This window comes from Salmo trutta, chromosome 40, assembly GCF_901001165.1.
Source record: "Salmo trutta chromosome 40, fSalTru1.1, whole genome shotgun sequence".
Lineage (NCBI taxonomy): Eukaryota > Metazoa > Chordata > Actinopteri > Salmoniformes > Salmonidae > Salmo > Salmo trutta.
The window spans coordinates 4388653-4460741 of NC_042996.1; the positions used below are offsets into that span (position 1 = coordinate 4388653).

At 44.7% G+C, this 72089-nt stretch overlaps 2 protein-coding genes and 1 long non-coding RNA gene across 5 annotated transcripts; 2 read left to right on the top strand and 1 right to left on the bottom strand.

The window, feature by feature from the left end:
• Nucleotides 1-24355: 24355 nt before the first annotated feature.
• On the bottom strand, nt 24356-45022 carry LOC115180086 (alpha-N-acetylneuraminide alpha-2,8-sialyltransferase-like). The gene is made up of 5 exons (XM_029741999.1): nt 43996-45022; nt 42683-42827; nt 28283-28392; nt 27441-27533; nt 24356-25791 (listed from the first exon to the last, which is right to left on the bottom strand). Exons 1-5 carry the CDS (start codon nt 44172-44174, stop codon nt 25311-25313), a joined length of 1008 nt encoding a protein of 335 aa, XP_029597859.1. The 5' UTR covers nt 44175-45022; the 3' UTR covers nt 24356-25310.
• On the top strand, nt 25572-29226 carry LOC115180087 (uncharacterized). Its single transcript, XR_003873032.1, has 3 exons — nt 25572-25656; nt 28155-28424; nt 29022-29226. It is a non-coding gene; the product is annotated as an uncharacterized LOC115180087 (long non-coding RNA).
• A 15560-nt stretch (nt 45023-60582) lies between the features above and the next one.
• LOC115180303 (troponin I, slow skeletal muscle) lies at nt 60583-67196 on the top strand. 3 transcript variants are annotated; one of them, XM_029742282.1, is made up of 9 exons: nt 60632-60756; nt 61007-61026; nt 61929-61932; nt 62215-62259; nt 62711-62752; nt 62938-63069; nt 65039-65128; nt 65384-65572; nt 65993-67196. In XM_029742282.1, the coding sequence occupies exons 2-9, from the start codon at nt 61016-61018 to the stop codon at nt 66089-66091; spliced, it is 612 nt and encodes a 203-aa protein (XP_029598142.1). In that variant the 5' UTR covers nt 60632-60756; nt 61007-61015; the 3' UTR covers nt 66092-67196. The 3 variants fall into 3 exon arrangements, with proteins under 3 accessions (XP_029598144.1, XP_029598142.1, XP_029598143.1); XM_029742284.1 differs by lacking the exon at nt 61007-61026 and having other exon boundaries at nt 60583-60756; XM_029742283.1 differs by lacking the exon at nt 60632-60756 and having other exon boundaries at nt 61001-61026.
• Nucleotides 67197-72089: the final 4893 nt, after the last annotated feature.

A 72089-nucleotide genomic window follows, 5' to 3' on the forward strand; every position in this document is an offset into this window, starting at 1 on the left:
CGCTTTCGACACCTTGCAGAGTCCATGCCCCGACAAATTGAGGCTGTTCTGAGGCCAAAAGGGAGTGAAACTCAATATAAGAAAGGTATCCCTAATGTGTTGTACACTCAGTGTACACATGAGAGAGAGGTAGGGGGAGGGGGTAGCGCATACAACAGAGAGAAAATGAGCCAGGACGATAACAAGAAAGAGAGAGAGAGAGGGAGAGGTATACATGGAGACAGATGGTGATAAACATTTCAGGGACAAAGTCCAGTGCAGGCTAAATTGGACCATTATGACCCGTCCTCCGGTCAGTAAGAGATAGTAGAAACTAGATTAACATGTAGATTAGACATTATTCATCTTCTCTCTTCATGGCCAGGTTTTGTATATTCAAACTCTGCTTGTGGTTGTCCCTTTGTCGCAGTTATTCAGACAAAATGTGTCAAGCTTTACTGATACTGACACAGGACAGTAAACGGAGGCGCTCATCTTTGAGTTTTTCCCCAAAATGAATTTAACGAAAAAAAAACCCTGGAGGGGTTTCCAGAATTGGCCACTGGGTTCGATTGTAACTAAACAACAAAATTGAATTTGAGGGCCAGGTGAAGCGAGAGTTAACAAACTAACTCCATTTCCAGTCTTGCCTCAACTTCCTTGGTCTCCCTAAATTGGCCTATCTCTCAACTCTTACAGAGGAAGAGGTAATGAAGGGCAGGAAGTTAGCCTGTGGCAGGGTGACATTAGCCATTAACTTTGTCTAGAGACTTAACAGAGATACCTTTGTCTGTTTTCTGATGCATGAACATCACCAGAGCTTCCTAATTAGATTAAATGTAGTTTATATTTATGTACATAGAGAGTTGAGGGTTCTGGTTTTGCTACAGTGCCTTGCAAAAGTATTCATCCCCCTTGGCATTTTTCCTATTTTATTGCATTACAACCTGTAATTTAAATAGATTTTTATTTGGATTTCATGTAATAGACATACACAAAATAGTCCAAATTGGTGAAGTGAAATGAAAAAAAGAATGTAAAAAACCCCAGAAAAGTGGTGCGTGCGTATGTACTCACACCCTTTGCTATGAAGCCCAAAAATAAGATCTGGTGCAACCAATTACCTCCAGAAGTCACATAATTAGTTAAGTAAAGTCCACCTGTGTGCAATATAAGTGTCACATGATCTGTTACATGATCTCAGCATATATACACCTATTCTGAAAAGCCCCAGAGTCTGCAACACCGCTAAGCAAGGGGCCCCACCAAGCAAGCGGTACCATAAAGACCAAGGAGCTCTCGAAACAGGTCAGGGACAAAGTTGTGGAGAAGTACAGATCAGGGTTGGGTTATAAAAAATATCTGAAACTTTGAACATCCCACAGAGCACTGTTAAATCCATTATTAAAAAATGGAAAGAATATGGCACAACCACCAACCTGCCAAGAGAGGGACGCCCACCAAAACTCACAGACCAGGCAAGGAGGGCATTAATCAGAGAGGCAACAAAGAGACCAAAGATAACCCTGAAGGAGCTGCAAAGCTCCACAGCTCAATCCAATTGAGAATCTGTGGTATGATTTAAAGATTGCTGTGCACTAGCGGAACCCATCCAACTTGAAGGAGATGGAGCAGTTTTGCCATGAAGAATGGGCAAAAATCCAAGCGGCTGGATTTGCCAAGCTTATAGAAACATACCCCAAGAGACTTGCAGATGTAATTGCTGCAAAAGGTGGCTCTACAAAGTATTGACTTTGGGGGTGTGAATAGTTATGCACGCTCAAGATTCCAGTTTTTTTGTCTTCTTTCTTGTTTGTTTCACAATAAAAAATATTTTGAATCTTCAAAGTGCTAGGCATGTTGTGTAAATGAAATGATACAACCCCCCCAAAAATGCATTTTAATTCCAGGTTGTAAGGCAACAAAATAGGAAAAATGCCAAGGGGGGTGAATCATTTCCCAAGCAATTGTATATACCCTGGAGAAGACTAACTGTAGAAGCTCGCTACACTGCACTAACCGATAATGTTATTACACTTTTTTTATTTATTTATTTAAACTTTGTTTAACTAGGCAAGTCAGTTAGAACAAATTCTTATTTAAAATGACAACCTACCAAAAGGCAAAAGGCCTCCTGAGGGGACAGGGGCTGGGATTAAAAATAAAAATATTGGATGAGACACAACAACACAGCATGTCAGCAACACGTGGCAACAACATGGTAGCAACACAACATGGCAGCAGCAGAACATGGTAACAGTAAAAAAACATGGTACAAATATTATTGGGCACAGAAAATAGCACAATGGGCAAGAAGGTAGAGACAACAATACATCACACGAAGCAGCCACAAGAGTCAGTAAGAGTGTCCCATGATTGAGTCTTTGAATGAAGAGATGGAGATAAAACTGTCCAGTTTGAGAGTTTTTTGCAGCTCGTTTCAGTCGCTAACTGCAGCGAACTGAAAAGAGGAGCGACCCAGGGATGTGTGTAATTTGGGGACCTTTAACAGAATATGACTGGCATATGACTGGCAGAACGGGTGTTGTATGTGGAGGATGAGGGTTGCAGTAGATATCTCAGATAGGGGGGAGTGAGGCATAAGAGGGTTTTGTAAATAAGCATCAACCAGTTTAAAATATATATATATTTCACCTTTATTTAACCAGGTAGGCCAGTTGAGAACAAGTTCTCATTTAGAACTGCGACCTGGCCAAGATAAAGCAAAGCAGTGCGACAAAAACAACAACATAGAGTTACACATGGAATAAACAAACATACAGTCAATAACACAATAGAAAAATCTGTATACGGTGTGTGTGAATGAAGTAAGGAGGTAAGGCAATAAATACGCCATAGTGGCGAAGTAAATACAATTTAGCAATTTACACTGGAGTGATAGATGTGCAGATGAGGATGTGCAAGTAGAAATACTGGTGTGCAAAAGAGCAGAAAAACAAATATGGAGATGAGATAGGTAGTTGGTTGGATGGGCTATTTACAGATGGGCTGTGTACAGCTGCAGCGATCGGTAAGCTGCTCTGACAGCTGACGCTTAAAGTTAGTGAGGGAGATAGAAGTCTCCAACTTCAGTGATTTTTGCAATTCGTTCCAGTCATTGTCAGCAGAGAACTGGAAGGAAAGGTGGCCAAAGAGGTGTTGGCTTTGGGGATGACCAGTGAAATATACCTGCTGGAGCGCATGCTACGGGTGCTGTTGCTATGTTGACCAGTGAGCTGAGATAAGGCGGAGCATTACCTAGCAAAGACTTATAGATGACCTGGAGCCAGTGAGCTTGGCGACGAATATGTAGTGAGGATCAGCCAACGAGAGCATACAGGTCGCAGTGATGGGTAGTATATGGGGCTTTGGTGACAAAACGGATGGCACAGTGAAAGACTGCATCCAATTTGCTGAGTAGAGTGTTGGAGGCTATTTTGTAAATGACATCGCCGAAGTCAAGGATCGGTAGGATAGTCAGTTTTACGTGGGTATGTTTGGCAGCATGAGTGAAGAAGATTTTTTTGTGAAACAAGATGCCAATTCTAGATTTAATTTTGTATTGGAGATGCTTGATATGAGCCTGGAAGGAGAGTTTACAGTCTCCTATAGTTGTCCACATATTCTAAGTTAGTACCGTCCAGAGTAGTGACGCTAGTCGGGCGGGCGCGTGCGGGCAGTGATCGGTTGAAGAGCATGCATTTCGTTTTACTAGCATTTAAGAGCAGTTGGATGCCACGAAAGGAGTGTTGTATGTTGCTGAAGTTCGTTTGGAGATTTGTTAACACAGTGTCCAAAGAAGGGCCAGATGTATACAGAATGGTGTCGTCTACGTAGAGGTGGATCAAAGAATCACCCGCAGCAAGAGTGACATCATTGATATATACAGAGAAAAGAGTCAGCCCGAGAATTGAACCCTGTGGCACCCACATGGAGACTGCCAGAGGTCCGGACAGCAGGCCCTCCGATTTGACACACTGAACTCTATCTGAGAAGTAGTTGGTGAACCAGGTGAGGCAGTCATTAGAGAAACAAGGGCTGTTGAGTCTGCCGATAAGAATACGGTGATTGACAGAGTCGAAAGCCTTGGCCAGGTCGATGAAGATGGCTGCACAGTACTGTCTTTAATCAATGGCGGTTAAGATATCGTTTAGGACCTTGAGCGTGGCTGAGGTGCACCAGTGACCAGTTCGGAAACCGGATTGCATAGCGGAGAAGGTACGGTGGGATTCGAAATGGTTGGTGATCTGTTTGTTCACTTGGCTTTCGAAGACTTTAGAAAGGCAGGGCAGGATGGATATAGGTCTGTAACAGTTTGGGTCTAGAGTGTCTCCCCCTTGGAAGAGGGGGATGACCGGGGCCGCTATCCAATCTTTGGGAATCTCAGACGATACGAAAGAGAGGCTGAACAGACTAGTAATAGGGGTTGCAACAGTGGTGGGGTAGCCAGGTGGAAAGCATGGCCATCCATAGAGAAATGCTTATTGAAATTCTCGATTATCGTGGATTTATCGGTGGTGACAGTGTTTCCTAGCCTCAGTGCAGCGGGCAGCTGGGATGAGGTACTCTTATTCTCCATGGACTTTATAGTGTCCCAAACTATTTGTAATTAGTGCTGCAGGATGCAAGTTTCTATTTGAAAAAGCTAGCCTTTGCTTTCCTAACTGACTGTGTATATTGGTTCCTGACTTCCCTGAAAAGTTGCAAATCGCTAGTGCAGTACGCCACAGGATGCTTATGTGCTGGTCAAGGGCAGTCAAGTCTGGAGTGAACCAAGGGCTATATCTGTTCTTAGTTCAATTTTTTTTGAAAGGTGCATGCTTATTTAAGATGGTGAGGAAAGCCCTTTTAATGAACAACCAGGCATCCTCTACTGACAGGATGAGGTCAATATCCTTCCAGGATACCCGGGCCAGGTCGATTAGAAAGGCCTGCTCGCAGAAGTGTTTTAGGGAGCGTTTGACAGTGATGAGAGGTGGTCTTTTGACCGCAGACCCATAACAGATGCAGGCAATGAGGCAGTGATCACTGAGATCCTGGTTGAAAACAGCAGAGGTGTATTTAGAGGGCAAGTTGGTCAGGATGATATCTATGAGGGTGCCCATGTTTACGGATTTGGGGTTGTACCTGGTAGGTTCCTTGATAATTTGTGTGAGATTGAGGGCATCTAGCTTAGATTGTAGGACGGCCGGGGTGTTAAGCATATCCCAGTTAAGGTCACCTAGCGGTACGAATTCTGACGATACATGGGGGGGCAATCAATTCACATATGGTGTCCAGGGCACAGCTGGGAGCTGAGGGGGGAGGTCTATAACAAGCGGCAACAGTGAGGGACTTATTTCTGGAGAGATGGATCTTTAAAAGTAGCAGCTCGAACTGTTTGGGCATAGACCTGGGTCTTGCGATGGGTATACAGAGATGACTAACTTACAGAGGAGTATAGAGTGCAGTGATGTGTCCTATAAGGAGCATTGGTGGCAAATCTGATGGCCGAATGGTAAAGAACATCTAACCACTCAAGAGCCCCCTAACCTGCCGATCTATAACATAAGTCTCAATAATCTAGTATGGGTAGGATGGTCATCTGAATCAGGGTTTGATTTGGCAGCTGGGGTGAAAGAGGAGCGATCACGATAGAGGAAACAAAGTCTAGATTTAACCTTAGCCTACAGCTTGGAAATGTGCTGAGAGAAGGACAGTGTACTGTCTAGCCATACTTCCAAGTACTCATGTGAGGTGACTACCTCAAGCTCTAAACCCTCAGAGGTAATAATCACACCGGTAGGGAGAGGGGCATTCTTCTTACAGAACCACATGACCATTGTTGTGGTGGTGTTCAGAACAAGGTTAAGGGCAGAGAAAGCTTGTTGGACACTAAGAAAACTTTGTTGTAGAGTGTTTAACACAGAATCCTGGGAAGGGCCAGCTGAGTCTAATACTGTATCATCTGCATATAAATGGATAAGAGAGCTTCCAACTGCCTGAGCTATATTATTGATGTAAATTGAGAAGATCATGGGGCCTAGGATCGAGCCTTGTGGTACTCCATTGGTGACAGGCAGTAGCTGATAGAGCAGATGTTCTGACTTTAAACACTGCATTTTTGAGACCCCTCAGAAACACAGTACTCCTTAGCTGGTCTAGCGTATCAAAAGCTTTTGCCAAGTCAATAAAAATAGCAGCACAACATTGCTTCGATTCAAGGGAAATGGTGACATCATTTAGAAACTTTAAGGTTACAGTGACACATCCATAACCTGAGCGGAAACCAGATTGCATACCAGACAGAATACAATAGACATCAAGAAAGCCAGTCAGTTGATTATCGACAAGTTTGCACTGTTTATCAATACTTTTGATAAACAGTGCAAAATAGAAATGGGCCTAACAGTTATAATCAGCTTGATCCCCGCCCTTTAAATAAAGGAAGCATCCTTGGCTTCCTTCCAAGCAATGGGAACCTCCCCAGAGAGGAGAGACAGGTTAAAAGGTCAGAGATAGGCTTGGTGATGATAGGGGCAGCAAACTTAAAGACGAAAGGATCTAAACCATCTGACCTAGAAACTTTGTAGTGAGGCAGGGGGAAAAGAGGGAAGAGCATCGGGGCTAGAAGGGCTGGAGATGAGGAAATGTTGGACGGGCAAGGAGGCATGGCTGAGTCAAATAGGAATCTTGACTTAATGAAGTGGTGATTAAAGAGCTCAGACATGCACTCCTTGTCAGAAACAACCACATCATCAACTTTAAGGGACATGGGCAGCTGTGAGGAGGAGGGTTTATTCTCCAGGTCTTTAACCGTTTTCCAGAACTTCTTGGGGTTAGACCCACAGAGAGAGAACTGCTCCTTAAAGTAACTAACTTTAGCCTTCCGGATAGCCTGAGAGCACTTATTTCTCATTTGCCTGAACGAGAGCCAGTCAGCCTGAGTATGCGTGTGCCGAGCCTTTCGCCAAATGTATTTCTTGAAGTGGAGTAACTGCCAGATCACGGTCGAACCAGGGGCTGAACCTGTTTTTAATTCTCATTTTCTTTATGGGTGCGTATGTGTTAACAATACCACTGAAAATATCGAAAAATTGTATTGTCAGAGAAATTCTGTAGATTCTTTCAAACAACAATTTTAATATATTTTCAAAAATGAAGCAATCAGTCAGCACTAACAATAGTCAGAATTGAAAACTTCACGAACATAATTGGTTCTCACCTTTTATAGAAAAGTCCAACCTCTTTGTCTATGTGGCAGTTAGCATATATGTGCAAACAGGGGTGGGGAACATAGTGTATGAAAGGTGTTTAGCTTGTTTGTGCAGATTAAGATCGCTGATGTTGCCACCGTTGTCTGTTCCTTCCTGCAAGTTTCCACACAGAGGAGTTCCTGCAGATAGTACGGGATGACTAAGTCACACAAGACAAGCCTGCATCAGCAAAAAAAATAAACTAGCATATAACAATGGACAATTCTCTAAGTAAAAACAGCGTAGTATGTCTAATTTTGTAATTTTCCACGACAGGATCAAGCTGATTCAATACCAATTTATAGAGGCCAGGTCATGAAGGAAGGCTTGCTCATGAAGGAAGGCTTGCTCATTTAGCAATTGTCTATGACAAATCAGGACAGGTCATTTAACTGAGCAGCCATTACGAACAATGATCACTAAGGTCATTACAGAAAACACCAGACTGATACCTATCAGGATTATTTGTGAGGATAACATCAAGGAGAGTAGCCTTTTCTGGGTGTTTGGAGTCATAACTTGTGGGATTGGTAATAATTTGAGAAAGATTTAGGGAGTCTCATTGCTTTAGGACTTGGTCAGGTGGTTTAAGCATGTCCTGTTGGAGAATTTCCAGTACTATGGGGATTTTCCAGTACCTAGACTGTTCTCCCAGAAGACGTGAGCAGAATCAACATAGGAGACATGTGTAAGCAGAATAAAGGCTGAGCCCAGGTGAATGTACAGAGCTGGATCAACATAGAGTTAACCAATAGACATGTAAAAACAAAACATAAACAGAATCCATGGGAGTGTACAAGGCTGTATCAACATGGAGTTCATCACTAGACATGTAAAAACAGAACGTAAGCAGAAATATTTACCTTAGTTAATTAATATAGGCACCACAAGCCATGTATCTGTAATAAGAAGATATGTTTGTACTAATCTAATAATATTAGACATACACTTATGTTGGGAACATATATATGTAATACATGTATTATTTTTTGTATTAGTACTATGGTGACGCCACCAATATAATCTAAGACGAGCATAAATAAGTCAGAAGTGGGTGTGAACAAGCCAGAAGCGAGACAGGAAGATAATAGTGGCAAAATGCCAAGAGGTGTTAATCATTTACAAAGAGAGGAGTGACCATGTATGTTATGTAAGGGCAAAACTGTATAAAAGCAGAGTGCTGAGACTGGAGAGGTCAGTTGTTCTATGGAATTGTTTGGCTTCTGTTACTTTTGTAATAAAGTCTATTTGAATTCACGAGTTCCGGTGTCTGTGAAATATTTGGACCAATATTTCCACAACAGTTGAAATATGTTAGTTAAAGTAACTGTCCAGTGTTTCCAGATTTCTATGAACTATGACCTATAATTCATTACACTATGAATGAAATAGTTTTCTTCCCAAAAATTGCAATGAAGTATGTTAAAAAGCTGATTTTTTGCATTAAAATAGTGTGGTCATGTCAAAATGATCTGTTTGAGATACACATTTGAGAAAGATTTTTTAAAGTCCAATTTATGCTTTGGCCACACATACAATTATGGATGAGTCTACAACATTATTTTGTGTACGAGTTAACTGAATAAGAACTTTGAAAAGTGAGATTTTCACCCTGGACAGTTTCTTTCTCTCAGCCGCATGGCAAAATATGTAGAGTAGCATAAATGTAGCTTTAAAAGTGCAAAATGTTCTCACATCCTCAAGGCAAAATGTGAAGAAGTGCATGAGTTGAGCTATAAAGCGTCACATTTTTCTCCCATGGCATAATGTGTTGAAATGCAGGAAGTTAGCTCTTATCCTAAAAAAATCTGTTGTCTCTAAAGGACTTCCACTCAAAATACCCCTCAAAATACCCCTCCATCCCTCGAAATACCTCTCCACCCCTCAAAATACTGCTCCATCCTTCAAGATACCCCTCCATGCATCAAAATGCCACTCCATCCATCACAATACTCCTCCATCCATCAAAATACCCCTCCATCCATCAAAATACCACTCCACCCCTCAAAATACCCCTGCATCCATCAAAATACCACTCCATCCCTCAAAATACCCCTCTTTCCCTCAGGCATAATAACAGAAATAATGATATATACCCATTTATTATTAAAGAATATCACTTATAAATGCTTCATAAGCTTTAAACAATAGTCAGCCCACCAGAACTCCAAATATAAGCTTGTTTTATGTCAGATGTGGCAGGGCATGCGAACTATTGCAGACTACAATGGGAAGCACAGCCGAGAACTGCCCAGTGACACGAGTCTACCAGACAAGCTAAATAACTTCAATGCTCACTTTGAGGCAAATAACACTGAAACATGCATGAGAGCAGCAGCTGTTCCGGACGACTGTGTGATCATGCTCTCTGCAGCTGATGTGAGTAAGACCTTTAAACAGGTCAACATTCACAAGGCTGCAGGGCTAGACGGATTACCAGGACATGTACTGGTAATGCGCTGACCAACTGGCAAGTGTCTTCACTGACATTTTCAACCTCTTCCTGTCTGAGTCTGTAATAGCAAAATGTTTCAAGCAGACCACCATAGTCCCTGTGCCCAAGAACACTAAGGTAAACTGCCTAAATGACCAATGACCCGTAGCACTCACATCTGTAGAAATGAAATGATTTGAAAGGCTCACATGGCTCACAACACCATTATCCCAGAAACCCTAGACCCACTACAATTTGAATACCACACCAACAGATCCAGAGATGATGCAATCTCTATTGCACTCCACAATGCCCTTTCACCGCTGGACAAATGGAACACCTACAGTTGAAGTCGGAAGTTTACATACACCTTAGCCAAATACATTTAAACTCAGTTTTTCACAATTCTTGACATTTAATACTAGTAAAAATTCCCTGTCTTAGATCAGTTAGGATCAACACTTTATTTTAAGAATGTGAAATGTCAGAATAATAGTAGAGAGAATTATTTATTTCAGCTTTTATTTCTTTCATCACATTCCCAGTGGGTCAGAAGTTTACATACACTCAATTAGTATTTGGTAGCATTGCCTTTAAATTGTTTAACTTGGGTCAAACATTTTGGGTAGCCTTCCACAAGCTTCCCACAATAAGTTGGGTGAATGTTGGTCCATTCCTCCTGACAGAGCTGGTGTAACAGAGTCAGGTTTGTAGGCCTGCTTGCTTGCCCACGCTTTTTCAGTTCTGCCCACAAATCTTCAATGGGATTGAGGTCAGGGCTTTGTGATGGCCACTCCAATACCTTGACTTTGTTGTCCTTAAGCCATTTTGCCACAACTTTGGAAGTATGCTTGGGGTTATTGTCCATTTGGAAGACCCATTTGCGACCAAGCTTTAACTTCCTGACTGATGTCTTGAGATGTTGCTTCAATATATCCACATACTTTTCCTACCTCATGATGCCATCTATTTTGTGAAGTGCACCAGTCCCTCCTGCAGCAAAGCACCCCCACAACATGATGCTGCCACCCCCGTGCTTCACGGTTGGGATGGTGTTCTTCGGCTTGCAAGCATCCCCCTTTTTCCTCCAAACATAACGATGGTCATGATGGCCAAACAGTTCTATTTTTGTTTCATCAGACCAGAGGACATTTCTCCAAAAAGTATGATCTTTGTCCCCATGTGCAGTTGCAAACCGTAGTCTGGCTTTTTTTAGGGTGGTTTTGGAGCAGTAGCTTCTTCCTTGCTGAGCGGCCTTTCAGGTTATGTCGATATAGGACTCGTTTTACTGTGGATATAGATACTTTTGTACCGGTTTCCTCCAGCATCTTCACAAGGTCCTTTGCTGTTGTTCTGGGATTGATTTGCACTTTTCTCACCAAAGTATATTCATCTCTAGGAGACAGAACGCATCTCCTTCCTGAGTGGTATGATGGCTGCCTGGTCCCCTGGTGTTTATACTTGTGTACTATTGTTTGTACAGATGAACGTGGTACCTTCAGGCATTTGGGAATTTCTCCCAAGGATGAACCAAACTTGTGGAGGTCTACAATTGTTTTTCTGAGGTCTTGGCTGATTTCTTTTGATTTTCCAATGATGTCAAGCAAAGAGGCACTGAGTTTGAAGGTAGGCCTTGAAATACATCCACAGGTACACCTCCAATTGACTCAAATGATGTCAATTAGACAATCAGAAGCTTCTAAAGCCATGACATCATTTTCTGGAATTTTCCAGCTGTTTAAAGGCATAGTCAACTTAGTGTATGTAAACGTCTGACCCACTGGAATTGTGACACAGTGAATTATAAGTGAAACAATCTGTCTGTAAACAATTGTTGGCCAAATTACAAAGTAGATGTCCCAACTGACTTGCCAAAACTATTGTTTGTTAACAAGAAATTTGAGGAATGGTTGAAAAACAAGTTTTAATGACTCCAACCTAAGTTTATGTAAACTTCCGACTTCAACTGTATGTGAGAATGCTATTCATTGACTACAGCTCAGTGTTCAACACCATAGTGCCCTCAAAGCTCATCACTAAGCTAAAGACTCTGGGACTAAATACCTCCCTCCGCAACTGGATCCTGGACTTCCTGACGGGCCGCCCCCAGGTGGTAATGGTAGGTAACAACACATCCGCCATGCTGAACCTCAACACGGGGGCCCCTCAGGGGTGTCCTCAGTCCCCTCCAGTTTGGCAACTGCTTGGCCTCTGACCGCAAGGCACTACAGATGGTAGTGCGTATGGCCCAGAACATCACCGGGGCCAAGCTTCCTGCCATCCAGGACCTCTATACCAGGCGGTGTCAGAGGAAGGCCCTAAAAATTGTCAAAGACTCCAGCCACCCTAGTCATAGACTGTTCTCTCTGCTACCGCACGGCAAGCGGTACCGGAGCGCCAAGTCCAGGTCCAAGAGGCTTCTAAACAGCTTCTACCCCCAAGCCATAAGACTCCTCAACAGCTAATCAAATGGCAACCCGGACTATATCCATTGCCCCCCCCCCTTTTATGCTGCTGCTACTCTCTGTTATTATCTATGCATTGTCACTTTAATAACTCTACCTACATGTACATATTACCTCAATTACCTTGACTAACCGGTGCCACCCTCACATTGACTCTGTACCGGTACCCCCTGTATATAGCCTCGCAATTGTTATTTTACTGCTGCTCTTTAATTATTAGTTATTCTTATATCTTACTTTAAAATTATTATATATATTTTTGGGGAATTTTCTTAAAACTGCGTTGTTTGGTTCAGGGCTTGTAAGTAAGCATTTCACTGTAAATGTTACTTTATTTTATTTTACATTGTAAATATGGTACTAGAACTGAGCCTGTATTTAGCTTACTTACTTCTCATGTTCTTATTATTTCCTATTTTTATTTCTTGTGTGTTTTGTTCTACCATATGTTACATTTAGTACTACATTACATTGATATTTATTACTGCATTGTTGGTTTTAGAGCTTGCAAGAACAGCATTTCTCTGTACTTGTGCACGTGACATTAAAACTTGAAACTTAGATAAAACTGATAACCTCGCACTCAATGGAGGAAGACAGGTTCTTGTCATCAAATATTGATATAATGTAGGCAAAAGGGCCCTTATGATGTATCTTGAAAAGCATTGTCGCACGAAGGCCAGGGTCCGACAAGAGTCCGGGTGGCAACAATGTATGGAAAGAAAGGTAATTGACTCTTTTACACATTATACATTATGTCATTCAACTTTTGATTGTATATTACATGACGTCATTGCAGCATTTTTGGGGGGTTCAGTGTATGGAGTAATGTCAGTGTGGTAGGAAAAACAAACAAATATGGTTTCTGAGAACCCCCCCCCCCAAAAAAACGACAAAGCCCCCCTTTCTTTCTGTTCTGAATAGTCATATGATCAGTGTGTTTCAAAAGTAGGAACACAAAACAAGGGTGGAGAAAGAGTGAAGAGATAAAATAAAAAAAACTGGCCATTGAGCGTATGTCTTCCTTTTTGTACAGTGCAGTAAATGTGCTTTCTAAGAACTTACTGCCCGCATCCTTAAGCTATGCTGATTTTTTTTTTTAATTATTATATTTTTTTCCAATCCGATCCACCACCATTCCAGCCAGGTCTTGGAAAATCTCATTCAGGTCAGAGATGTCTCCTCAACCAATCACGTAGTGCAATAACTGGATGGATGTCGGGAGGTGTCTCGGACCAAAATGGCAGTTGAAGGGACAAAATATATGCTGGTCTTATCAATAGCATATGTTAGTATAAATATAATAGTGGTTAATATAGGCCTATTATGCATTTTGTATAAACAAATAGAATATTCTATAATTGTGGTACAACAAAGGTAAACTAATAGGAACTAATATGTCATGTTTTTTATTTTAATTTAGATTTTATTTTACTTTTATTTTATTCTGTTGGAAAAGTTTTATTCAATTGTATTTGTCTTCAAAAATAACATAGACTTCTTAATATCAGGAATCAAGGTAAGACCCAGATGCAGACTGTCGAAGTAACAATGTTTATTATAACAACAGGGGCAAGCAGTAGACAGGTCAAGGAGGCAGGGGTTGATAATCCAATGTATAGGGACAAAGTTACAGGACGGCAGGCAGGCTCACGGTCAGGTCAGGCAGAGGTCGGTAATCCAGAGGTTGGGCAAAGGTACAGGACGGCAGGCGGGCTCAGGGTCAGGACAGGCAGAGTAGTTGGGCAGGCGGGCTGAGCGACAGGACCCGTTAGTCAGGGGGGCGAGAAAAAGAGAGACTGGGAAAAAGCAGGAGCTGAGAAAAATGCTGGTTGACTTGACAAACAAGACGAACTGGCAACAGACTGTGGTGGAAATTCTACCTTTAACTAATAACGAGGAGAGGCAAAATAATCAATCAAGGTATACTTTTATTAAAAACGTATTATAATAAGGAGGCTGGTCGCCCCACCCCGCAGGTGAGATGGAGTGAGAGCCCACTGAGTGGAGTTAGCTTCTAGGTTATATACTATCTCAGGATAGGTCAGTATAGTAGGTGCAACCTCAGAGATGATGTACAATGGTTCCAAACACCAAGCCCACATATCCTGTGCCAGACCTTCGGCCCCAAATACAAAGAACTTGTTGCTTTGTTCAGTACTAAGAACTTAAGACATTTGTTGTTACTTAGTTTCCACCTTGAACTAGGGGAGAGAACAATCTCCCCCTAGAGGAGGTGACTGATGCACACTGTGGAGACAAGTGATTGGTTCCCCACTTCCCCAGGAAGTGCAGCTGCCAACACAAGAGTCCGAAAGGAGACATTCTAATGGCAAGAGTTCAACAGTTCAATCATATAAGCATATTCTGCAGATAAGGCATCTTAATTATCTTTGTTACTTAGCTAATTCTGATTTCTCCACCACAATCTTTCCCCAGAAACAGGCTCCAAAACAGAAGAATGTCTCTGTTACTGGTGTGCAGGACATAACCTTTACTCTGTCTAGGATCAAGAGGAACCAGTCAGTTTCTGTCATATTCTTGGCTGAGTGCCGGGACACCATCGGTCCCTCTACACACTCAGAACAGTTAGAACAGGCCTCTCTCAATGAGCACACACACTTTTCTTATCTTATATGAGTTAGTTAAAGAAACTATCTTAAGCCCAATGCCTAGGCTTAAAGAAGGATAGTTTAGTACACAAGTATGAGTAGGGTTTAACAGAAAATTTCCCTCACAAGACAAACAGAGAACACAGGTATAAGTACACAGGGGATAATGGGGAAGATGGGCGACACCTGGAGGAGGGTGGAGACAACCATAAAGACAGATGAAACAGATCAGGGTGTGACAGTACCCCCCCCCCCCCCCCCAAGGGGCGGCACATTGCGTCCTACCTGGGCGCATACCTGGTTGACCGGGGTGTCGGTGTTGAAAATCTGCGATGAGGCCTGGGTCCATGATGTCCCTGGCGAGGACCCAGCACCTCTCCTCCAGGCCATAACCCTCCCAGTCAACCAGGCACTGGAACCCCCTGCCCCGAGGTCGAACCAGATACTCGTAGTGACCGCTGGCCGTGTTGAAGGCGTTATTCCACTCGTCCCCTTCCTGTATCTGCACCAGGTGGTAGGCGTTCCGTAGATCCAGCTTGGAAAACATGGTGGCCCCCTTGAGCGGTTCCAAGGCCGAGGAGATGAGTGGTAGCAGGTAGCGGTTCTTCACCATTATGTCGTTAAGACCCCGGTAGTTGATGCATGGATGCAGGGTCTTGTCCTTCTTCTCCACAAAGAAGAACCCTGCGCCGGCGAGAGAAGAAGAAGGACGGGAGTCCCCAATGTAAGTCTCCATCGCCTTGGTCTCTGGTCCCGACAGAGAGTACAGTCGTCCTCGGGGAGGAGTCATGCTAGGGAGAAGGTCAATCCCACAGTCATAATGTCGGTGCGGCGGAGCGAAGTGGGCCGGGCCTTGCTGAACACCTCCCAGAGGTCCTGATACTCCGTGGGAATGGCGGAGAGGTCCGGGCCACCTTCCGAGCCCCCAGGAAGACATCCCGAGGCAGGTTGTGCTGAATTCAGGCAATGGGTGTGGCAGAACAGGCCAGGAGAATCCCAATACCACGGGAATCTGAGAGGACTTGATACGCAGGAACTGGATAGCCTCACTGTGGTTGCCTGACACATGTAGGTTGATGGGAGTGGTGTTGTGGGTGACTCGGCCTATAGAGCGCCCGTCCAGCGCTCTAACATCGATGGGAATGGAGAGGGGCTGAGTGGGGATGTTCGGATGCCAGCGTAGCATCCAAAAAGCTCTCGTTGGTCCCAGAGTCAATGAGACCCGGAGAGATTTGGACTGGTCTCCCCACAGCAGAATGGCATGAAAATGGGTGCGATTAAGGGAAGCAGGAATGTTCTCCATATGGCCCACCAGAGTACTCGCTCCTACCGATGAGCCTGGTTTTTTTAAAGGACAAGAGGACACGAAATGACCAAGGGTCCTGCAATACAGACAACTCTTCACGTCGATCTTGTATTGCCGTTCCACTGGCGACAGCCCAGCTCTGCCTAGTGGCATAGGCCCAGGAAGCGGTGACTTGGCCATCTTTGGCAGCCCTCGGGGCAGGTTGGGAAGCCTCGAGATCTCTCGGTAACAAGACCGTCGGGAGATTCCGGGATGACTCGGAGGCAAGGTGGGTTCCCTGGGCGTGTGAGCGAAATCCAATTTTCTCTCCCTCCGTTCTTCCCATAATTGGCCATCGATACGGATGGTCAAAGCGATGAGGGAATCAAGCTCTGTAGGTAACTCCCGGGCTGCAACCTCGTTCTTGACCTCCTCCGAGATGCCGTGCAGGAATATATTGAACAGTGCCTCTTGGTTCTAAGCACTCTCTGCTGCCAACGTGTGGAAATCACTGCAGGAGTCCTGCCGAAGCTGGATTAGCTTCCAGGCGTCCTCTTTCCTGGAGAACGGGGCATCAAAAACTTTCCTCACTTCTCCCATGAACCCCTCCAGACAAGCGCATATGGTCGGCTGTTGTTCTCACATGGCAGTAGCCCAGGTGAGAGCCCTCCCGGACAAAGCCTGCAGCTTTGATATGTGCCGGAGAAGGACAGTGTACCGTCTAGCCATACTCCCACGTACTTGTATGAGGTGACTACCTCAAGCTCTAGACCATCAGAGGTAGTAAACACACCTGTGGGGAGAGGGGCATTCTTCTTACTGAACCACATGACCTTTGTTTTGGAGGTGTTCAGGGTTGAGAAAGCTTGTTGGACGCTAAGAAAGCTTTATTGTAGAGCGTTTAACATAAAATCAGGGGAGGGGCCAGCTGAGTATAAGACTGTATCATCTGCATATAAATGGATGAGAGAGCTTCCTACTACATGAGCTATGTTGTTGATGTAAATTGAGAAGAGCGTGGGGCCTAGGATCGAGCCTTGTAGTACTCCCTTGGTGACAAGGGAGTACTACTGAGAGCAGATATTCTGACTTTATACACTGTACTCTTTGAGAGAGCAAACCATGCCAAAGACCCCTCAGAGACACCAATACTCCTTAGCCGGCCCACAAGAATGGAATGGTCTACCATATCAAAAGCTTTGGCCAAGTCAATAAAAATAGCAGCACAACATTACTTAAAGATCTTACAATCCAATCCCACACTCACTCACATCCCGGGCTGGAACTGTTGTCTACACCAGTGTTTTCCAACCCTGGTCCTCCTGTACCCCCAACAGCCCAACCCTGGTCCTCCATTACCACCAACAGGCCAACCCTGTTCCTCCTGTACCCCCAACAGCCAAACCCTGGTCCTCCAGTACCCCCAACAGCCCAAACCTGGTCCTCCAGTACCCCTAACAGCCCAACCCTGGTCCTCCATTGCCAGCAACAGGCCAACCCTGGTCCTCCAGTACCCCAAACAGCCCAACCCTGGTCCTCCAGTACCCCTAATAGCCCAACCCTGGTCCTCCAGTACCCCAAACAGCCCAACCCTGGTCCTCCAGTACCCCTAACAGCCCAACCCTGGTCCTCCAGTACCCCCAACAGCCCAACCCTTGTTCTCCAGTACCCCCAACGTCACAACCCTGGTCCTCCAGTACCCCCAACAGCCCAAACCTGGTCCTCTGGTACCCTCGACAGTGCACAGTTTTGTTGTAGCCCTTGACCAACACACCTCATTTCAAATTATTGAGGCCTTGATGATTAGTTGATACGTTGAATCAGGTGTGCTTGTCAAGGGTTCCAATAACAATGTGTGCTGTTGGGGGTACTGGAGGACCATGGTTGGGCTGTTGGGGGTACTGGAGGACCATGGTTGGGCTGTTGGGGGTACTGGAGGACCATGGTTGGGCTGTTGGGGGTACTGGAGGACCAGGGTTGGGCTGTTGGGGGTACTGGAGGACCAGGGTTGTGATGTTGGGGGTACTGGAGAACCAGGGTTGGGCTGTTAGGGGTAATGGAGGACCAGGGTTGGGCTGTTGGGGGTACTGCAGGACCAGGGTTGGGAAACACTGGTCTACACGGTGGATACTGCGTAAAACACCAGACAAAATAGATACCTGTGGGACAGTTCCACGTCAGTACAGACATCAACAAACAACATCTGCAAACATTGACATGAGTATCTGTTCTGCTCAATACGTCTGTCTACTCCAGAGGCTTGGATACAGATCAAGGTAGCGGCTCTTCTTTCAACCTATTTCTATTAACATTCTGGAGCTGAATTTATTTACAGCTCATCTTCTGAGGCGAGCATCCCTCTAAAAAAGAAGAAAGGGGCTTACAGGAGAGCAGGAAAGATGAATAGAGGTCCACGACTAAGGAGGGAGTGGGAGACGAATGCAGCAGATGAGAGAGAGAATGAGAGGGAAAGAGAGAGTGGAGAATCATATGAAGAATTGTAGAATAAATCCCACCTCAGGGCAGATCAGTGTGTTGCAGAGAGTTTGGTTAACTAAAACAAGAATAAACAGCAGTGTGAAAATTGCAATGGTTTCTCTCTTGCAAATGACATGCTCTCTCTGAAAGCAGTGTGGGTGGGTGTGCGTATGTGTTTGTGCATGTCTTTGTGCGTGTTAGTCAGTGTGTAGGCGCTGAAATCCATTTCCTGGTGGCTTTTAAAGCTTTAATCTGGTGCCCATTATCTGGGATAATATCATGTTTCATAAACGTTAGATCTCCATCAGATTACCATCCAGCAGTAAGGTCACGCTAGGAAATGATGGCAAACAGTAAAACACATTCAAGTTGCAGATAAAGTATGAAAAGATAATGCTATTCCAGTAACTGTAAATCCAAGTCTTATCTGCAGCCGTAAACCATAAGTGATAATGTCAGGTGGTTTACGGATCCTTTGTTTCGGAATCAGGTGGATTAGGAATCAGTGCATATAAAAGATAAACATTTCCTCATGCCCACCGGTACTGTACACACACACACACACACACACACACACACACACACACACACACACACACACACACACACACACACACACACACACACACACACACACATACACACACACACACACACACACACACACACACACACACACACACACACACACACTTAAAATGACTGTTTGTGCACGGACAGACACCTGTCATCTAATAACACATTATATCTTTCTCCACACCCCCTATTCTCCACTTCTGTAAGACTGTCTCTCTCTCTTTCTCTCTCTCTCCTCTCTCTTTCTCCAGACTTACAAATGACAGCCTTGATCATAAAAATAACCCTGTGATGCTGAAATGTCTGCGTCTGGGACGCAAGAGCAGCTGGGGAGTTTTTGCTGACACATGGTCCAAAATGCATGGGCCAAGGAACTAGGCCACTTTGACTGTGTTAATCGAAGTTTCAGAGGCTGAGCCACCACTCTACATCACCTCCATTTTTCTTACTATAAAACACAATTACCCTGTTGTAACCCCTAACACACCTGGACAAATACACTACCGTTCAAAAGTTTGGGGTCACTTAGAAAGTTCATTGTTTTTGAAAGAAAAGCAATTTTTACCCCTTTAAAATAACATCAAATTGATCAGAAATAGAGTGTAGACATTGTTAATGTTGTAAATGACTATTGTAGCTGGAAACGGCAGATTTTTAATGGAATATCTACATAGGCGTACAGAGGCCCATTATCAGCAACCATCACTCCTGTGTTCCAATGGCACGTTGTGTTAGCTAATCCAAGTTTATAATTTTAAAAGGCTAATTGATCATTAGAAAACCCTTTTGCAATTATGTTAGCACAGCTGAAAACTGTTGTTCTGATTAAAGAAGCAATAAAACTGGCATTCTTTAGACTAGTTGAGTATCTGGAGCATCAGCATTTGTGGGTTCGATTACAGGCTCAAAATGGCCAGAAACAAAGACCTTTCTTCTGAAACTCGTCAGTCTATTCTTGTTCTGAGAAATGAAGGCTATTCCATGCGAGAAATTGCCAATAAACTGAAGATCTCGTACAACGCTGTGTACTACTCCCTTCACAGAGCCTGTCATTCTCATAGAAAGAAAGTCTAAGAAGAGGTAGAGCTGTTCTTTGTGCACCATTTTTATGCTTCCTGTTCATAAGTTTAGTTTTTTAGTGTCTTTTACTGTCGGTTTTGTACACCAGCTGAAAATACAATATTTTTGATCATGGAAAATATATTTCACAGAGATTTAGATGATAAAATGATTCTCTACACTGAAACTGAAATGGGGCGAACTATTACAATTTTAGCAACCAGGAAATGGAGGAGCGATTTCTGCATATTAAATCAATTTTCTGAACTTGACCACCATCTGAGTTGTCTCCTTATGTATTATAAACACACATGAAATCTTTACAACAGGAAGTTAATGTAATGTCACCAACACCTGCTTTCTGAGTTCACATAAGTTCTTGTGCCTGATGCCTCATGTCCACCAGATGCATCAAACTCTTTGCATTTCAGCGGAAGTTGTTCATTTTTAAAGGAGCAGTCCGCAACGCTACGTTGGGGGTGCCGCACTAAGCTGCGGTGCGTTCTGTGTACGGCATGCCTTCAATATTTTCAACTCGTGCGTTGCTTTACCGTGAGGTGGTACAAACAGAAGTACACATAGACTCCAACTAGCTTTTAGCCAGTTGAAAAACAAAGCACATGTGCGTCAAGTACAGAAAATTCGGGCTAGACATCCGGCAAAACAAAACGCAGAAGCACCTGAGGGACATCAGGTATGATTTGTGGTTCAGCTCTGTTGCGGCATATCCCATAACTTCGTCCACAGGCTCAATTGCTACTCCATAGGTTAAACAGAGAGAGAGAGCCAGCTGGTGGACAAGATTACATATGGGCAATAATTCCATGGTAACGGAATTACGCCGAGACTCATATTTTTCACTTTAAAATGTATACCAAACAAAACATTGATTTCAAAGTTTAACAAACCATACAACTCTATGTACAAGGACTAGTTTTTACAATTTCCACTGAGAATTTGACAAAACACATTTACTGGAAGAAATGTTTGGTAACAGAATAATATTTTTTTATGTTCTGTGTAAATTGTTCAGTCGTCATTGCGCAGAGTTGGTTTGTTAAACTTTGAAATCCATGCTTTTTGTTTGGCATACTACATTCTAAAGTGAAAAGTCAGAGTCTCAGGGTATTTCAGTTACATGGAATTACCCATATCCCGCAATGACAAGGCAAATGAAAAGATCCTTCGCAAAATAGGTTAGTAGTTGTACACGCCCTTCTCCCATAGCCTTGCCTTGAGTTGAACAGCAGGCCCAATCACAATTATCCTCGTACGAACCATCTTGATCTTGCGAGTTTACATTCTGTTTTGCTATCCTTGTAGTAAGCTCACGAGATCAAGATGGTTTGTACAAGGCTTTCTACAATAGGCTTTCTGAGGCACAATGGGTTAACGGGACCCATCTGCATTTAATCAATCAATTAAATGTGCTGGTTAACTAATGACCATTAGCTACAAGAACAGATGTTGCCCTTCTGTAAGTGAAGGGGACAATAGCCCCATTGAATTAAAAGACAATGGAATCATTTGAGAACAAAGATGATTGAAAACAAAACACAAGAGTGGTAGTGATTCAATATTATTACCTTCTTTATTGGATACCAGTGTTTACCTCTGATTTGGATGCAATGATTTTCTTGGCATAGTCCAGGTGGCACATAAAACACATTTCAGTCCTTAATTTTGACTTCCTGTATTCGAACATGCTCAGGCAGGGTACTCTCGCCAAAAACAGCATTGAGCTGACATAAGGTGATTGACACAAGGGTTGAATATACATTAACAGCTTAATAATGTAAAAACCTCACTGCTTTTTTCCTTTCCAAAGTATTTTTCAAAAACAAATTCAAGGCAAGGCAAAACAAAGAAAACACATTTATATCTTTTGTCCAAATGAACCTGGTAATGGCATACACTAAAAACACATCTAAATATACGTAGGAAAGATTCAGAAGTACCACTGTGCAGAAGCCCTCGTTAACTAGATGTCATCTTATTCATGACACAGTAAGTAGGATTCGCTCACACGCGCTCACACACACTGTGTAGCTGAGAACGTCACATTGTGTTTGCATTACGTCACAATTCAACCCCAGAGTAGGCTAATATAGACTGGGTACCAGTATTTTTAGCTAACATTCCACTCCTTGCCACTTCTGTCATTAGGAAAATGACTGGTACCCATACTAAGGCTAAAAGGGATTGCCAGCAAAACCCATATTGAGGTACAATTTGCGCTATTTCTTTTTGGGCATAATCAACCCAATATGGCGCTTCACAAAATAATGGACAGAATGAGTTTGAAAGTCAAAACCCCAAAATACATACAGAGTCACATTCCAGCTTACTGCAAATGACACAGTATAATATTTCTCATTCACAATACTGGGCAGAGGAACCAGACGGTGAGATAACACTTTATTTGGATAACATGTCAACTAACTATCTACTAAGCCTTACCCTAGCCCTAACCTTTACCCCAACCTTAGCAATCAGTTGCTTCTCAACAGATAGTTTGTTGATAGTAAGACTATCTACAGATGGACTATCCAGACTATCCAAATAAAGTGGGCCCGAAGGTGCAAATACGTGGCATCAATTTAATCGCATTGGTTTTTAAAAATGATCAACAGTTCAATTCCTGGTTGGAAGAGAGCACAAGTTTGCATCAGGACTGGCAATGAAGAGACTTTAAACAGGTTTGGTTTATCATTAACTGACTTGGTCCAACAACAACCAGCTCAATCTAAGACTCTGGACTTGTTTCCTTAGTCACACGGTTTTCATAGAGGTCAAGGGGGTCAATGGTACCCTATTTCCGATGTAGAGCACCCTATAGGTGATGGTCATAAGTAATACACTACATAGGGATTAGGGTGCCATTTCAGATGCACCCTTGAAATACTTCAAACATTCAAATGGCTCAAATAATTCATGCTACTTTATTACCACCTCCCCCCATCCTCCTCTCTACTGTAGTACTATATTATTCTATGATATTGCAGTGTCACATTGCGATTGTGGAAATCAGTTTCAAAAGGGGGACAAGGGAAAATGTCATTCTAAAGATAGCATACAGTAATGTCTAGCATTTCCATTTGCCTTGGTGAATTCTGAAGGCACAAAAACCTTTTATTATACAGTAGATATGAGGAATAGGTCATGGATTTGAAGAAACCTCATAATTCACATGATTTGTTCTGTGCCTGTAGGTTAGCCCAAACGTTGTTTAAATGTTATTTCAGTGTTGGTGCTAGACTCCATGCACGATCCATGCGGACCTAGATTGGCCCATGACATGATATGGTGCTGGTCACATTTGCACAACCAAAATATCAATGACAGTAACAACATTTAAACGTATCATTCCAAAATTCATGACAGGAGTTCATGTAAAAGCAAAAGGGCTGGCTCTTACACTGTCTCAACTGTTGGGTGATGATGACAGAAGGACAGAAGAACTAGCAGCTACTACACATCATATGTTCATTCCCTTGTATGTGTACACGGATCAGGGTTGGAGTCAATTCCATTTCAATTGGAATATCAGTTTACTTCCTGAATTGACTGAGTTGAAATGGAATTGATCCCAACCCTGTTATGAATGACAGAAAAATAACACCTAGAAATAAATGCAGGACAGCAAAGTTCAGGTCACTGCCCTGGCATTCAGACGCACACTGATGATGGCGATGACGATGGTGATGAAGAAGAGTATGAATGTTCAAGTTCAATGTGAGCAGGTGTCCCGCACCTGAACAGAAACATGCAGTGCTCCCTCACGACGCCAGGACAGCGGAGTCAATCACCACCTTCCGGAGACACCTGAAACCCCACCTCTTTAAGGAATACCTGGGATAGGATAAAGTAATCCTTCTACCCCCCCCCCCCCCGAAAGATTTAGATGCACTATTGTAAAGTGGTTGTTCCACTGGATATCTTAAGGTGAATGCACCAATTTGTAAGTCGCTCTGGATAAGAGCGTCTGCTAAATGACTTAAATGTAAATGTGTTGTCATCACTCAGTCAAGACACTTTTTAACAGCCCCTACAGAATGAAAGATATGGTAGCTCCCAGTCTCTTGTCAATGGAGTGTGTTTGTAAGTGGACCATACCAATAAGCACTCATAGCGTGAACGGGGGGTGAACCTTCAAGGCCACAACCTCTCGATGAACATACACAGATGAGGTCATGATTTGTAAAGCTCACATCTTTTTCTCTGCAGTGGAGTTTTGTGAAAAGATTTAAATACATACTCAGCTCTCAATCGTAACATAACTAAATCAACGTAGAACATCAACCTATATAAAATGAAAAACATGTATCATTAAAGTCATGATTAACAAATATAAATTAACATACGGATATATCAAACACTGCAATGTTCTTGGCTTCCCTTTTAATGAACAGGGATTTGTTCAGCTTGGCTGTAAAATGGAACATTCTAGAGCTCGATATCGTGCTTCACTCTCCTTTTCTATTGGATCCTACTTTGAACCTCAATGCTGATTGGTTGCTTAAGATGTCCATCAAGGGTTTTTGTTCAAGACAAAAAAATAACAAACTCCTTCGAACGAGCAAGGTACCAAGACATCTTTCATTCTCCCTTTTAGTCCGCTCTCAAACAAGCCTAGTACCAGGACACCTTGGTACCAGGACACTCATAGCCTAGTACCAGGACACCTTGGTACCAGGACACTTATAGCCTAGTACCAGGACTTGGTTCCTCCTTTCCTTTTTCCTTCCGTGTTTCAAGTCTTTCAGTCTGTTCTCTTAAGACAGTCTGTTCTCTTGAAAACCTCTTGGTTAGGATTGTTCCTTCTGTCTCTGTTTAACAAAGACACAGTGGGGGCATTGGGCCCAGCTGCTCCCTATGTCACATTGAGTAGTCAACATATAAAGAATCCTCCAGCCCCAGCTGAGAGTTAGCAGACCTCCTCTCTGCACACGCACCCACACGCACACACACACAAACACACACATAGTTAGAGTTAATGGAGGACAGGATAGAGAGAGAGGGTGTGTGGGGGCTTTCTCGGCTGGGTGGGTAACCATGGGTTACATTCTCATGCTAATGGTGGAGAAAGAGGTGGTGGTTTGCTGGGGACGATCGCAGGGGGCTGGTGGGTTGTAAGCGAAAGGAAGGGAAGGTTTATTAGGGGAGGGTCCCTTGGTCCCTTGAGTCTTATATAGCACCTTCCCGAGGTGGGCAGTGTCCCACCCTCATACGCAGTGTGCCACTCTTGTGCAACTGCCAGAGCTGGACAAACTCCTCAGGCATGGCGTGGAACCCGCTGAACGGCAGCACGTTATCGTAGTAGTGGTGGCTGACAGGCTGCTCGTCGAGCCCAACGCTGAACGGCCAGAAGCCGTAGGCCGTCACCTCCTCACACAGCCCCAGCGCCAGGCTGACCAGGAAGAGGCCTGTGGACAGGCGCTTGGCGTGCACTCCGCGACCCTTCCAGAACTTTCCCACGGTCCTGAGAAACTCGGGGTTGGCAAACAGCATGGTGAGGTTGGACGAGGTGTCGGTAAGTGCGTAGTGTGCCCGCAGGGAGGGGTCGGTGCCCGGCTTCATGGAGAAGGCTGGCATGTAAATGTAGCTGGAGCCGTAGGCCTTCATGCTCTCCACAAAACTTTTCCGTGACCAAAGAAGGTTCTGGAACCTGAGTTGGGAGAGAGAGAGAGAGAGAGAGAGATGAGAATGTGTGAGTACCATAGAAATAGAACCTATAGAATGGACAGCCCCAGTCAACTTTCCATGACGGTGGACCGGAGGTCATATTAGTGTACCCATGAGTGTACAGCTACAGCTACAATATGTATGTTTTTGGTAGACCTGATCAAATTAACATAGAAATGTGTTATAGATCTGTAATTCTCATTGAAAGCAAGTCTAAGAAGCGGTACATCAGCTCTATGTGTCCAATTTCTATGCTTTCCTTTCTTAAGTTTAGTTTTTGCGTCATTTTCTTTTCGTTTAGTGCACCAGCTTCAAACAGCTGAAAAAACAATATTTTTGGTAATTTAAATTATATTTATTTCACATTGGTTTAGATGGTACAATGATTCTCTACACAATGCCTTGTTTTGTCACAAACTGAAATTAGGCAAAATATTTGAATTTTTGCCACCAGGAAATGGTGGAGCAATATCTGCATTGCTATGGTCAGAGGGGGCTTTCCCTGTTGTAGTCATCATATTTCTATGGTGACTACCACTTGCTGTTTATCCATGCTAATGTTGCCTTCGGAAATCTAAACTCTATGCCAGTAGAGCCACGTGGATGTACACACACACACACACACACACACACACACACACACACACACACACACACACACACACACACACACACACACACACACACACACACACAGAGGGTGATTCTTTTGGTAAATCTATTTGATCTGGTCATGCATTCCAGGCTAAATCTACTGTGGATGTGGTGAGAAATGGGTTCTGGAAGTATCTATAGAGTCCAGATAGAACTGGCGTCCTCATTCCATGGGTATTTATGGACTATGGTATTATGGATATGTGCTCTCAGGATATGTCATATCGTAGGTGTTGTACATAATCTAGATGGTTTATAGGTGTGGGTGTAGTTGCTTGTGGAGGCGGGGATTCAATTGTACTGCATTACATTTCGAATCAACCCAAATGTAAACAATATACAGTACTAAAATGTATGTCCATTCAAAAAACCTAAACCTAACCCTTAATCCTAACCCCAATTCTTACCCTAATTGTTACCCTAACCCTAAACTTAACCCCTAAGCTTAAAATAGTCCCCATGAGGGAGAATGTTCCTTGTTGTACTATCCTTGTGGGGGCCATTTGGGGATTTCAGGTCCCCACAATGATAAAAGAACAAGATCACACACACACGTTTTGTCTCCGGATCACGGCTCCTCTATAAAAACACCAGTCTGGAGGAGGGAAGCTGCTGCTAGGACAAGACAACAGACAAAGCTCTTAGAACCTAACATCTGGAACTGACAGTACACATCATGAGAGGGAGAAAGAAAGGGAGAGGGAGAGAATACAGAGAGGGAGAGAAGGCAGAGGCCTTGGTAGGAGAGAAAGCAATAGAGAAAGAGAGAGGGAGAGAGAGAGAACTGGAGAGGAGAGATAGCAGGAGAAAATAAGAGAGTAAGAGAGAGATAGGGCGGGGAGAGAGTGGGAAACAGAGTAGTAGAGAGAAAGGATGGAGAGAAAAAGGGAGAGGACTGAAAAGGAGAGGACTTGGATGCTGTCCCACACACCCATACATTTCACAGTCAACAGCAGTTTTGAAAGGAAAGGAGTGTACCTCTTCTCAATGATGCTGGGGTTGGCTGTCACCAGGTTAGTTCTGCTCCCCACATCCTCAACATACTCCCTAGACAGTGGTGGAAGGTTGCACCTAGATACGAAAAACACAAGTACACATGTGCATTAATATACTGATAGTGATTTACAGTGACCATAAATCATTCACTATTTGACAACTTGGTCAGGATTGCAGATAGTGGTTCTTCATTCTTTCAGAATGGAACTAGCTTTTAGCTTTTTGTCTTTCCTTTTCTTAGCCATTTAATGTTAACACATTGTGACACTAACGTTATAACAAAATTATAACTTAGAAAATAGTTTTTCCTTTTTTTATCTGCTTTGAATGAACACAACATTTCTCTAGTGAAAACTTCCAGTCAGGCAGCCAGTGAGCCTATAGGCTTTTGATGGAGTTGGAGCTCCAAATTAATTATATTATTTTAGTCTTGCCTTCCCCAGGTTCAAGTCTGGTTTAAGCCTGGTTTAAGCCAGCCAGGCATGCCTGAGATGGGTGGGACAACAATGATCCAAGCTAGAACTAGTCTAGTCAACTAAATCAAACACTCTGTTGTTTGTCCTCAAGGCTCCAGAGCCAAAATGATTCACTACTTGACTTCATCTGCCCCCTTCAAAACCCAGACACTTCTAATGACACTTCTCTCCTCTCTTACCACTCTCTCTCTCTCTCTCTCTCTCTCTCTCTCTCTAGCAGATATGACAACACCTGTTCTCATTTAGTCTGATGGCTGATGTTCTTTGGCTGCTCTTTCTGGCCCTGGCGAGCGCGGGACGGCCAAATCATATTTGGACGGGCACTGGAGCGGACAGCCCCTCTCTTACCGCATGACAAAGTCAGCCTGGTCAATGTCCTTCCCACAGCCGCTGTGCTTCAGGACCCCTCCATTGCCCACCACCGAACACTTTTTGAGGGGATGCTGAAGAGGTGTCTCCTGGTAAACGAGAGGGAAGTGAGTGTCATGAAGTGAGTAAACATACACACGCACACACACACACACACATCCTGAAGTGGACTGGCCTGATACTTTTGTGAACAGTCAAAGACAACGGTAAAGACAAGTCAAATGAGGTGAGAGGGATAGATAGGGCTGTTGCGGCGACCATATTACCACCACGCCGGCAGTCACGAGTCACTAAGGCAGTTAAATTCCACGTGACCGTTTAGTCATGGTAATTAGGCTTCTCCAAGCTCTGATGCTGCTGATGGTCATTAGTAGCCTACCAAACTTGCTAACTGCCTGGTACTCAGCACTCTATTGTCCCTCTAATCACTCTGACATCAAATGTAATCAAAAATCGAATCAAACACTTCATGAGAGTCCATCATTGTAAATAAGAATTTGTTCTTAACTGACGTGCCTAGTTAAATAAAGGTTAAATAAAAAGTCCATGAGCTCATGTTGCACAACATTTCTTTAGGCTATGCAATTGCGTGAGAAAACAGAGTGATGGCCTCTATTAAAAAGAGGAGGAGGATCCCATCCACTTTCTATAGGCTAGGCCTACTATATTTATTTCTCAACTTTCCTAATATTAAGCACATTGCTTCTCTTTACAACAGGAAGCCGAGTGGCGCAGAGGTCTAAGGCACTGCATCGCTGTGCTTGAGGCATCACTACAGACACGTGTTCGATCCCGGGCTGTGTCGCAGCCGGCCCAGCATCGTTAGGGGAGGGTTTGGCCGACCGGGATGTACTTGTTCCATCGCGCTCTAACAACTCCTTGTGGCGGGCAGGGCGCATGCACGTTGACTTCGGTCGCCAGTTGGACGGTGTTTCCTCTGACACATTGGTGCGGCTGGCTTCCGGGTTAAGTGAGCAGTGTGTCAAGAAGCAGTGCAGCTTGGCAGGGTCATGTTTCGGAGCACGCATGGCTCTCGACCTTCGCCTCTTCCAAGTCTATATGGGAGTTGCAGCAATGGGACATCGCAAAAAAGGGAGTTAAAAAGTACCCCAAAAAATTGTATAGCCTACATGGCTGGCAGGAGTATAGTCTACCGAAACAGGAGTATAGCCTACCTGGCTGGCATGAAAATGACCATGGGAAAAGTGTCCTCCATTCGCTATTTAGGTGCATAGATTACATGTATTTTTCCCGCTGCCCCTGTTTCCAGACAGGTGCATGATAATGGTCCATTCTAAATCTAAATAGATTTCACATATTATTTAGTATATGTAAAGACAAGATTAAATGAAGAATAGTCTGATGGGTGACAATATTAGCCTATCACTTGTGAATTATATATAATCACTTGTAAATGATGCCCAGCATAAGAAACAAACTTTTTGTAAAAACAAGTGATCATAGTCGCACACCTCATGTAGCCTAGCTCTTAGGCCTATATGTATGTATCACAACTAAAGTGGCCAAATAACTTCTTAAAATGAAGCACATTAATCCGCTTTACAAGGGGTGTAGAGCCTAACTGGCATACATAAGCAGCGAGTGAGTTTCAAGTTTGGGGAAGATAAGTTTCACCATAAAAATACACTTTTATAATAAAAGAATGACATGCATAATTGCATTTGCGGGCACTTTTGATAATGGTGTTTTCCGCTAATGGAACTTTCATGCTAACAGCCTACTTGTAACGCCCTGGCCATAGAGAGGGGTTTTTGTTCTTTATTTTGGTTAGGCCAGGGTGTTACATTGGGTGGGCGTTCTATGTTCCTTTTTCTATGTTTTTGTATTTCTTTGTTTTGGGCCGTGTGTGTGGCTCCCAATCAGGCACAGCTGAAGCTCGTTGCTGCTGATTGGGAGTCACACATAAGGAGCATGTTTTTCCTTTGGGTTTGTGGGTAATTGTTTCTGTCAGTGTTTTGTTCCAGACAGGACTGTTTGCTGTCGGTTTACTCTTTTCTTGTTTTGTATAGTGTTCATGTTGTTGATATTAAATTCTAATAATGAACACTAACTCCGCTGCACCTTGGTCCACTTCTTCAGACGACAGCCGTTACACTACTGCCATGTGCGAATTGCTGCACATTTTATGTGAAGAAATAGCCTAATAGTTTATCAACATTTAAAGCTAAACGTTCTGATCTGTTGTGTCAACCACATTGCGTAAAAAGGTTTTTTTGATGCTAGTGGTTGTATTAATTTGGGATCTATAGCATCTCACAACTGTCCCAGACTATGTTTGGAATATTTATTTCTCACACAGAATAGAGTAGGTCAACCTTTGTACTATGAGGGATAGTAGATTGACATAGGCTAGTGCTTTTGCTGTTCGTTAGGCTTACTCATCTTGTCGGCTGACGAAAAGTAAATGTGAACAGTTCTTCCGATATCTTCAATATGCACCTTGGAAATGGATAAGGACTCGGGCAATTGCGTCCCAGATGTTTCTGTCTTCACTTGTAACCTGTGAGAAACACCCGATCCCGTGATGGAGAGCAATGTGAGTTAGCGGTGCTTTGGAGCACGCAGCACTCAGGGAGAAGGGCACAACGCGGCACTCCGTGCCAAGAGCACAACAGCCACTGGCCGCAAAAGGCATGGACTTTTTTAGGGTGCATTCTGACCACACAAAGGGGATGCCGCCGTGAAATTTGAGGCATTATTAAGTGCTTGTCAAATTGTGGATGAGAGACTGATAAAGTGTGTACAGCCTGAGCAAAAAAACATGCCTTTCAAGTCGCATCATGCAGCCTTACAATGTATTAAACATTTAAAATCAAAACATATAGCCCAACGTTCGTAGAACAAGTTACATTAATAACTCTAAATTAAGCATATAGGAGTACCTATTTCTATGTTAACCGCTCAACACAGAATAGCCGCATGTGCACACTCAAATCGTTGGTAGAAAATATCCTTTCTACTTTAATCAGCTTTGTTCAATTGTATTCTTCATACTATAAATAATATAAAATAATGCCACGGAATTTTAAGCAAATCTTGTCTGCTAAATGAACTAGTGTAGCCCACAGCCATTTGGCATAGCCAGATCAAGACCTAACATAAGGACAACTCAGAGTATGCTATTCTGTTCTTCTGAAATAGTCTACATTTTCTTCATTTAATGCTTCTTGAGACCTGTCTAAATTAAATAATGGATTTATTGTGAATGAAAAAGTCAAGGGGTCTGAATACTTTCCGAATGTACTGTAAATGTTGACTACTTTCCTAAAAAAGTATAAAGCAATAAATGTCTGCTCACGGTTTGCTACAGACGGACAGCAAACATTGAGTGGACAGAGGACATTCACTTATTTTCCATTGCTATAATATTTTGACCAGCTCTTGCGATAAGTTAAATTTGGATGAATGTAAAGTAAATAAACAAATGCACTTTACACATTTGTGGAACATTCTAATCAGAATTTAGAACGTACTAGGAATGTGAACTAAAAGTCCTGGGCAAGTTCCCAGACGGCTAGCTGGGTACTCTTTTCAACCTCCATTACAGGCCGACCATAAGGGCCTAAGCATGGCCAGTGTTGGCCAGTGAATGGAGTGTCTGTGGGCGCCTCTTGAGGCAAATCCTTTCTATTCGTTTGGCCTGTTGCTGTGAGTCTGCGCCCTGCTTGAGCCGGTGCCAGCGATGAACGGAGAGTCCTGAGAGAAACAAATGCTCTCATTATTCCCTTTGGAGTGGAGGACTAGACCCCCTCATCATCCTACTCCTCTATTCACCCCCCCACCTCTGTGTTCCCCCCAGGGTGTCTGGTGAACCATGAAAGGGGCTGAGCCAGCTAGAGGAGAACAATGGCCAGCTCACAGTTCTGGGAACATATCCCTCCATATCATTGTAACACATGTGATCCAAACATTAGTTATATTTTTATTATATCTCACTGAGAGAAGGATTATGAGATGAGAGTAGGGCTAGCACAAGCCAAAATACAGGCCAAAACAGGGGCCAAAGGACAGGCTAAAACACAGGCCTAAACACGGACCATCTCACGGACCAACACACGGACCAACACACGGACCAACACACGGACCAACACACAGACCAACACACAGATCATCTCATGGGCCAACACACAGATCATCTCACAGACCAACTCACGGACCAACACACGGATCATCTCACGGACCAACACACGGACCAACACACAGATCATCTCACGGACCAACACACGGACCAACACACAGATCATCTCACGGACCAACACACGGACCAACACACGGACCAACACACGGACCAAAACACAGATCATCTCACGGACCATCACACGGACCAACACACGGACCAACACACGGACCAACACACGGACCAACACACGGACCAACACACGGACCAACACACAGATCATCTCACGGACCAACACACGGACCAATACACAGATCATCTCACGGACCAACACACGGACCAACACACAGATCATCTCACGGACCAACACACGGACCATCACACGGACCAACACACGGATCAACACACGGACCAACACACGAACCAACACACGGACCAACACACGGACCAACACACGGACCAACACACGGACCAACACACGGATCATCTCATGGACCAACACACGGACCAACACACGGACCAACACACAGATCACCTCATGGACCAACACACGGACCAACACACGGACCAACACACGGATCATCTCATGGACCAACACACGGATCAACATACGGACCAACACACAGATCATCTCATGGACCAACACACGGACCAACACACGGGCCAACACACGGACCAACACACGGACCAACACACGGATCATCTCATGGACCAACACACGGACCAACACACGGACCAACACACGGACCAACACACGGACCAACACACAGATCATCTCACGGACCAACACACGGACCAACACACGGACCAATACACAAATCATCTCACGGACCAACACACGGACCAACACACGGAACAAAACACGGACCAACACACGGACCATCTCACGGACCAACACACGGACCAACACACGGACCATCTCACGGACCAACACACGGACCAACACACGGACCAACACACGGGCCAACACACGGACCAACTCACGGACCAACCTACGAACCAACACACGGACCAACACACGGGCCAACACACGGACCAACACACGGACCAACACACGAACCAACACACGGACCATCACACGGACCAACACACGAACCAACACACGGACCAACACACGGATCATCTCATGGACCAACACACGGATCATCTCACGGACCAACATACGGACCAACACACGGACCAACACACGGACCATCTCATGGACCAACTCACGGGCCAACACACGGGCCAACACACGGATCATCTCATGGACCAACACACGGGCCAACACACGGGCCAACACACGGATCATCTCATGGACCAACTCACGGACCAACACACGGACCAACACACGGACCAACACACGGACCAACACACGAACCAACACACGAACCAACACACGGACCAACACACGGACCAACACACGGACCAACACACGGACCAACACACGGACCAACACACGGACCAACACACGGACCAACACACGGATCATCTCATGGGCCAACACACGGACCAACACACGGACCAACATACGGACCAACATACGGACCAACACACAGATCATCTCATGGACCAACACACGGACCAACACACGGACCAACACACGGATCATCTCATGGACCAACACACGGACCAACACACGGACCAACATACGGACCAACATACGGACCAACACACAGATCATCTCATGGACCAACACACGGACCAACACACGGACCAACACACGGACCAACACACGGATCATCTCATGGACCAACACACGGACCAACACACGGACCAACACACGGGCCAACTCACGGATCATCTCATGGACCAACACACAGACCATCACACGGACCAACACACGGGCCAACGCACGGACCAACGCACGGACCAACACACGGACCAACACACGGACCAACACACGGACCAACACACGGACCAACACACGGACCAACACACGGATCATCTCATGGACCAACACACGGACCAACACACGGATCATCTCATGGACCAACACACAGACCAACACACGGACCAACACACGGACCAACACACGGACCAACACACGGATCATCTCATGGACCAACACACAGACCAACACACGGACCAACACACAGACCAACACATGGACCAACACACGGATCATCTCATGGACCAACACACAGACCAACACACGGACCAACACACGGGCCAACACACGGACCAACACACAGACCAACACACGGATCATCTCATGGACCAACACACGGACCAACACACGGACCAACATACGGACCAACACACAGATCATCTCATGGACCAACACACGGACCAACACACGGGCCAACACACGGACCAACACACGGACCAACACACGGATCATCTCACGGACCAACACACGGACCAACACACGGACCAAAACACGGACCAACACACGGGCCAACACACGGACCAACATACGGACCAACATACGGACCAACACACAGATCATCTCATGGACCAACACACGGACCAATACACGGACCAACATACGGACCAACATACGGACCAACACACAGATCATCTCATGGACCAACACACGGACCAACACACGGGCCAACACACGGACCAACACACGGACCAACGCACGGACCAACACACGGACCAACACACGGACCAACACACAGATCATCTCATGGACCAACACACGGACCAACACACGGACCAACGCACGGACCAACACACGGACCAACACACGGACCAACACACAGATCATCTCATGGACCAACACACGGACCATCTCACGGACCAACACACAAACCAACACACGGACCAACACACGGACCAACACACGGACCAACACACGGACCAACATACGGGCCAACACACGGGCCAACACACGGACCAACACACGGACCAACACACGGATCATCTCATGGACCATCTCACGGACCAACACACGGACCAACACACGGACCAAAACACGGGCCAACACACGGGCCAACACACGGACCAACACACGGACCAACACACGGGCCAACACACGGACCATCTCACGGACCAACACACGGACCAACACACGGACCAAAACACGGGCCAACACACGGGCCAACACACGGACCAACACACGGACCAACACACGGACCAACACACGGACCAACACACGGATCATCTCACGGACCAACACACGGACCATCTCACGGACCAACACACGGACCAACACACGGACCAACACACGGATCATCTCATGGACCAACTCACGGACCAACACACGGACCAACACACGGACCAACACACGGATCATCTCACGGACCAACACACGGACCATCTCACGGACCAACACACGGACCAACACACGGATCATCTCATGGGCCAACTCACGGGCCAACACACGGACCAACACACGGGCCAACTCACGGGCCAACACACGGGCCAACACACGGACCATCTCATGGGCCAACTCACGGGCCAACACACGGGCCAACACACGGGCCAACACACGGACCAACACACGGACCAACACACGGACCAACACACGGACCATCGCACGGGCCAAAACATAGACCAACACACAGACATACACACAGACATACACAGACCAAAAAGTTTTTTTTAAAAACCAGGCTATACTTAAAAAAAGAAAACATTTTTAACCAGACCAATGAGAGGAGGAGAAAGAGGATGAGAGATGATGAGCACTACTGACAAGGGCAGAAGCGATCACAGCCTAAAAGCCCTTTCTATGTGATCAAAGCTAACAAAGCTTCTCCATTAATCAGCCAACTCCTAAATGACACATTCCTTCAATGGACGGCGATGCCAACGCTTCACTGCGTGGTCAGAAGGGCTCTGTTTTGCTGTGCCCATGTGCTTGGTGGCACTGCCAGTTCTGGTCAGGCATGACTCGCTCTCTATGCCCAGACCTGCAATTAGTGCTCTGACAGACAGAAAAGTTAGCCCTACTCATGATGACCCAAGTGTGAGAGACATTGCTCAACAGAGAGGCTGAGTCTATAACATTCATGCACAGGGAAAAAGTAGGCAAATAGTGTATGAATACTTGAGTGTGTGTGTGTGTGAGTGAGTTGGTTGGTAGAGCATGGTGTTTGCAACGCCAGCATGGTGTGCGCAACGCCAGGGTTGTGGGGTCGATTCCCACGGGGGGCCAGTACATAAAAAAATGAATACAAAAAAAATGCATGAAATAAAATGTATGAATTGTATGCATTCACTACTGTAAGTCGCTCTGGATAAGAGTGTCTGCTAAATAACTAAAATGTAAATGTAAAAATGTGAGAATGTGAGTGTGTGCCCCTTCGCTGCTTCAGGCTCTATTTTTGTCAGGCAGTGGTTATACAGTACTGTCTAGAGCTGTCCTTGTGTATAATGTGTGTGTGGGTGAGTAGCCACTGGTGGTTAGGACGTGGGAGGATAGAGTACACAAACTTGACACACACTCACTCACATGCTCTGCAAACACAGCACACAGATCTCACAGGACGCACACGTGCGCGCGCACAGTGACACGCACACACACTCTCTGGATCCCTCTCTCTCCACGTGAAGTCAAGAGGATTGCTGTAACGTCAATGCCTCAGTCATAAACAGGTAGATTAAATGGTGTCAAGGCAACCTTTACTAGTAGGGAGACTGACACACACCCACACCCAATAAAAGGTGATTTACCTCAGTAACACGGCAGTGAGGCTCAGCTAGGTGCATCTCCTCTGTCTGAATAAGGACAGTGAGGTGTGAAACCAGAACTATCTCAGGGCAGCAACATCTATACCCTGAACTTTAGAATAACATACCCACTGGCCAGAAACTGGTCACATCAACGTTGTTTCCACGTCATTTCAATGACAACAAAAATGATTTGATGACGTTCAATAAACGTGGGGGAAATGATTGGATTTGCAAAAAGACATCACCGTAAGGAAATGTCACCTTTTTCTTCACCCAACTTATATTTGTTTTTCAGAGAGGAGTCACAGACACAAAGATAACCCCTCTCCATCCCCCCTCAGTCCCCATTTACCAGCCCACATCCTGCCTCCTCGTCCGGAAACCATGTTTCCCACTCCGCCTAGCCCCTCTCCCCACCTCCCCGACCCATCCCCCCTCAGTCCCCATTTACCAGCCCACATCCTGCCTCCTCGTCCGGAAACCATGTTTCCCACTCCGCCTAGCCCCTCTCCCCACCTCCCCGACCCATCCCCCCTCAGTCCCCATTTACCAGCCCACATCCTGCCTCCTCATCCGGAAACCATGTTTCCCACTCCGCCTAGCCCCTCTCCCCACCTCCCCGACCCATCCCCCCTCAGTCCCCATTTACCAGCCCACATCCTGCCTCCTCATCCGGAAACCATGTTTCCCACTCCGCCTAGCCCCTCTCCCCACCTCCCCGACCCATCCCCCCTCAGTCCCCATTTACCAGCCCACATCCTGCCTCCTCGTCCGGAAACCATGTTTCCCACTCCGCCTAGCCCCTCTCCCCACCTCCCCGACCCGAAGTAAGCATGGCTCCCACCCCTTCCCATCCCACCTAGCAACCGAGGTTGCTTACCAGTCCCCCTCCTGCCCACTCATCCCCTGAGTCTCCCCTTACATTCCTCCCAATCCCCCACAACGACCAGAGACCCCACCCCCCGTACCACCAACTTTTAGCCTAAATCAAATGACATGTTTGTTGATTTCACATTGAATTACATCTCAACCAAATGTATATCAAAACTAGACGTTGAAATGACGTCCGTGTCCAGTGGGTAGCCATGGAGAAAGAGATAAATGAGTGATCACCATGACCCCAAATAGGGAATCAGCAGAGCTCAATCAGGAGTGTGTGGGGGGAGATAAAGAGAGAAACATAAGGAGTGGGGGTAGTGAGAGAGAGAGAGTGAGAGAGAGAGAGAGAGGAGGAGAGAGAGAGTTAGAGAGAGAGTGGGGGTTGAGGAAGAGAAGGGGAGATGGAGAACATTAGGGTGTGAGAGACAAAGAGAGATTTTGTTTTAAAGATGGCATATCTGAGCGAATGAGAGAGGACTGAGAGAGAGGAGAAAGAGAATGCAAGTAACTCTGACTGTAGTTACTTGGTCATACTGCATGTTCTGCTCTGAGTAACAAGGGATGGTCTGATGTTAGTAACCAGAGAGACAGATACAAATGAAAGAGAAAGGGTCCAACATTTCTTTCATTATTACTCTCAATGTTCTGCTTAGAACACACACACACACACACACACACACACACACACACACACACACACACACACACACACACACACACACACACACACACACACACACACACACAGACTAATGGATATAGCTGATGAGTGCCACAATTTGACAACCCATCTGTGTTTTTCCCCACATTTTGAGGACTGAATATCTCCGGTTATCTGATCCAATCTCCAATGAGGGTTTTCACATCCTCCTTTATGTCCTCTCTGTCATGATAAAGTGGGATCCATCTCAAATCCCACAGCTTGCATTCAGGGTGTCATATTCCCCGGGGCTCGTGACCTATGATAAATAATTTCCCAACAGCACAATCTGTTCCCTTCTTTAGTCTCTAGGTGGAGGACGCATCTTTAAGTTCCCTATACTCTTCTGAGTAATTTAGGGGGTATCTCAATCATCTAAAATAGATTCCTCTACCGTGTCTCCTCTCCTTCAACTAAACAGATTTTCACCTCTTGACTCTTTTCAGACCAGTGCAGACTGAAGGAGAGGAGACAAGGAGAGGAAACCACAGACTATTGACATTCCCCTTGATTTACTGGTTTACTGTTGATGACCTTGAATAAGGCCTGTGTGTCTATGTACGCTGATGACTCAACACACGTCGGCTATGACAGTAAAATAAATAACTGACACCCATAGAGCTCCAGTCAGTTTTACAATGGGTTAACTAGCGATAGGCTGGTGATCAATATCTCAACAACTAAAAGCATAGTTTTTCGGACAAATCCCTCGCTCAACCCTAAACCTCATCGAGATCTATTTTTGAAAAAAATGTGTCAATTGAGCAAGTTGAGGAGACTAAACTGCTGATTGTAACCCTAGATAGCAAGCTGTCATGGTCAAAGCATATACACTCAATGGTTGCTAAAATGAGAAGAGGTCTGTCGGTGATAAGGCGTGGCTCTGCTTTCTTGATATCTCAGTCGACCAGACAGGTCCTACAGGCCCTAGTTTTGTCGCATCTGGACTAATTTTTATTGAACCTTTATTTAACTAGGCAAGTCAAATAAGAACAAATTCTTATTTACAATGACGGCCTACCAAGAGGCAAAAGGCCTGACTACTGCCCAGTTATGTGGTCATGTGCGGCGAAGAGGGACATAAGTAAATTGCAGTTGGTCCAGAACAAAGCAGCACGTATCGCACATAGATGTACACGGAGAGTAACATGCATGTCAGTCTCTCCTGGCTCAGAGTTGAGGAGAGATTGACTGCATCACTATTGGTCTTTGTGTGAGGTGTTGATGTGTTGAAGGTACCGAACTGTCTGTTCCATCAGTTGGCACACAGTTCGAACACTCATCGGTACAACACAAGACATGCAATCTGAGGTCTCTTCACAAACCCCAGGTCCAGAACAGAGGCTGGGAAACATAGTATTAAATATAGACATGACTACATGGAACTCTCTGCCACCCCAGGTAACTTAAGCTAGCAATAAAAACCTATAAAAGAACACCTTATTGTATTATGTATTGTATTATGTAGGAACGGCTTATAGGGCAGGAGCCATCTCCTGTTTCTGAAGCGTGAGGCAGAGGCAGGAGATGATGTAGTTGTCACGCTCACTGTCTTCAAACTCCCTGTCATAAATGAGCCAAGGCGCAGCGTGCTTGTAATTCCACATCTTTAATGGAAGTGAAACCTTTCACAAAAACCAGGTAAACAGAAATCAAACGTGACGCAACTGTGGCGCACACAAACACTCACAGAAAATAATAATTACCCACAAACACAGGTGGGAAAACGGCTGCCTAAGTATGATCCCCAATCAGAGACAACGATAAACAGCTGCCTCTGATTGGGAACCATACTAGGCCAACAAAGAAATAGAAACATAGATATGCCCACCCAAGTCACACCCTGACCTAACCAAATAGAGAATAAAAAAGGCTCTCTAAGGTCAGGGCGTGACAGTAGTGCTATGAAGTATTATGTAGTGTTATGTAGTATTATGTAGTGTTATGTAGTATTATGTATATTATGTTATCATATTATGCATTTTATTTGCTGTGTTTTGTTTGGACCCAAGGATGAGTTATTTATTTAATGTATTTATTGTGATTTGCAGGTCTGATGTGGCCCATGAGCCAGGATTTTCAGACCACAATGTGGAGGATAGCTAGGCCATAAATAAAGGCTGAGGATAACTCCCTTCTGAAATGTATGGTATGTGGTCATAAAGGGTTTACTTTTAATTATGATTTATTTTATTTATTAGGATCCCCAAATAAAAAGTCTAAATAAATAAATAAAATATAATAAATAATAATAATAGGGGATCCTAATATATAAATAAATAATATTTAAAAGTAAACCCTTTATGGCCACATACTATACATGTCATAAGGCCTTTAGTTATGGGCTAGTTGTCCTCAGCCTTCAGTTATGGCCTAGTTGTCCTCAGCCTTCAGTTATGGCCTAGTTGTCCTCAGCCTTCAGTTATGGCCTAGTTGTCCTCAGCCTTCAGTTATGGCCTAGTTCTCCTCAGCCTTCAGTTATGGCCTAGTTGTCCTCAGCCTTCAGTTATGGCCTAGTTGTCCTCAGCCTTCAGTTATGGCCTAGTTCTCCTCAGCCTTCAGTTATGGTCTAGTTGTCCTCAGCCTTCAGTTATGGCCTAGTTGTCCTCAGCCTTCAGTTATGGTCTAGTTGTCCTCAGCCTTCAGTTATGGTCTAGTTGTCCTCAGCCTTCAGTTATGGCCTAGTTGTCCTCAGCCTTCAGTTATGGCCTAGTTGTCCTCAGCCTTCAGTTATGGTCTAGTTGTCCTCAGCCTTCAGTTATGGCCTAGTTGTCCTCAGCCTTCAGTTATGGCCTAGTTCTCCTCAGCCTTCAGTTATGGTCTAGTTGTCCTCAGCCTTCAGTTATGGCCTAGTTCTCCTCAGCCTTCAGTTATGGCCTAGTTGTCCTCAGCCTTCAGTTATGGTCTAGTTGTCCTCAGCCTTCAGTTATGGCCTAGTTGTCCTCAGCCTTCAGTTATGGTCTAGTTGTCCTCATCCTTCAGTTATGGCCTAGTTCTCCTCAGCCTTCAGTTATGGCCTAGTTGGGTTATTGGGTAAGCATTAGAATAAGCCGCCTCAACATTTGCAGCCATAGGTGGTAATATCTCTGTAGGAGCTGATCTGTCATCAGTATTGTGAAAAAAATCTAATGTTAAGGAAAGATTTGAATGGAGATAGCTGATCCGAGAGCAGCGCTCCCTTTATTTAGATCTTATCAGTATCGATCGACACATGCTCCAACGACGCCCTTACCGACCGTTCTCTCTGAGTGGTGTTTTAGGAAACGAATGTTACATCTTCGGCCGTTGTAGGAAAGACGCACTGTTAAAACACTCGTAAGCCATCGCTATCGGGAAGCCGGGGCCTTTTCAGTTGTGCTGAAATGTAGGTAAGGTGACAGACATTACTAACACTGGTCTGAATAAAAGGCATTGAAAGTCAAATGGATTTCTCAGGACTAGAAGCACTCCAAACAGGAAGATGGGAAAGTAAATGCTAGTGGTTAAAGTCTGAACACTTAGCAGATATAGGTGATCTCCTGGTTGGACACTAACTGGAACAAGCTGACTGTCATGTTCAATGTTGCATTCTAAACACCTGTGTTTAAGATGAGAACAATGCCTAATGATTTGAAACACTGACAGTTAGGTTATCAACGTGTCACATGATTTATGGTTAGACTCATTTCTCAGTTCAAAGTGTCTGTTGCTCACTTAGTGTTTTAATGAGATGGAAATAATGTTGTTATCTTGGAGACCTGCGTAAAAGGTGATAGCGTGGGGATTTCACAGTTGAGCGTGGGTGAAAGGGAAGGTGCTGAGAAGCTGATTAAGTTGTTAAAAGAGTGTTGACCATTAGCACAGACTAGGGTTGCTGTGTTTTCATTGGGGTCAGGGGGTTTGGAGTTCAATTCCACACATTCTCTACATTACTGTCAGTGACCATGCAAGTGTGGTCACAGACACAAACACATACAAACACACACACACAAATATATTGTGTTTTTAGGTGTGTTTGAGTTGGGCTGGAACAAAAGCCTGTACACTGCTGGCCTCCAGGACCAGAGTAGAGGCCTACCTGCACAAAGAGAGAGTAGGTCTCATTGTTGACTGTGTGTGAGTGGTAAAACTCTCCGTCGTACCACAGGACCTTCCCCATAGGTGAATTCTGCTTGGTCACCGCAAACATTCTCCTTGGGTCACAGCACTCTGAAAGCAGCTTCCTGTAACGAGAGAGGGAGTAGGATGACGATGTAGCTCGACACTGATCTCATGTCAGTTTAGGGTGTCATCACTTATGTGTGAGTTTAGGATTTGGGGAGGGTAAGCTGATCCTAGACCTGTGGTAAATATGGGAAACCTTTACCCCTGAGCTATAAATAGACAGTCAGAATGAGAAGAGAATTTGTCATTGAGTGACACTCAGACACAGTGTATACATTGAGACTGTGCATACATTGAGACTTGATCTGAAGGACTCTGGGCCACGTGTAATTTGAGCATTCTCTATTGATGAAATAAACACTCACTGCAGAGTGGGCACTGTCAACTATAATTCAGATCATGAGACAACTGTCCAACTGTCTCAACTGATACAGTGTCCAAGTGTCATGCATGCTATTTTAACACAATGACACATTCATACATGCTTCATAAATCCTGTCTGCATCGTGGGGAAGCCTAAGTACTGTAAATGCATTTGGAATCAATTAGGAGTCGGCGCAGATATGCTAAAAATATCATCTTCAGTCCAACTGTGGGCGTCAATTGGCGAATTTGAAGCGTGGAAGTGTGGATATGGCAAATGGATAAAGACTGGTTGTTGATGGTTACTTTGTCCTAGATTCAGCACCACCAGTACAGTTGCATGTCTGTCGTTTCCATGGACACACACAGCTTCGGCTGCGAGACAACCTTTTCAACTCCAAACGTGCTGAACCATAGAGATCCTATTCAATTATTCTAATTCCCTCTTGCACCATCATAAAACGCGTCTCTGTGCTTTTCCGTGCAGGTGCCACGTTCTGCCCATTTCCCTAATCTCCTTTCCTCAGTGCATTAGCCTACGACTCCCGTCATATTCTCGTGAGAATGCGACTAGATACAACAAATGGGCCTACCATACCGTGTGCCCTGGAGATTCAGCTTGATAGTGATAGATTTTCTTTTCACCATTTGCATTCCTCTTTTTCCATTTAATAAACATTCTTATTATAATTAGCCTATGTATTGTCTTGTTATGTGCGTAAATAGACTGTAGGAGATGTTAGGCTACTTGGACACAATCATGTAAAAATGTTTTGCTATATTGTAGAATATTAATATTGCTATGAATTATTTATGAGGGCCAAATCGCATAGGCCTAATGTTGTGAGATGAGTGAAAGCCCACCTGAACAGATCGATGTCCGTCTGGTTCCTCTGCCATACTTGTCCCTGCCGCAGCACTTCATCAACTATCTCCTTGTCGTTCCGGAGTCTGTACACTGGGAAAATGTAGAGCCAGCATAACACGAGCACGCACAGAACGGCCCACACCGACAGCTTGCTCCGGTGGCATCTCACCGACATCGTTACAGCTTGTGGTTCACGAATCACAACCGGCCTACTCAAACAAATCTAGTATGGTGAAAAAAAACGCAAGCTGGCCCTCTCCGTTAGCTATGTATGATAGGTTTTATGGAGATGGCATCCTTTCTCATCCAGAAGGCTCGGAGTCTCAATGGAAATGCGCGTTTGTATTCTTCCTGCTAGTGCAAGCATCGAATTCCTTAGTTTAGCTCCCAAACTGCCGGTTTTGTTATAAACGCTTGGTCATGTTTTGCAGCATGAAGGGATCCGCTATCCATGCGCCATCTCGGCCGCGGTAAGCTAGCGGGCTTCGCTCTCTGCAGCGGCGGGTTGCTGGAATCCACCACACTCTTCTTGGTGCATCACTGACCCCGCAAGCATCACCTAGATGTCCGCCGCTCTCTCCCTAAACAACAGCGGTCTTGTGTGAAATCCCTGCCCGGTTCCCTAGAGCCACATCGCCCTTTGTGGTCACTTATTTTGGTACATCCAACCCGAATGGACCATGCTACCCCTTTCTCATCTCCTCTCTCCTTGTCCTGATTGATCTTCTTGGAAACCTTGCAAGTGTACTGGGCAAAATCCAGTGAATCTCTTTCTTTCTCTCCCCCTCTGTAACTACCATAGTTCTACATCCCTCCAACCTAGACTCAGGGGTAGACGTAACATAGTAAACGTAAATCCAGGACACTCCAGGAAACAGTGGGTTACATTTCTTATGGTGCCTATAGAAAGTCTACACACCCTTGACTTTTTTCAAAAACAATTGTGAACCTCTTCTGCACAAAACATCTTTGTTCAATTGTTCAATCAGCAATCAAACCTTATTCATGCATAAGAGAGGTCACTTCTGAGTTGCTGTTTGCAAGAATGGACCAAGGACAAAGGAGAGGAAGCGGGGCCCATAGAGGAAGATAGTTCAGCTCTCAGGTCAAAAGGGAAAATAAAGCCTTTTGTTTCTGGATATTCATGCTCTTGAGTGACATTCTTTCTGTACGGGACATCTTTGGTACAATAATTTTAGGAAAAAATAATACAACCCATGCTGTACTAATATGTTTACTTGCCTTTTATGGTGCATACTATAATTATAGTATCAACAAATGTGTCACGCCCTGACCAATATAAGTTGTTATTTTCTATGGTAGAGTGGTCAGGGCGGGACAAGGGGTGTTTTTGTGTTTGTTCTATGTCTTCTATTTCTATGTTGGATTTCTAGTTTGTCTATTTCTAGGTTGGGGTTTATTGGGTTGACCTTCAATTGGAGGCAGCTGTTCCTCGTTGCCTCTAATTGGAGGTCATATTTAGTAGGGGCGTTTTTTTTCCTGTGGTTTGTGGGTAGTTGTTTCCTGTTTAGTGTATGTTTCACCTGACGGGACTGTTGTCGGTCGTTTTGTTGTTTTTGTTATTCGTGTTTCATTAAAGTTAATATGAGCACTTCACACGCCGCGCCTTGGTCCCCATTGTACGACCCGCGTTACAAAATGGCACAGACATATAAAAGAGGGTTGACCATGTTAGGTATATTGATAGCTGTAGTTAGTATTTATTGGGCCATTGTGTAATGATTGATTGAAATAACGTTTAATTAACAAGTTGTATGCTTTCATGGAGGTAGTTCGTCATATTTAATGTTTTGAGAGTCTTAATGCATTTTACAAATGAAATGTGTCATTTTGGCCAAAGTGTTTGAATTTGGGGCTGCGTGTTAATTGTTTTGAAAAATGGAATTCTGATTGGACAGATGTGTTCAAGCATCCAAGGAAAAACGGTAATACTTGATGGAAGCACCTTTGGCAGCCATTACAGCTGTGAATCATTTGGAATAAGATTCTACCAACTTTGCATAACTCTTAGGGCAACATATATTTAGAAAAAAAATTGGAAGGGAATATTTGATGGACAGCAATATTCAGACCGTGTGTCTCTGAGTTTCAAGTCAGTACTGAGTCTAGACCACTCAGGAACACTTCATTTCTTTAAATTTAACTAGGCAAGTCAGTTAACAAATTCTTCTTTACAATGATGGCCTACCAGGGAACAGTGGGTTAACTGCCTTCTTCAGGGGTAGAATGACACATTTTTACCTTATCAGCTCAGGGATTCAATCCAGCAACCTTTCGGTTATTGGTCCAACGCTCTAACCACTAGGTTACCTGCCGCCACTTTACACCACTTGGGAAGCCATTCCGGTGTGTCTTTGGCATCAAAATGTAAGAAAAATTTGAAATATAACAAATAATTAAGGAGCAACAATAAAAAAAACTGAGTCAATATGCAGGGGCATCGGTTAGTCGAGGTAATTGAGTTAATAGAGGTAGAGGTAAAGTGACTATGCATGGATAATAAACAGAGAGTAGCAGCAGCATAAAAAATGCGGAGTGGGGTGGGGACAATGCAAATAGTCCGGGTAGCCATTTGATTAACAATTACACACATTTTTATGCAAAATATACACCAGAATGGCTTTTCAAGAGGTGCTAAGTGTTCCTGAGTGGTCTAATCTCAGTCCTGACTTAAATCTGCTTAAAAAATCTGAGACAATGTTTAAATAATCGCTGTCCATCAATGATACCCAACCAAATTTACTGATCCTGAGAAAAGTTTTAAAAAATTATGGATATATGTTGCCCTAAGAGTTGTGCAAAGTAGGTAGAATCTTAATGAAAATGATTCACAGCTGTAATGGCTGTCAAAGGTGCTTCCACAAATATTAACTCAGGGGGGTGGAGACTTATCCAATTATGATATTTCAGTTGTTTTATTTAGTCTTTATTTGGAAATGTTCTAGAAGGTTATCTAATTGAATCTCTTTTTAGATTTAATTTTAAGGCAGCAAAATGTGAAAACAAGTATGATATGTTACGAATTGCAATTCATACAATATTTTACAGCTAAATGCTAATTGCTAAATGTATGATATGTTACAAATTCCAATTTCCAATTTGTTGTGGCTAATTGGATAAGTCTCCACCCCCCTGAGTTAATACTTGTGAAAGCATCTTTGACAGCCATTACAGCTGTGAATTATTTTAATTAAGATTCTACCAACTTTGCACAACTCTTAGGGCAACATATATTAATTAATCAAATGGCCACCGGACTATTTACATTGACCCCCCCCCCCCCCCCCCCCACCGCCCCCTCCATTTGTTTTGTACGCTGCTGCTACTCGCTGTTTATTATCTATGCATAGTCACTTCACACCTACCTACATGTACAAATTACCTAAAAAGTAAGTAATAGTTGCAAAGTTGCTAATGATCTAAAATGCAACCTTGGGGTTGCTAGACGTTCGCGTTATATGCCAACCTATCAACCCCGACCAACCACCCTACTTTTGTTTTTGCCTTAAGTAACCTTCTGTCATATGTAACCATAACAAACGTAACATGTTATACTAATTTAAGTGTCCCGGATGTAAATTTACTATGTTGCGTCTAGTCTATGAGACCAGGCTGATCCCTCCTCTCTCTCTCCCCTTGCAACCCACCCTATCTCTGGAACAAAGTGCTTCTTGTGCTGCTGAGAATGCGCCTCGCTGCCTGCTGTGAATGGGTTCCATTAGCACAGTCTTGTGCTGCCCCCTGTAGAATATTCTATTTAATGACAGCAGGTTGGCTTGCCTCATCTTTTTCTTTGATTGATTGGGATACTAATGGTGATGATGCCTTCTGCCACACCCCTCTTGGTACAAACAAATGCAGATTTTTCTGATTGCCTGGACAATCTAACTAATTGAAGTGTCCAATTTACAGTAGTTATTACAGTAAAAATACACTCCTATTGTTTGAGGAGAGTGCACAACAACAAAACTTTTATCACTGTAAATAATGTACTTGCATTCAGTAATCTTACTCTGATTTGTCATCTTGAGGGTCCCAGAGATAAAATGTAGCGTAGTTTTGCTTGAGAAAATCATTTTCTATATTCAAATGTAGGATCTGGGTCCTACAGTTTGAACCCCTGCTGTGTCTGGCCCCACAGGTTAGCGTCTTTTCTTGTAGGGCAGCTAATTATCCATCATTTATGACATTCCTGGGAGTGTGCAAACTCAAAATGTGTAATACCATATCATTTTTGTAAGTTGTCTATACTTATGTCCTTGAAAATGTATCAATTGACCAATTTGGCACATTTGGCTAGACTTGATACAAAATTCTGTGCAATAATGCAATGCTTCGTTAGATTAGTCTTAAACGTTGCACATACACTGCTGCCATCTGGTGGCCAAAATCTAAATTGCGCCTACACTCCTAGGTGATTTAATGGCCTTTTTCTTGCATTTCAAAGATGATCGCATGTTTTTTGTTTGTATTATGTTTTACCAGATCTAATGTGTTATGTTCACCTACATTAAATTCACATTTTCACAAACTTCAAAGTGTTTCCTTTCAAATGGTATCAAGAATATGAATATCCTTGCTTCAGGTCCTGAGCTACAGGCAGTTAGACTTGGGTATGTCATTTTAGGTGAAAATTTAAAAAAGGTTCCTTTAAGGCCTACATATGGTGAAATCTAATTTTTATCCAAAGAAAAGCTAGACAATTTTTCTCTTTCAGAGAAAGTACAATTTCATAGTCTGGACTGGAGTAATATGATTAGGTAGAGTTGTCACAACATCTACAGAAGGTGGCGCCTCTCCCCGTTCGGGCGGTGCTCGGCAGTCGTCGTCGCCGACCTACTAGCTGCCACCGATCTCCTTTTCATTTTCATTTGGTGATGTCTGTTTCATGTTAGCACCTGTTTTGAGTTAGTTCATTAGTGGGGGTATTTAGTCTGTTTGTTTTGGTTTGGGATTGTGCGGGATTATTTGTGTCATTGGTTGGGGATTTGGGTTTTCCTCTGCCATTCAGTTGTTAAGGCATACGAGTTTGCTGGGCTGCGTCCCAACTTGGTTTGAGGGTTCTTGCCTGTTGCTGGATTTATTGTACCCTGCCTTGTATTTACGGCACTTTTGGACTGGTGTTTATTAAACATGTTTTTTCCACGTACCTTAGTCTCCTGCGTCTGATTTCACCGCTCCTGCATGTTAGAGTTGCATGACAGAATCCCACACCAACATCATGGAGTCAGCAGGAGCAGAAGCGCCAACCCCGTCCATGGAGGAACGGGTTACCCAGCACTCCAACATCTTCCATCGCCTGGGTACGGCCATGGACCAGGTGTTGGCGCGTCTGGAAAGCTGGGAGAGAAGCGCTCCCCCCACCATGCCTGCAGCTGTTCGACAGCCTGCGCCCCTACCAGCGCCGACGGAGTCCAGCCCCAGTGGGATTAAACTCGCGCTCCCGAGGGAGTACGATGGGACGGCTGCTGGGTGTAAGGGGTTCCTACTCCAGCTGGAGCTTTACCTAGCGACCGTTCGCCCCACTCCCTCGGGAGAGGAGAGTGTCAGTGTCCTCGTCTCTTGTCTCACGGGTAGAGCCCTAGAATGGGCCAACGCCGTCTGGGAGGGTCCAGACTCGGCTAGGGACCATTAACCGGAGTTCACCCGCCGCTTCCGGACTGTATTCGATCATCCACCGGAGGGCAAAGCGGCGGGTGAGCAACTGTTCCATCTGAGACAGGAGACGAGGAGTGCCCAGGACATCGCGCTGGAGTTCCGGACCCTAGCCGCTGGAGCGGGGTGGAATGAAAGGGCCCTGATTGATCACTATCGCTGTAGCCTGAGAGAGGACGTCCGCCGGGAGCTGGCATGTCGGGACACCACCATCACCCTGGACCAGCTCATCGATCTGTCCATCAGACTGGACAACCTGCTGGCTGCCCGCAGGCGTTCCAATCGGGCCCTGTTCATTCCACCTCCCAGCCCTCCTGCTCCAATGCCCATGGAGATAGGGGGGGCTGCAGCTAGGAAGACCGGAGGGGAGTCTTCTCCTGCGCCCACTGTGGTCGCAGAGGGCACACTGCCGACCGGTGCTGGAGAAGCTCGTCCGGGAGTTCAGAGGGCAGGCAGAGCACTACTTCGACACCTCAGGTGAGTCAGCACCAGCCTCCCCCAGAGCCCCCTGTCAGCCACATGTATGCCTTAGTTTCTTTTCCTGAGTTTTCCCCTCACTCCCAGCATTAGGCGCTAGTCGATTCAGGCGCGGCTGGGAGTTTTATGGACTGTGGGGTCGCCAATAAGTTAGGGATTCCCCTGGTTCAGTTGGACCAACCCTTCCCCGTGCACGCCCTAGACAGTCGACCACTTGGGTCAGGGCTGATTAGGGAGGTCACTGTGCCACTGGTTATGGTGATGCGGGGGGGTCATGAGGAGCGTATCAGCCTCTTCCTCATTGATTCCCCGGCGCTTCCGGTGGTACTAGGAATTCCCTGGCTGGCCACTCACAATCCTAAAATTTAGTGGAGACAGAGGGCTCTTAAGGGGTGGTCGAAGGAGTGCGCTCGGGCAGATGTACAGGGGTTTCCATCGGTACGACTACGGTGGAGAGTCCAGACCAAGTCTCTACCGTGCACATTCCCTTAGGATATGCCGATTTGGCTATCGCCTTCAGTAAAACGAAGGCGACTCAATTACCACCTCATCGACGAGGAGATTGTGCGATAAACCTCCAGGTTAACGCTGCACTTCCCAGGAGTCACATGTATCCTCTGTCTCAGGAGGAGACAGTGGCTATGGAGACATACGTCACTGAGTCCTTGAGACAGGGATACATTCGACCATCCAAATCACCTGTCTCCTCAAGCTTCTTTTTTGTGAAGAAGAAGGAGGGAGGTTTGCGTCCGTGCATTGACTATAGAGGTCTAAATTCCTTCATGGTGGGTTTCAGTTACCTGCTACCTCTCATCGCTACGGCGGTGGAGTCATTTCACGGGGCACGCTTCTTCACAAAACTGGATCTCAGGAGCGCGTACAATTTGGTGCGTATCCGAGATGGGGACGAGTGGAAAACTGCATTTAGTACCACATCTGGCCATTATGAGTATCTCGTCATGCCGTATGGGGTGAAGAATGCTCCAGCCGTCTTCCAATCCTTTGTGGACGAGATTCTCCGGGACCTGCTCGGTCAGGGTGTGGTGGTGTACATCGTTGGCATTCTGATCTACTCCGCCACACGCGCCGCGCATGTGTCTCTAGTGCGTAAAGTGCTTGGGCGACTGTTGGAGCATGACCTGTATGTCAAGGCCGAGAAATGTGAGTTCTCCAAACAAGCCGTATTTCCAAATCCGGGGTGGTGATGGAATGTGACCGCATTTCGGCCATGCATAATTGGCCGACTCCGACCACTGTTATGGAGGTGCAGCGGTTCTTAGGGTTTGCCAATTACTACCGGAGGTTTATCCGGGGCTTTGGGCAGGTGGCGGCTCCCATTACCTCACTGATGAAGGGGGGCCCGGTGCGGCTGCGGTGGTCGGCGGAGGCGGACAGAGCCTTTTGTCGGCTGAAAACTCTGTTTACCGAAGCCCCAGTGCTGGCGCATCCGGATCCCTCTTTGCCATTCATGGTGGAGGTGGACGCGTCCGAGGCTGGGTTTGGAGCCGTGCTGTCACAGCGTTCGGGCGCCCCCCCGAAGCTTTGCCCCTGTGCTTTCCTTTCCAAGAAGCCGGAGCTTTCCTTTCCAAGAAGTCCGGCGGAGCGTAACTATGATGTGGGGGACAGGGAGTTGCTAGCCGTGGTCAGGGCCTTGAAGGTGTGGAGACATTGGCTTGAGGGGGCGCAACACCCTTTTCTCATCTGGACTGATCAACATAATCTGGAGTACATCCGGGCGGCGAGGAGACTGAACCCTTGCCAAGCCAGGTGGGCTATGTTTTTCACGAGATTCCAGTTCACTATCTTGTACAAACCAGGTTCCCGGAACAACAAGACCGACGCACTGTCTCGTCTCCACGACTCCGAGGAGCGGTCCATCGACCCCACTCCCATACTTCCAGCCTCCTGTCTGGTGGCACCGGTGGTCTGGGAGGTGGATGCGGACATCGTGCGGGCGTTGCAGTCAGATCCTACTCCAGCTCAGTGTCTCGCGGGTCGGAAGTACGTCCCGCTCGGTGTCCGCGATCGATTGATCCGGTGGTCACACACGCTACCCTCCTCGGGTCATCCAGGGATTGAGCGGACGGTGCGGGGTCTTAGAGGGAAGTACTGGTGGCCCACTTTGGTGAAGGATGTGAGGCTCTATGTCTCCTCCTGTTCAGTGTGCGCCCAGTGTAAGGCCCCTAGACACCTGCCTAGAGGGAAACTACAGCCCTTCCCCGTTCCACAGCGACCATGGTCCCACCTGTCGGTGGATTTCCTCACGGATCTCCCGCCGTCTCAGGGGAACACCACAATCCTGGTCGTTGTGGATCGGTTCTCTAAGTCCTGCCGTCTACTCCCTTTGCCCGGTCTTCCCACGGCCCTACAGACTGCGGAGGTCCTGTTTACTCATGTCTTCCGGCACTACGGGGTGCCTGAGGACATCGTCTCTGATCGAGGTCCCCAGTTTACGTCCCGGGTGTGAAGGGCGTTTATGGAGCGACTGGGGGTTTTGGTCAGTTTGACCTCGGGTTTTCACCCCGAAAGTAATGGGCAGGTGGAGAGAATTAACCAGGATGTGGGCAGGTTTCTGCGGTCCTATTGCCAGGACCGGCCGGGGGAGAGGGCGAGGTTCGTGCCATGGGCCGAGATGGCACAGAACTCTCTCCGCCACTCCTCTTCTAACCTGTCGCCCTTTCAGGTGGTGTTGGGTTACCAGCCGGTCCTGGTGCCCTGGCATCAGAGCCAGACTGAGGCTCCTGCGGTGGAGGATTGGGAACAGCGCTCTAAGGAGACCTGGAGCGCCATCCAGGAATCCCTTAAATGGGCTGTTGGACAGCACAAGGAGAGCGCTGACCGCCGCCGCAGTGAGGCCCCCATGTTCACCCCGGGGGACAGGGTCTGGCTCTCAACCCGGAACCTGCCCCTCCACCTGCCCTGCCGGAAGTTGGGTCCGCGATTTGTGGGGCCGTTTAAAGTCCTGAGGAGAATAAACGAGGTGTGTTATAGGTTACAGCTCCCTTCGTATTACCGTATTAACCCCTCGTTTCATGTGTCTCTCCTCAGGCCGGTGGTATCTGGTCCACTGCAGGACGCTGAGGTGCAGGAGGTCCCTCCGCCCCCCCTGGACATCGGGGGGGGGGGGCCCGGCGTACACAGTCCGGTCCATCTTGGAATCCAGGTGTCGGGTAGGGGGCCTGCAGTACCTCGTGGACTGGGAGGGGTACGTTCCGGAGGAGAGGTGCTGGGTACCGGTGGAGGACATCTTGGATCCATCACATCTTGGATCCATCACTCCGGGTCGTCCTCGAGGCTGGCGTCGGCGCGCTGTGAGAGCCTCGTGTCAGGGGGGAGGGTACTGTCACAACGTCTACAGAAGGTGGCGCCTCTCCCCGTTCGGGTGGCGCTCGGCGGGATTATTTGTGTCATTTTATTGTAGGTTGGGGATTTGGGTTTTCCTCTGCCGTTCGGTTGTTTAGGCATACGGGTTTGCTGGGCTGCGTCCCGACTCGGTTTGAGGGTTATTGCCTGTTGCTGGATTTATTGTACCCTGCCTTGTATTTACGGCACTTTTGGACTGGTGTTTTTTCCACGTACCTTAGTCTCCTGCACCTGACTTCACCCCTCCTGCATGTTAGAGTTGCATGACAAGAGTAAATATTGATTGAACATGATCTCATGCATTTGCATCCAGTGTTTAAAGACATGAGCTTTTAATCACTCTAATCTGATATTGCCAAATGCATGACATTATGTTGAATGTACATCGTGACAGCATTCTTATGTGTACTGATCATGTTGAATGGATGTTTGCTCTTCCTAATGATACCATTGCAGACTATGACATTGTATTTTGTTTGGCCCTGTCCATTTTCTGTGATCCATGAAATCTGAAATCAGGCAGGAGGTCATTGCTCTCTGTCAACTCACAGAATATACCAACCCACACCGACATCATAATAACCACTAACCCATGAATACCTTGGCATTTGCTAGACCTAACCAAAGATGGTGGATAAATGAAGATAATTCACTCAGGCCTTTTACCATTGAAAAAAAGGTCAGTTCTGGTCTACTTAAAGGACCCCCTGCCATACTAGATTTGTTTGAATAGGTCACTATTTTGACATCATTTCCTGTCCTAGAGAGGAAGTTCACGTTTAGAATGATCGAAGGCTACTTATACATATTCACAAATTGGGTTTAGGAATTTATGTCGGTGCCCAGTGGGTACCTAGAATGCTGACCTCAGTGTAGTTAGCTAGCTGTCTTGCTAACCTTATCTAGCTAATGTTATCTGTTTCCGTAAAAAAAATTTTTTTACAACCCTTTATTAATAAAAATTGTCTGGTTCTGGAGCTGGATAAGACATAAGCATTGATTTAGGCCAAACTTTGCCACAGATGGACACCACTGGCCTATCTTTGACTTCGCCATCTATTGTTATCTCAAGTTTTGGCATCTTTAATAAATTGTGGCCGCGAATCCACCATAGAAATAGTTAGAAAGAATAAGATGAAGCTCTACATTGTAATGGACCTTTGGTAGGTAGGCTGCTGGCAGGCTTCAGCTGCAGTACAGCAAAGCCAAGTCAGCCCGTGCTCATGTTCAAATCAAATCAAATTTCATTTGTCACATGCGCCGAACACAACAGGTGTAGCCCTTACAGTGAAATGCTTACTTACAAGCCCTAACCAACAATGCAGTAAAATAAAAAAATCAATTAAAATACCTACAAAAAATAATAAGAATAAGAAATAAAAGTAACAAATAATTCAAGAGCAGCAGTAAAATAACAATAGCGAGGTTATATACAGGGGTTACCGGTACAGAGTCAATGTGCGGGGCACCGGTGTCGAGGTAATTGAGGTAATATGTACATGTAGGTAGAGTTATTAAAGTGACTATGCATAGATAATAACAGAGAGTAGCAGCAGTGTAAAAGAGGAGAGGGGGCAATGCAAATAGTCTGGGTAGCCATTTGATTAGATGTTCAGGAGTCTTATGTCTTGGGGGTAGAAGCTGTTCAGAAGCCTCTTGGACCTAGACTTGGTGCTCCGGTACCGCTTGCCATGCGGTAGCAGAGAGAACAGTCTATGACTAGGGTGGCTGGAGTCTTTGACAATTTTTACGGCCTTCCTCTGACACCGCCTGGTAAATCAAACTAGATGTTATTTGTCACTTGCGCTGAATACAACAGGTTACACCTTACAGTGAAATGCTTACTTACTGGATGGCAGGATGGCAGGATTTTCCCAGGGGAAGTAAAATGATAGGCTACCATGACTTTGCTCATGATCATGCACCCCACAAATGACATGTAACTATAAGTTCCTTGAATTTTCTTTCGCAGGTGACTTTTATTATCTGGATAAACACTTTACGGTTCTAGCTAACGTTACACCAATCAAAGCACTTGAGTGTGTAGTGAAGCAAAACTTTAGTGGTCAAAACCATTCATCTTGGGGCAACGGGGGGAGCGGGTTTGCGAAATGCTATCATATCACTGAAGCGGTCTAAAGCACTGCATCGCAGTGCTTGAGGCGTCACTACAGAGCCAGGTTCGATCCCAGGCTGTGTCACAACCGGGCGTGACCAGGAGTCCCATAGCCATCTGATTCAATGAATGATGGAGCTGAGTTTGCCTTTTTGCCCAAAATTTCCTTTAAGGTGCTCCAAAGCTTTTTACTGTCATTCTTTGTCATTTATCTTTGTTTCATAATGTAGTTTCTTCTTCTTTTAGTTCCGTTTAGTCACATGATTTCTCAATTTGCAGAACGTTTGCCAATCGGTTGTGCAGCCAGACTTATTTGCCATTCCTTTTGTCACTGTATTTGCCTCATCCCTCTCATCAATCCACGGGAATTTAACAGTTTTTACGGTCATTTTACAATATATACAACCCTAAATGAATAGAGTACATGTGGATGACAGGCAGATACAGTGAAATTCCTATGAAATTCCTATGAGAAATTCCTATGTGTGTGTGTGTGTGTGTGTGTGTGTGTGTGTGTGTGTGGTGGTGTGAAATACTTTAATTGATGAGGATGGCGAGAATTCTGCGGATGTTTAATGCTTGAACAAAATTGTAAAAACACACCCAGCTATAAACCTGTCAAAGTTTCATGCTCAGCACCAATACATTATACACTCTTTATCTCAGAGGTAGGACCACATGAGCTGATAAGGAAATAATCCAGGCCCAACTCTAATAATAACCTAAAACTATGGCCCAGAGTTTTTCCTGGTCAAGTCACATGGTAGGAAAAACTTCTAGCCCTCATAGATTGCATCCCAATAAGATCTCCTTTCTCCTGAAGTGTGCACTCACTCACTACCCCCCACCCTCCGCAGAAAGTGGATGCTTCTGTTTTTTCCAGTATTTTCAACCTAACTTCCATTTTCAGTTGAAGGCGTCTTTCTATGCTATACGTTATTAGGTTAGTACTCCCCACAAATATAAGAGCATTGGTGTAGGAATGGGCTCGAGGGAGTTTCTTATAAAAGTCATTTCCTGTCAAATCCATGAAGGGTAGTCAACAAGTGCACACTTTGGGAGAAAGGAGTGCTTATTGGGAAGCAACCATAGGCTGAGTATGGAGAAGGCATGAATTTCATCACATAGAGAAACTACTGTCTATTTAATTATGCATTCCATCATCAGCCCATTGGTGTAGCCTGGATTTCCAATGTTAAGCATCTTGACAGAGCCAGATCTGCGTAGAAGACCACCAGTTTGGTGACGGGATTTGACTGAACTGAACTATGGGATTTGACAGCCTGGCTAGCCTGCTTGCTGCAGGGATATGGGCAGAGAGATATATTTAGAGGGGGGGGGGGGGTACTGAGGCATACGGGGGCATGTGCCATCTCTGCCCCCCCACCCACTAGGGAACCCTAGTGGGTAGGATCAAGGTTAGCCACCCCCCTGGACAGAGAATACCCTGGCATGATATTGGGCTCAACCTACACCAGCTGTTCACTAAAGACAGAGCTGTTGTTGCCATTGTTACAACCTGTGAAACTCACTGTCAAAAGGCAGACTTTGGCTTTAACAGGTCACATCACGTCCTATATAAAGGTTGTTGTGTTCTTAGATAATTCCCATGCCAGAGACTGGTTTGGTTCCCTTTTGGAATCTCAATATGTAAAAAAAAGAAAAAGAAAACATTGTCACATACACCAGATAGGTGCAGTGAACTTGTTGTTTTACAGGTTCAGTAGTACAGCACCCTTTGAGCAAATTAGGGTTAAGTGCCTTGCTCAAGCACACATTGACAGATGTTTCACCTTGTCAGCTCACGTATTCCAACTTTTCAGTTACTGACCCAACGCTCTAACCTCTAGGCTACCTGCCACCAAAGCATTGGAGCACATTTTTAACAAAGTGTTTCAGAGTATCTGTAGAAAGTTTATTCTGGGCGGGGCTGGACATGAACCAGGGGGGTATACTACAAAGCAGGATCAATGAGTTAGCCAGCTAACTTTGATAAACAACCTGAAATAACTAATGATTTTCGAATTCAAGCTAATTGGTTGTTGAATCAATTAGACCATGCCCATTTCAAACTTGTCCAAAGTTATTTCAGAATACTAAGGCAACTGGTAAGTTAGCTCATTGATTCTGCTTTGTAGTATAGCCCTTAGGAGAGCATCATCTTATAACAGGCAAATGGCAAAACACAGGTGATAATAAGCCTAGGACTCATGAACAGAACAGGTTATGGCTGTGGTGATGGCCTGTCCTCGCAACTCCTCCTGTGTGTGTGTTTGTTTGTGTGTGTGTTTGTCTCCCTTCCTTCACCTCTGTATCCTTTTGACTCCACTTTCGACCATTTGATCAGATTTACAAGCGTAGGCACATTACAGAGGCACCTACGGGGCAACATATTGAGTCGTCAGTACCTATCAGAAATCATAACGACAGCAGAAGTGCATGTTGAGAAAGTCTCAGATAGCTGTGTGTGTGTGTGTGTGTGTGTGTGTGTGTGTGTGTGTGTGTGTGTGTGTGTGTGTGTGTGTGTGTGTGTGTGTGTGTGTGTGTGTGTCGGGTTGCTGCAGAAATAGCCAGCCCACCTGCTGGGGATCACTGAGGGAGTTATGACAGAACATTTGCCTCCACCCCCCTCGGACGTTGTTGTCCCTCCTGTACCCCTGTTCCTGTCCCTCGTACCCCTGTTGCATCCGAGAGGGGGGTATCAGCTCGGTGACCAATGAGAACCCTGTGGATCCCATCCAGTATATGCACTGAGACCTGGGCACACACAACAGTACAGGCCTATAAACACTACAGTGTACAGCTACGTTATACACATTGTGGGGATTGATTCAGAGTGGCATTGTGGTGACTGATATGTTTTCATGTGTCTGACTGTGTTATATTTCCTCTAATCCCTTGAAACTTTATGATGCCAACAATTGACTATCTAATAATAAATATGGTCTCATAAAATATATAATAAATTCCTTATAAATACTATAAGAGTATAGTGTGTTTACTAGCGTTTGAACTCCAAAAAGACAGACCATAAGCGCATCTAATATGGTACCCCATTCCCTATTCATAAAACGGGTAGTCTGATTGGCTAAAACAGCATTCTAGCCGGTATGACATAAAAATACTTCTTTACTGTTGTATCTGAAGTATCGCTACGCTGTTCTTGATATACCATGGCTTCCCATTATGCCTAACAACAGCCCTTAGGCAAGGTATTGGCCATACACCACACCCTCGCGATCCTTATTGCGTAGATATAGCCTAGTGCACTACTTTTGACCAATTCCCTAGTCAAAAGCAGTGCACTATAAATAGGCTGCCATTTTGGACACAACCCATGTACAGTATAGGCCAGGGGAAGCATGTGGAATGTCTGGAGGAGAAGTTGAACAGTTATGTGGCATATTACTGGTGACAGGAGGGACATGCCTGTCCCCGTTGTCATAACTACATGTTTTATTATCTGGAGAGGGAGGCCGGGGGAGACAAGATCACAAGAAGCTTTAGCCACATAGAATACCAGCTCCAGAACATTGGACCTAGCAATACTTCAGATATACCAATTATTAAAGTTGAGGACAACTTTACTATCCTATTGGAACTATGAATGTCAGTGTTTTGCTGCATATTATAAACTGGGTGGTTCGAGCCCTGAATGCTGATTGGCTGACAGCTGTGATATATCAGACCGTATACCACAGGTATGACAAAACATTTGTTTTTACTGCTCTAATTACGTTGGTAACCAGTTTATAATATCAATAAGGCACCTCGGGGGTTTGTAGTATATGGCCAATTTACCATGGCTAAGGGCTGTGTCCAGGCACTCCACGTTGTGTCATGCTTAAGAACAGTACTTAGCCGTGGTATATTGGCCATATATCACGCCTTATTGCTTAAATATCACATCTCACTTTTGCATATATCACAACAACAGGCTCTGACAAGTGCCTGAAATAGCCATGGAAAACATTCACGAGCCTTCTGATTTGTTGTCCCTGATTAACCTCTATAAAACTTGTCACATCAAATAAAAAATGCTTCAACTACTGTACATTGTCACAGCAGCCTATTAGGATACACAGGTAAGTGCCAAAATAAAAGAAACACTTGAGTAAATGAGGGTTCTGGCAGCTCTGTTATGATGTGGAGTGCATTTTCCTGGCATGGAAAATCATTTTATACAATTACTACACAGCTATTCTGAGTGATCACCTTCAACCTATGGTGCGGCATTTCTATCCTGATGGGCGTGGTCTTTCCAGGATGACAATGCCCTAATCCACAGGGCACGAGTGTTCACTGAATGGTTTAATGAGCATGAAAACGATGTAAACCATATGCCATGGCCGTCTCAGTCATCAGATCTCAACCCAATTGAACACTTATGGGAGATTCTGGAGCGGCGCCTGAACCAGCGGGTTCCGCCACCGTCAACAAAACACCAAAGGATGGAATTTCTTCTTCCAGACACTTGTAGAATCTATGACAAGGCGCATTGAAGCTGTTGTGGCTCGTGGTGACCAACACCCTATTAAGACACTTTATGTTGGTGTTTCCATTATTTCGGCAGTTACCTGTATTTTAGTAATGATAATCAAAATCACAACAACCAATATACACATGTATTCTTTTCATTTCAAGACAAGATTATCACTTTCATGGGCTTTAATGAGAACATAAACCACACAAGTGAAACAGAGTATGTATCCACCAAACCAACAAAATAACCCAAACAACATTACTCTGTTTATTTTCAGTGTTCCATAGGAACAAGGGCTATTTGCAAAAGGCAGCGAGAGGAATTCACAGAAGTTTTCAGACAATGCCATTAAGGCGTTGGTCATGATTTATTATTACATTTTGACCTGCATTGTCACAATGTCACAGGAGGTTATATTTCATCCCTGGTGCCCAGCCAGCCCATTCTTACAGGACTCTGGTGCTAGGCTATATCTGTTGTCACCCGCTGCCCAGCCCTGTTGTCACCCGCTGCCCAGTCCAAGCCCTGCCCAGCCCCACATAAAAGAGAAAATCACCCCCATTGTCTCAGATCCCTCTGTTGTTTGAGTGAGACAGAGAGAGAGTACTGTACCCGACCCGACTGTGGTCCACCCTATTCCAGGTAATACACATTTGGGGTGGGGATTCTGTTATTCAGAATCAAACTGAAGTATTTATTAAGTAAATGACTTAATCATTTATTTAGTTTACTTAATAATTACTTAAGTGAATGGTGGCATTTTGTTGCTGTTGTCAGTGATTTGAAATGATCTGAGAGTTTCAGGCTGATCAGGTAATTCAACAGAGGGAAGGTGCCCTAATTGAATTGCCTGGATCGGATTTCAAAATCAAATTTTCTCTCTCCAAACAAGGTTTTCATAATGGCTGATGAGTAAGTATTGTTATCTGGGACAATAGGTCGGCTTGAATGTTAATTAATTATGCATATAGCTCCCTTCAAGTACGTTTTTTAAATTAATACCGCTTTAATGATTATGTATAGCTCAATCTCAGTGTGTTATCTGTTTAAAAATGCATCTTATTATCTGTTCTAAATATACTTAGCCTAAGCCTTATTAGAACAAAGTGGACCTATTGTCTTGAGATGACAAGCCATTGAGTCTAACAGCAGCATGTTGTATCCTAAGTAATAATGTATGTAATGTAAGTATATAATAACTGCTTTTGGGAGTATGATACGTGTGTTCTACCTATTGTCTTGAGATGACAAGCCATTTGAGTCTTACAGTAGCAGCATGTTGTAGGCCCTAGTTATAATGTTATAATGTATGTATGTTAGAATAACTGCTTCTGAGGGTATGATACGTCCGTTCTACCTGATTGTGGATCTCTTGCAACTTACATTCTCTTGCAAATGACACAGAATGACTCTGTTAAGCTGCCAGTTAGCCATACACTGAGCTAAAACTGAGGGGATTCTACAATGCTATATGTGGCAGAATGGCTTTTTCCTGTAGTGTCCTTGCCCTAATCCATGGGTAAAATGATGATGGGGCTTGGGGACAAGGCTGCAACTGTCTGTCTGTCTGTCTGTCTGTCTGTCTGTCTGTCTGTCTGTCTGTCTGTCTGTCTGTCTGTCTGTCTGTCTGTCTGTCTGTCTGTCTGTCTGTCTGTCTGTCTGTCTGTCTGTCTGTCTGTCTGTCTGTCTGTCTCCTATTACAATGTAATGTACCTCCAGCAGGTTACAAATTATGTTTTTCTTTTTACTAATGCTATTTTTTACTTATGTGTCTCCCCTGTCTTTTTGTGCCCATAAATCTGGTCAAATTTAAGTGAGGTAAGTCTTTTAATGTTTATAAATTCACCGTCATCACGATCATCATCATCATGACCTTCGTCATCATCATCGTATTAGATTTAGGACAGGAAAATTCTTCATTCTATTTTGACTTGTCTGTTATGCCAAGCATTTCTTTCACGTCTAGTTGAACCTTACATGCAATTTTGAACAAAGTCCAATCAATAGACGTTTTTCAGGCTACCTCTCATAGAAGTGTGTATACTTAATAATTTTGATAATTTTGAACAACGTCCTGACATGTCCCCTCTGTCCCTGTAGGAGCAAGACAAACCCAGGCCAATGAATCCCAAGTTAATTGACAAGGTGAGCTAGAGCCAGAACAAGAGACAGCCCTGGTTCAACAGTGTTAATCCCTATATAGAGAGGGAACACGTTGTCCCAAGGTTGCCACTTCAGTCTTATCGTTTATTGTCAGCAATCAAGGGCAACTCTTTTAGAGTGACCACATTCCGACTAAACTGTAACTGGCTCCCTGTATGGATGAACTTATGCTATAAAGAGAGTAAAAAGTTTGCTCAATGGAGAATCTCTATTGAATGAGTTTTTCATTCTGGGACTAGTTGTGTCCAGGAACAGGCCCATTTGTAGATAAATGCTTTAGGTCCATAGTAGATTTGTTGTGAGTGGCAGTTGTGTGACCACCTAAACCCTTTTGGGCCAACACAAAAATGTCCCAATAAAAGAATAGGTCACCGATCTTGACAAAATTGATTTTCACTTTATTTGCAATAACATTGTGTCCTTTTCCCAACAGCCGAAGTCGAAGATTACGGCTTCGCGTAAGCTCTCCCTGAAGGTAAATTACCATGCATTATGTTAACAATTAACATAGATTATAACTAAGTCATTCTTTATTACGGATACAACTGTAGTGACACCGTGAAGCATGGAGGACGACTAACTACTGCATGGTGGTATTAGACTGGGTCCTCCACCGCTGGCCCACCCCTGGAATGACGGATCTTTATCTCGTCCAATCAGATCATGCTGCTCACCAGGGCGATGGAGCAGCTGGAACAGGAGACGCAGGACAGGGATGAGGAGAAACTGAGCTACCTGGGAGAGCGACTGCCCCCCCTGCAGCTCTCTGGACTGTCATTGGCTGAGCTACAGGTGAGAGACAAGAGTCAGCCAATTGAGGGAGCAATACGACTGGGCCAAACTAGTGGGCCAACCACAAAGCTAAACAATGAGAATGTAACTGAACAACACTCAAGTAAATATTCCAGCATGGTTATTCTGTCACAAGGGGAAGACCATAGAGGACACTAGAGATTTTCTGTGGATGAGGCTTTATATACTGTATGTATATACAGTACCAGTCAAAAGTTTGGACACACCTACTTATTCAAGGGTTTTTCTTTCTTTTTACTAATTTCTACATTGTAGAATAATAGTGAAGACATCAAAACTATGAAAAAACACACATGGAATCATGTAGTAACCAAAAAAGTGTTAAACAAATCAAAATATATTTTATATTTTAGATTCTTCAAAGTAAGCACCCCTTGCATTGATGACAGCTTTGCACAATCTTGGCATTCTCTCAACCAGCTTCATCTGAAATGCTTTTCCAACAGTCTTGAAGGAGTTCCCACATATGCTGAGCATTTGTTGTATACTTTTCCTTCACTCTACGGTACAACTAATCCCAAACCATCTCAATTGGGTTGAGGTCATCTGATGCAGCACTCCATCACTCCCCTTCTTGTTCAAATAGCCCTTACACAGCCTGGAGGTGTGTTGGGTCATTGTCCTGTTGAAAAATCAATGATAGTCCCACTAAGCGCAAACCAGATGGGATGGCGAATCGCTGCAGAATGCTGAGGTAGCCATGCTGGTTAAGTGTGCCTTGAATTCTAAATAAATCACAGACAGTGTCACCAGCAAAGCACACCCACACCATCACACCTCCTCCTCCATGCTTCATAGTGGGAACCACACATATGGAGATCATCCATTCACCTACTCTGCGTCTCACAAAGACACGGCGGTTGGAACCAAACATCTCAAATTTGGACTCTTCAGACCAAAGGACAGATTTCCACCGGTCTAATGTCCATTGCTTGTGTTTATTGGGCCAAGCAAGTCTCTTCTTATTATTGGAGTCCTTTAGTAGTGGTTTCTTTGCAGCAATTCTACCATGAAGGCCTGATTCACGCAGTCTCCTCTGAACAGTTGATGTTGAGATGTTTCTGTTACTTGAACTCTGTGAAGCATTTATTTGGGCTGCAATTTCTGAGGCTGGTAACTCTAACTTATTCTCTACAGCAGAGGTAACTCTGCTACTGCAATTGAAGAAACATTCAAAGTTCTTGAAATTTTCCATATTGACTGACCTTCATGTCTTAAAGTAATGATAGACTGTCATTTCTCTTTACTTATTTGAGCTGTTCTTACCATAATATGGACTTGGTCTTTTACCAAATAGGGCTATCTTCTGTATAGCCCCCTACCTTGTCACAACACAACTGATTGGCTCAAACGCATTAAGAAGGTAAGAAATTCCACAAATTAAATTTAAACAAGGCACACCTGTTAATTGAAATGCATTCCACGTAACTACCTCATGAAGCTGGTTGAGAGAATGCCAATAGTGTGCAAAGCTGTCATCAAGGCAAAGGGTGGCTACTGAAGAATCTCAAATATAAAATATAATATGATTTGTTTAACACTTTTTTGGTTACTACATGATTCCATATGTGTTATTTCATACTTTTGAAGTCTTCACCACTATTCTACAATGAAGAAAATAGTCAAAATAAAGAAAACCCTTGAATGAGTAGGTGTGTCCAAACTTTTGACTGGTACTGCATCTCAATGAGATTGATTCTTCACTCTTAGACAATAGGGTTCCAAAATAATTATTTTGCTGTCCCCATAGAAGAAACATTTGTGGTTTCCAGGAAGAACCCTTTTTGGTTCCATGTAGGGCCCTCTGTGGAAAGGGTTTTACATGGAACCAAAAATAGTTCTTCAAAGGATTCTCTCCTATGAGGACAGCCGAAAAACCTTTTTAGGTTCTAGATCACCTTTTTTGTGTATGATATTTAATCTTAGTGTGTTTATCTATTTTCTTCAGGACCTATGCAAGCAGCTCCATGGAAAGATAGATGTGGTAGATGAGGAGAGATACGATTGTGAGGCCAAAGTGACCAAGCACAATAAAGACGTAAGTCTTTGGCCCTTTGGGTGAGATGTTATCCTCAGGTCCTGCCTCTTGTGGTGGCAACAAATGGGTGTTAGTCTCAGTGTTGCAGCTGGGTCAGGGCCAAATCAATGGTCAGTGCCAGTTCCTGGGCTTGGCCCTGGCCGGGATTCGAACCCAGGTCCAGCAAGTATCAAACCAACACTTCTTGAAGAGGTTGCTAGGTGTTGGCTTAAGGTTGCTATAATATTTAATAGTAGATTTCGATTAAATCTACAGATCCATGAGTTGAAGCTGAAGGTGCAGGACTTAGGAGGGAAGTTTAAGAAGCCCGCCCTGAGGAAGGTGCGCGTCTCTGCAGACGAGATGATGAGAGCTTTGCTGGGAACCAAACACAAAGGCTCTATGGACCTCAGGTCCAACCTCAAGTCTGTCAAGAAGGAAGACACCAACAAGGACAAAGACAAGGTAACTGGGACTTGGGCCATGTACAAATACTTTACCAATGCATCCTTCCTTTCTCCTGAACCTTGAAGTTAGCTCACCTTGAAATGTGAAACCTCTCTGGCACAAGTAAACACTGGCTTGTGCGGAGATGGCGTGGTACTGGAAACAATGCTACTGTGGACCTCTGAGCATTTGTATCTAATGCTTAAACTGAGAGTAACTGCGACCATAACGTTAGCTTATTATAGTAGCTAGCTAGCTAATTAAATATGAGTTAGCATAGCGCTACTCATTGTTTGTTTTCCCTCTACACATTGTATGGGGAAAGGTTGTAATGTGGCCATCTGAGACAACTCTCCACGAACACAAGGAAGCCTAGGCGCTAAAGCTAGTTAAACGCTGATGTCTGACAGCACAGTGTTTGTTCCCCTTCCCTCTCAGGTGCTCACGTCTGAGGTGACCGACTGGCGTAAGAATGTGGAGGCCATGTCTGGCATGGAGGGCCGCAAGAAGATGTTCGACGCATCTGGCGGCCAGTAAGCCATGCTACAGCCTTGGGACGGGAACGACGCACAGGACATGGTCCAGAGAGGAGGAAGAGGAGGAGGAGGAGCTGTGTAGTCCCTGAAAGTGCCCTGCCACACACCCTTCCGCAGTGCAAAGGCAGCATGGGGTTAAATTGTGAGGAGTCCAGTGCTGAGCAGTCCATTAGAGGGATTTGTAGTTTTGTAAAACAAGTTGTAGTTCTCTGCTGGAGTGGAAGGGTTTCTATAAGAGTTTTACAGAGCCTGCGATTTCTTTCAGTTACTACTTACCAAATATTTGACAACCCTGTATAAACTCGTTTTGGAACCCAACCCAATATAAACAGTATACCACAAAGCCCTCAGATGAGACCGTATAAGGTAGTCTTGGAAACCCAAAACAAAAATATTGCGTAATCGCGTCAAATGCTCAATTAAGTTATGGGGAGAGATGTATGAGATAAGATACAAACAAGACTAGCGAAGACTCCACCCCTTAAACGGAAACTCTCAGCTAAAGCACCATCTTCACCCAATCCTGATACGTCCAAATAACCAGTGAGGGAAAAGCACCAGAACTACTGCTCCTCCTTAGTCGTCACGTCCCACCAACGTTTGACAGACGTTACGATAACATTTATGTTCCGTAATCTGCGTTTACAAAGCACATGAAGATGTGAACTACCTAAACACGATGAGGTTACATAAAAGTTAAGTGAATGATTGGAGTAATGTAGAATAGTGAAGTCATCATAGTCCTCCACTGAGTCAAGCCTTTAGGCTGATAGTCTTAAAGAAATAGGAAAGGCTGGAGGCTGATGAACGTTTCCAGTTGTCAATATCATGATGATTTCCTATCTAATTAAGCAACATGTTGCTCTCTCGGACTCGGACTCCCTCAGGGCTGATGTCAATGGTAAAACAGCATGATTTAACCCCTCGCTGACATCCTCGCACATGATCTCTCCACCCTGTCATTGATCACTTAGACTATCACACTGGGACAGTTAACCACTTCTTAAAAAGCTGTGTGTGGTGCATATCTCACTATTGCTATTTATTATGGAAGATTAGATGTATGTGTCTTTTATTTATGGCATTATAAAAAATGAATTACCAAAGGATGTCATTGGTTTGTTATGCAAACTCACATCAGTGTTTAATTTCTGTTGTCTGGTACTCAGGGATCTAATAGAGGCATGTATGACCATGGGTAGCAGCATAAAGGGATAGTTCACCCAAATGACAAAATTACATGTTGTTTCCTTACCCTGTAAGAAGTCTATAGACACGCTATGACAGCAATTTATGTTTTTGTTTTCAAATGCTAACATTCTAGTTTTGTGGCACAAATCACATTCAAGTCAAGTACCTATATTAGCGTTTTTCGCGCATCATATGCAGCTCATCTATAAGTGACTTTGTTGAGCTAGACAATTCATTTCAGATACTTTAGGATGATTTGGACATGATGCACTAAAAATGCTAATATGGGTACCATGACTTAGGATTTGTGCCACAATGCTAAAATATTAACATTTGAAATAAGTGCCAGGGAAACTAAACCAAAGCATGGATTGCAGTCATACCTTGTTCATAAGTCACTTACAGGGTTTGGAAACCAATATGTCATTTTTTGTAATTTGGGTGAACTATCCCTTTAACGGTGTTGATGGATTTGGCAAACGATAGATTGACAATGCCATTGAAAAACAGGGGGTTGGGGGATACTAGGGGTTATTCATCTGCTACTTTGTAAACTTCAAATGGAAGTTGCCGACAGGCGAGGGAAAAACACTTTCACATTGACCTTCAGTCATAAGGTTGTGATCCAGCAGCGCAGTGTTTCATGTCCCAGGAACCACATCAATATGATGTAGTAGTGAGCTTCTGGATGACCTGGCCAAAGGCTTTATCAGCACTGTCTTACACCCACTGTTGGACCGCTTCAGTCTTCTAAAGCTAAGGAATAGGAATGAAATGTAAGAAACTCTATCCCTCAACTCACAATTACAGCGTAACGTCTGGTAGATTATTGGACACACGAGACAGCTACACCAGCCTGATAAGAAGCAGAAACAATTTGTGGGTGTTGTGAGTTCAGTTGTCAACAGATGGTGAATCTTAAAGCCTGTCCCCCTGCATCAAACCCTCAGTCACCTTGTATTTTTAGCTCTGTTGTTCTCTGAGTCTAATCCGACCTTGGAAACAAACACTGGAGCTGAAGCTCATCATTCACTTTATTGGCCTGCGTGGGTCGCCTGGCTGTTGTCACCCAGACACAATCATGACGAGTATGATAGACACCCAGGCCAATAATAGCCAGAGGCCCGCTGGTGAGAGGGAAGTGTTGACAGGTTCAGGTCAGTCAGTGTGGCGTCAGGTGTGTGTGAGTGTTTGTCCCCCTGTTCAGTGTCTGTTCAGAAAGGCACACATCAGACCTCTATGAAGGTTCACCAGTGTGTGTGAGTGTTTGTCCCCCTGTTCAGTGTCTATTCAGAAAGGCACACGTCAGACCTCTATGACGGTTCACCAGTGTGTGTGAGTGTTTGTCCCCCTGTTCAGTGTCTATTCAGAAAGGCACACATCAGACCTCTATGAAGGTTCACCAGTGTGTGTGAGTGTTTGTCCCCCTGTTCAGTGTCTATTCAGAAAGGCACACATCAGACCTCTATGAAGGTTCACCAGTGTGTGTGAGTGTTTGTCCCCCTGTTCAGTGTCTATTCAGAAAGGCACACATCAGACCTCTATGAAGGTTCACCAGTGTGTGTGCCACCCAGGGGACCTACCGGTGCCAGCCTGTGTGTGTGTGTGTGGTGGTTGGTGTTCATGTAGATAAGCTGATAAGTAAAGTAGTTGTCTGTCCTTCCACTAACCTTTGGGAAGAAGATACAGTAGTAGTTTCCAACACAGCCCTAAATGAACAATACCCACAAATCAAATCAAGCTTTATTTATACGGCACATTTCAGACATGGAATGCAACGCAATGTGCTCCACAGGACAAAAACAGAAGAATAACAATAAAACTGAACAACTAAAAAGCACCCTAAGGAAAAGCAAAGCTAAAAAGGTGTTTTAAGATCTCTTTTAAATATGTCCAGTTTCGGCCCTCAGGTTCTCTAGCAGGCTATTCCAGAGGCTGGGGGCATAGTAACTCATTTCTGCCTCTCCATGCCTCCTGGTCCTAGGCTTTGGGAGAGTTAAAAGGCCAGTGCCAGTGGGAGAGTTAAAAGAGAGAGTTAAAAGTGGGAGAGTTAAAAGGCCAGGACCTGAGGTACCTACCGGGTACATAACTTAAAAGCATGTCTGACATGTACTTGAATGCACAAGCGTGGAGTGATTTAAAAACCAATAGAATAATCTTCAAATGAATTCTAAAACTCACAGGCAGCCAGTGCAGAGACCTTAAACCGGTGTAATGTGTGCTCTCCGTCTGGTCTTGGTCAGTACCCGTGCTGCAGCATTCTGGATGTTTTGGAGTTGACCAATGGCTTTCTTGGGTGGAGAAGACAGGAGAGCATTACAGTAGTCGAGCGTGCTTGTAATAAAAAGCACAAGCAGCAAACATGTTTTGGAACCAGAGACATAACACACCACATCAAATTCAAAATTCAAAGGAAAAAACAAGTCCCAATCAGTCCATTGCCGGGGCAACTGGATGGCAGCAAGTCAACAGTAGTAACTGCAGTCCATTGCCAGGGCAACTAGATGGCAGCAAGTCAACAGTAGTAACTGCAGTCCATTGCCGGGGCAACTGGATGGCAGCAAGTCAACAGTAGTAACTGCAGTCCATTGCCGGGGCAACTGGATGGCAGCAAGTCAACAGTAGTAACTGCAGTCCATTGCCGGGGCAACTGGATGGCAGCAAGTCAACAGTAGTAACTGCAGTCCATTGCCGGGGCAACTGGATGGCAGCAAGTCAACAGTAGTAACTGCAGTCCATTGCCAGGGCAACTGGATGGCAGCAAGTCAACAGTAGTAACTGCAGTCCATTGCCGGGGCAACTGGATGGCAGCAAGTCAACAGTAGTAACTGCAGTCCATTGCCAGGGCAACTGGATGGCAGCAAGTCAACAGTAGTAACTGCAGTCCATTGCCGGGGCCACTAGATGGCAGCAAGTCAACAGTAGTAACTGGGACAACTGTATCCACTTAGGCTGTATCCACTCAAGCCGGATTCCAAGCTAAAAACAACTGACTTCTGTGAAATGAAGAAAGAACAGACAAGTTAGCCAGATCTTTACTTGCACAGTGATAGTCATACATTGATGTTGTCACACACGCGTCAGGTAGAAGAGAGAGCAGTAGTCGATGTGAGATCACTCAGATGAATGCTCACCGCTAGTCTGTGTGGGAGATTAAGCCAGTGAAACAGGCCTCAAGGCCAACGTCTGGCTGAGACAAGGCACTACAAAAGACAGAAGTGTGTGTGTGTGTGTGTCTGTGTGTGTGTGTGTGTGTGTGTGTGTGTGTGTGCGTGCGTGTGTGTGTGTGTGTGTGTGTGTGTGTGTGTGTGTGTGTGTGTGTGTGTGTGTGTGTGTGTGTGTGTGTGGGCTGAAAGTGAGAGCAGCAATGAATGGATAAGCTCCACACTGACATTGTTGATATAATGGCGTAGGTGTCACTTTGGACAATGACTGATCGATTCAACACCCCTCAAAAAACACCACTTTATGTGAGTCACTATGGAAACACTTGGAACATGATAAACAGCATTGTCTTACGTCAATTTGGCGTCACTCCAACGCGACGCTCGTACCTCAACCCACAGCGCAGCCGGAAACGTGTCTGACGTAAGACAATGCATAAACAGTTGACGTATGCTTTCTGCTCCCAGCTGCCCTCCTTCCTATTGATTCCTATGAGGGTCAAGGGACTTGTTCTCCTAGTCACTCCGAGGTAGGCCTGAGAGAGCAGAGCACAGAACATCCCATCTATTCACCCTTCTTGTGCCAAGTATGAGATCATTGACTTACTTAAGGTGTGCATTCACTCTAGATATTGTGGCAGGCAGCCTGACTTTCTACTGTACCTCTCTCTCTCTCTCTCTCTCTTTCTCTTTCTCTTTCTCTCTCTCTCGCTCTCTCTCTCTCTCTCTCTCTCTCTCTCTCTCTCTCTCTCCCCTCTTCCTCCTCTCCTGCTCTGAGGCATTCTCTATCCATGATTAAGTGGAGGGTTGAATTAATTTGAGGTGGCAAGGGTTATTAGATTGTAGACGCGTTGTCCTTTCGTTCAGACAGTGATAAAAGGGGAATATCTAAGGTCACTCATGTGGTAGGTTCCCCTGACAACTCTGTAAATATAATTCAAATGTAGCAATTTACTGTAGTGCCAAACTTAATTGTGGCGCTGTTATTAAATCAAAGAACGGTATATGCAAATGAAGCAAACATTTTGTTGTCAATTTAGCTTCTAATTAGTTTAAAAGAAAACAGTAATTTTGGGCCCAAAAAAATGTCCCCTTCATCCCTCTCTATGGTCATGAGCAACGGACGGAAATTTGATCTGTTCAACTGTCACCATGGAAACCATAAATATGACTTTAAAAGGTCTACATCTCACACTCACTGTAGCTGCAAACACGTTCTAGTCATCCATAATTCCATACTCATCACCTATGGAATGTAAAAGCAACGTGGCCAAACATTCACGGCACAGTCTGGGGAGACATCCTTCATTCAGTACGACAACATGGCATACAAACATACCCTCTTGACGGACATATGACACTTCACTGATACAAATGTCTTTTACACAGATTGCTGTGTGCTCTCACATGAGTCAGTGTGTGTGTGTGTGTGTGTGTGTGTGTGTGTGTGTGTCAGAATGTGTGTTTGTGTGTGTGTGTGTGTGTCTGTTTGTGTGTGTATTTGTGTGTCTGTGTGTGTCGGTGTGTATCTGTCTGTCTGTCTGTGTCTGTGCGCTCTACAAGGAGCGGAGAGAGAAACCGGATTTCCACAAAAGTGTGAGGGGAAGAAGTGGAGCCTGACAATAAACAATGACTTGCTGATCT

Coding starts and splice junctions, on each gene's coding strand:
- LOC115180086 (XM_029741999.1), bottom strand. CDS start 44,174: ATGTCGGTGAGATGCCACCGGAGCAAGCTGTCGGTGTGGGCCGTTCTG. Junction 42,828..43,995: donor ACGGACATCGATCTGTTCAG/GTGGGCTTTCAC, acceptor CTCTCGTTACAG/GAAGCTGCTTTCAGAGTGCT. Junction 27,534..28,282: donor CAGGCTGACTTTGTCATGCG/GTAAGAGAGGGG, acceptor TTTCGTATCTAG/GTGCAACCTTCCACCACTGT.
- LOC115180303 (XM_029742282.1), top strand. Junction 62,260..62,710: donor ATCCCAAGTTAATTGACAAG/GTGAGCTAGAGC, acceptor TTTTCCCAACAG/CCGAAGTCGAAGATTACGGC. Junction 62,753..62,937: donor CGCGTAAGCTCTCCCTGAAG/GTAAATTACCAT, acceptor TCGTCCAATCAG/ATCATGCTGCTCACCAGGGC.